At 38.7% G+C, this 72,089-nt stretch overlaps 1 pseudogene; it reads right to left on the bottom strand.

Moving 5' to 3' along the window:
• Positions 1 to 27,776: 27,776 nt before the first annotated feature.
• LOC138446980 (olfactory receptor 5W2-like) lies at positions 27,777 to 39,259 on the bottom strand (annotated as a pseudogene).
• Positions 39,260 to 72,089: the final 32,830 nt, after the last annotated feature.

The raw sequence follows: 72,089 nt of genomic DNA on the forward strand, positions 1-72,089 counted from the left end.
ATCAACCCTGAATATTCATTGGAAGGACTGATACTGAAGCTGAAGCTCCAATACTTTGGCCACCTGATGAGAATTGCCAATTCATTGAAAAAGACCCTGGTGCTGGGAAAGATTGAGGCCAAAAGGAAAAGAGGGTGGCAGAGGATGAGATGGTTGGATAGCATCACTGGTTCAATGGGCATGAAATTGGGCAAATTCTTGGAGAGTGATGGATAGGGAACCATGGTTTCCCTTCATGGGAACAGAGAGGAAGAAAAGTTCCTGCTGCAGTCCATGGGGTGGCAAAGTGTCAGCACAACTTAGCAACAGAACAAAAACAGCAACTTTTTACATCTGTTTTGCTTACTGGAGGGCTAATAAATGTAAATATCCTCTCCTATGAACAGTCTATTAGATTCCTGAATTGGAATAACAGGTCACACAAAAGTTATGTTTGAAAGTGTTTGGTCTTCTGAATCTCATCCTATCTAGATGGCTTCATGTCACCTCTATTTAAGATTAAAACAGCCAACACATAGAGCCCAATTACTATTTTGAAGATGAAGTATCTCCCTGTATTTTTTTAAACAGTTTTCAAGTCCTTTCCAATACTGGGATGGATTTACACAGCAGGAGGGTCATATTTTATAGAGACAGATTGTATCACCTGGAAAGGAACTTGGAGGTATTCTAGTTGAAGTCTCTGTCTTACATAAGGGAATCTGAGGGTCAGAAAGGAATAGCTATGTTCTAAGTTTAGAGTGGCATTGCTACCTGGTGCATAATACATGTCTAAAGCCAGAGATCCAATTTGGATTCCTTTTATTTCTTTTTCTGCTCTGATTGCTGTGGCCAAAACTTCCTGAGCTATGTTGAATAGTAGCAGTGAAAGTGGACACCCTTGTCTTGTTCCTGACTTTAGGGGAAATGCTTTCAATTTTTCACCATTGAGGATAATGTTTGCTGTGGGTTTGTCATAGATAGCTTTTATTATGTTGAGGTATGTTCCTTCTATTCCTGCTTTCTGGAGAGTTTTTATCATAAATGGATGTTGAATTTTGTCAAAGGCCTTCTCTGCATCTATTGAGATAATCATATGGTTTTTATTTTTCAATTTGTTAATGTGGTGAATTACATTGATTGATTTGCGGATATTGAAGAATCCTTGCATCCCTGGGATAAAGCCCATTTGGTCATCATGTATGATCTTTTTTAATGTGTTGTTGGATTCTGATTGCTAGAATTTTGTTGAGGATTTTTGCATCTATGTTCATCAGTGATATTGGCCTGTAGTTTTCTTTTTTTGTGACATCTTTGTCAGGCTTTGGTATTAGGGTGATGGTGGCCTCATAGAATGAGTTTGGAAGTTTACCTTCCTCTGCAATTTTCTGGAAGAGTTTGAGGAGGATAGGTGTTAGCTCTTCTCTAAATTTTTGGTAGAATTCAGCTGTGAAGCCGTCTGGACCTGGGCTTTTTTTTTGCTGGAAGATTTCTGATTACAGTTTTAATTTCTGTGCTTGTGATGGGTCTGTTAAGATTTTCTATTTCTTCCTGGTTCAGTTTTGAAAAATTGTACTTTTCTAAGAATTTGTCCATTTCTTCCACGTTGTCCATTTTATTGGCATACAACTGCTGATAGTAGTCTCTTATGATCCTTTGTATTTCTGTGTTGTCTGTTGTGATCTCTCCATTTTCATTTCTAATTTTATTGATTTGATTTTCTCTCTTTGCTTCTTGATGAGTCTGGCTAATGGTTTGTCAATTTTATTTATCCTTTCAAAGAACCAGCTTTTGGCTTTGTTGATTTTTGCTATGGTCTCTTTTGTTTCTTTTGCATTTATTTCTGCCCTAATTTTTAAGATTTCTTTCCTTCTACTAACTCTGGGGTTCTCCAACTCTTCCTTTTCTAGTTGCTTTAGTTGTAGAGTTAGGTTATTTATTTATTGGCCACAGCAATCAGAGCAGAAAAAGAAATAAAAGGAATCCAAATTGGAAAAGAAGAAGTAAAACTCTCACTGTTTGCAGATGACATGATCGTCTACATGGAAAACCCTAAAGACTCCACCAGAAAATTACTAGAGCTAATCAATGAATATAGAAAAGTTGCAGGATATAAAATAAACACACAGAAATCCCTTGCATTCCTATACACTAATAATGAGAAAGTAGAAAAAGAAATTAAGGAAACAATTCCATTCACCATTGCAACGAAAAGAATAAAATACTTAGGAATATATCTACCTAAAGAAACTAAAGACCTATATACAGAAAACTATAAAACACTGATGAAAGAAATCAAAGAGGACACTAATAGATGGAGAAATATACCATGTTCATGGATCGGAAGAATCAATATAGTGAAAATGAGTATACTACCCAAAGCAATTTACAAATTCAATGCAATCCCTATCAAGCTATCAGCCACATTTTTCACAGAACTAGAACAAATAATTTCAAGATTTTTATGGAAATACAAAAAACCTCGAATAGCCAAAGCAATCTTGAGAAAGAAGAATGGAACTGGAGGAATCAACTTGCCTGACTTCAGGCTCTACTACAAAGCCACAGTCATCAAGACAGTATGGTACTGGCAAAAAGACAGACATATAGATCAATGGAACAAAACAGAAAGCGCAGAGATAAATCCATACACATATGGACACCTTATCTTTGACAAAGGAGGCAAGAATATACAATGGAGTAAAGACAATCTCTTTAACAAGTGGTGCTGGGAAAACTGGTCAACCACTTGTAAAAGAATGAAACTAGATCACTTCCTAACACCGCACACAAAAATAAACTCAAAATGGATTAAAGATCTAAATGTAAGATCAGAAACTATAAAACTCCTAGAGGAGAACATAGGCAAAACACTCTCAGACATAAATCACAGCAGGATCCTCTATGATCCACCTCCCAGAATTCTGGAAATAAAAGCAAAAATAAACAAATGGGATCTAATTAAAATTAAAAGCTTCTGCACAACAAAGGAAAATATAAGCAAGGTGAAAAGACAGCCTTCTGAATGGGAGAAAATAATAGCAAATGAAACAACTGACAAACGACTAATCTCAAAAATATACAAGCAACTTATGCAGCTCAATTCCAGAAAAGTAAATGACCCAATCAAAAAATGGGCCAAAGAACTAAATAGACATTTCTCCAAAGAAGACATACAGATGGCTAACAAACACATGAAAAGATGCTCAACATCACTCATTATTAGAGAAATGCAAATCAAAACCACAATGAGGTACCACTTCACACCAGTCAGAATGGCTGTGATCCAAAAATCTGCAAGCAATAAATGCTGGAGAGGGTGTGGAGAAAAGGGAACCCTCCTACACTATTGGTGGGAATGCAAACTAGTACAGCCACTATGGAGAACAGTGTGGAGATTCCTTAAAAAAATTACAAATAGATCTACCTTATGACCCAGCAATCCCACTTCTGGGCATACACACCGAGGAAACCAGAATTGAAAGAGACACATGTACCCCAATGTTCATCGCAGCACTGTTTATAATAGCCAGGACATGGAAACAACCTAGATGTCCATTAGCAGATGAATGGATAAGAAAGCTGTGGTACATATACACAATGGAGTATTACTCAGCCGTTAAAAAGAATTCATTTGAATCAGTTCTGATGAGATGGATGAAACTGGAGCCGATTATACAGCGTGAAGTAAGTCAGAAAGAAAAACACCAATACAGTATACTAACACATAGATATGGAATTTAGGAAGATGGCAATGACGACCCTGTATGCAAGACAGGGAAAGAGACACAGATGTGTATAACGGACTTTTGGACTCAGAGGGAGAGGGAGAGGGTGGGATGATTTGGGAGAATGACATTCTAACATGTATACTATCATGTAAGAATTGAATCGCCAGTCTATGTCTGACGCAGGATGCAGCATGCTTGGGGCTGGTGCATGGGTATGACCCAGAGAGATGTTATAGGGAGGGAGGTGGGAGGGGGGTTCATGTTTGGGAACGCATGTAAGAATTAAAGATTTTAAAATTTAAAAAATAAAAAACTAAAAAAAAAATAAATAAAATGGTAAAAAATAAAATAAAATAAAATAAAGCCAGAGATATCCAAGAAGGTTGAAAGTTGCTGCTTTTGTGTTTATCACAGAATTTTATACCTACTGGATTATTGAACATTATTTTTTGTGAGTGTAGCTATACAATCTATGACCCATATATTCTCTGCCTTAGCCATACAGTGATATCTACGATTAGAGAGAGAGAGAAAGTCACTCAGTAATGTTCGGCTCTTTGCGATCCCACAGATTGTAACCCATGAGATTCCTCTGTCCTTGGGATTCTCCAGGCAAGAGTACCGGATTGCCATTTCCTTCTCCAGGGGATCTTCCTGACCCAGGGACCAAACTCGAGTCTCTGGCCTGGGAGGCAGGAGATTGTTTACCATCTGAGCTACAGGAAAATCCATTATCTACTATTGTTATGCCATATTTCTACTCAAGTATTTAAGTGTCAAGGAGAAGGGGTCAAGATATGGGACTTGCCTGTAGTTTTAGCCTACTGCACTCTCATTGATAATGTTGCATTTATACAATATTGTTACCTGTCATTGTTATGGTATGTTAAAAATGTGAGGTAGACGTATTAAGAAGGGGAATATAGAGATGAGAGCTGATGTAGATGGACTAGAATACACCAAAATATTTAGTGCAGTTTTCTTATTTTGCAGAATCCTGATAGAAGAGCATTATACATTCTTGTTCAAACTTTTGAGCTATAAATTACTTAAAATATATGTCCAAAATTTGTTAGTTAACCATACAATTTCTGGGAGAAATGAAATCGTCAATTCTATTTTTGATCTTCCATTTAATGGGATGAATTTCTTTTTTCTTTTTTATATGACACAAGTAGATCTGATAAAATGGGTCAATACTTAGATCAAATAATTCTTTAGATGCAGTAATAAATTTCTGTTATATAGATGGAAATATATCATTCATGGCAACATGATGACATCCTATTTTGATTGGACTTTATTAATTTTTCGGAGGCTTTCTGTCATACTGTTGCCTATAAGCAACAATTCCAAAAGAATTTAGGTGTATTAATGAAATATGCTAGAGTTAGACTTTTAAAACTTTTATCTATTCATCTGAACTGTGGTACATATACACAATGGAGTATTACTCAGTCATTAAAAATAATACATTTGAATCAGTTCTAATGAGATGGATGAAACTGGAGCCGATTATACAGAGTGAAGTAAGCCAGAAAGAAAAACACCAATACAGTATACTAACACATATATATGGAATTTAGGAAGATGGTAATGATAGTCCTGTATGAGAGACAGCAAAAGAGACACAGATGTATAGAACAGACTTTTGGACTCTGAGGGAGAGGGAGAGGGTGGGATGATTTGGGAGGATGACACTGAAGTATGTGTACTATCATGTAAGAAACGAAGTGCCAGTCTATGTTCGATAAAGGATACAGGAGGCTTGGGGCTGGTGCATGGGGATGATCCAGAGACATGATATGGGACGGGAGGTGGAAGGGGGCTTCAGGACTGGGAACTCATGTACACCAGTGGCGGATTCATGTCCATGTATGACAAAACCAATACAGTATTGTAAAGTAAAATAAAGTGAAGTGACTTTGAAAAAAAAAAAAACAACTTTTATTTAAAATAAAAATTATGACATTTTCCTAACATGTCATAATGTTTCACAAATACCACCCTGTGTAACAGAGGCATTTTTTTAGGCTTTACTGTCATTCTAAGATATTTTCTCATAATGGTATTTTACAATGGCAGTGAGAAAACCTAAGAACTTCAGTGGACTTTAACTTTTATAATTTTAACGAATAATTAAGAATGCCTTTCTGTCTTAAGAGATTTTTCCAATATATGGTCAAATTCACACTTTCACGAGGAACAAAGTTAATGCTCTATCCTTCAATAAAGAAGGGGAAAAAAGGAAATAAAATTGTCGAATATCAAGAACTATAGCTCTTTACTCCTAGTGTAATTAACATGAATGTCTTTATCAATCCATTATATTAGTATTCACACCATTTTATGTATCTTCTAAATAATCTGTTGAGTGTATGCATATAATTTATATGCTATAATGTAAATAAATAAATAAATAAATTATATATATATATATATATATATATATATATATATATAGAGAGAGAGAGAGAGAGAGAGAGAGAGAAGAGAGAGAGAGAGAGAGAGAGTAGATGTTATCCCTCTTGGACAGTTGTTATCCCTCCATGGACAGTTGATTTTGCCACTGAAATAAAATTAATACTAGAAAATGTTTTCAGTTTATTATGTATTTATTTACTCCTCCATTGTGATATGGAAAACATGGAGTTTTTTTGGATAATGGAGTTGATTTCTCACAAACAAGGTGAAATAAAATAATGCTTTAAGTAGATGGTTGTATGTGAATGACAAAGGGATAAAGAGGACATTCAACAAGGGTCAAGAAGAGGAAAGAAGAGAAAGAAATTTTCATGGAGAAAGTTATAAAAATATTGATAACTGATAATGATAGTCCAATGATGTACTTTATCAAGGTCTTTTCCACTGTCCCCTAAACTTTCTTTCCTTTCTTTTCTTAAGATTTATTCAGACAAAATTGACAATTATCATGTGTAAGGTGTACAAGGTGAAGATTAGACACATGTATGCATTATGACTGGGCTTTCCAGATGGCACAAGTGATAAAGGTCTCACATGCCAATACAGGAAACATAAGAGACATGGTTTCAATTCCTGGGTCTGAAAGATCCCCTGGGGAAGGGCATTGCAACCCATTCCAGTATTTTGCCTAGAGAATCTCCATGGACAGAGGAGCCTGATGGACCTCAGTCCATGGGGTTGCAAAGAGTTGGACATGACTAAAGTGACTGAGAACACATTGTGACATGATCACTACATAAAATTAGTTAACACATTCATTAATTCACATAGCTACCATTTGGAGTGCAGCTATAATGAGGACAGTTAAGATCTAATTTTCTAGAAAATTTAAAGTTTAAATTACAGAATTGTTAACTAAAGTCAGAGTATACATTAGAGTCCCAGAACTTACTCATCATACAATAGAAAAGTTGTACACTTTGAGAAATATTTCAAACTTCTTTCACATACCAGACCTTGAAAACAATTAATCTACTCTGTATTTCTATAAATTAATCCTTTTTGTATTCAACATGCATGTGAGATAATACAGTAGTTATCTTTCACTGTCTGACTTTGTTCACTTAGAGTAATGACTTCATGGTTCTTTCATGTTGTGGTGAACCAGACTTCTTTACTTCTAAAATACATGAGCTTGTCCACCTCATAGCTCATTTAATTATCAGATTCCCTGACTAATATTTTTTCATTTACCAACTTGAATAAATTTTAGATTTGCGACTGAATATATCTTTCCAAGACATACTAGTTTTAGATTTTGCTTTGGATTCATAACACTCAATATTTTATTTCATGATTGTTGGGCTTCTGCTGAATTACTTACCTGCTTAGTTAATTAATGCTTGTTGGTGACACTAGTTTATATTCATTAGTACAGATGGTACAGTATGTCCCATTAAATATAAATAATGCTCAAAAATCTCTCAGGAAGCACATAACAAATCTTCAGGTAAATTGAAATGTTGTTTGAATGAAAGAATAAACCAATGAAATTTGATCGAGTTAGAAAATTCAGGAAATTTTTCAACAAAGAGGAGGTGCTATATATACATTTTTGATACATATGAGCATGCTGTATTTGGAGACTGTAACATTTCTAAAATTTGGGCTATATAGCAAATGCTCATTTATAACATTTTAAGCATTGGGGAATTTTTGGTTCTCTTGTGTGATGAAATATAATTCTATAAATACAAAACCAAAAATGTGTTTTTGTGTGTGAAATATATACATTTAACCCCATCTTTTAAGTTTCACTTTTTCCAGAGCCTGTTTCACATATTTGTTCCTTAGACTGTAAATCAGAGAGTTTAACATTGGAGTCACAAGACTGTAAAACAATGAGGTCATCTTTTCTTGATCTAGAGAATTAGGATGAACTCGGCCTGAAATACATAAAAAGCAGAGTTCCTTGGAAAATTGCCACTGCAGTTAGATGGGAGGTGCAGGGGAAGAATGTTTTGAACCTCCCCTCAACAGAGTGGATCTTCAAGACTGAAAGAGTAGTATAACAATAAGAGACAAGGACTCCTGAAATGGTACTCAGTTCAATGAATCAAAAAAGCAGGAATAATGCCAATCCATTGACCTGTATATCAGAGCAGGAAAGGAGGAAAAGTGGAGGTAAATCACATAAGAAATAGTTACTTTCATTTTACCCACAGAAACATAAGTGGAATGCTAATGTGTCAATCTATCATTCCCACCAGGTAAACCCCAGCCACGAGCAGGGAGCTCATCCCGCTGGACATGCTGACCGCAAAGAGCAAGGGGCTGCTGATGGTCTTGTACCAGTCATAGGCCATCACTGCCAGCAGAAGAGATTCAGAATCCGTAGAGATACAGAAGACAAGGAACTGCAGAGCACAGACACTGAAGGATATTGACTTGTTCTTGCCAAATTTGTCCACCAGCATCTTGGCCAACAAAGTTCCATCTAGTCAAGGCTATGATTTTTCCATTAGTCATGTACAGATGTGACATTTGAACTATAAAGAAAGCTGAGCACCAAAGAATTGATGCTTTTGTACTGTGGTGTTGGAGAATACATTTGGGAGTCCCTTGGACTGCAAGGAGAGCCAACCAGTCCATCCTAAAAGAGATCAGTCCTGAGTGTTCATTGGAAGGACTGATGTTGAAGCTGAAACTCCAATACTTTGGCCACCTGATGTGAAGAGTTGACTCATTTGAAAAGACTCTGGTGCTGGGAAAGATTGAAGACAGGAGGAGAAGGGGACGACAGAGGATGAGATGGTTGGATGGCATCACCAACTCAATGGACATGCGTTTGGGTAAACTCCAGGAGTTGGTGATGGACACGGAGGCCTGGCGTGCTGCAGTCCATGGATTTGCAAAGAGTCAGACATGACTGAGTGACTGAACTTTTTCCTTAGGCCTACTTAAGTATACATGCTCATGATTCGCATGCAGATGAATTTGTCCCTTTTTATTTTTATTGTGGTACTGAAAGGGTAACAGGTAGGAAGGCCAGGGGTCTCCAAATGGAGAAAATAGGCTGCAAGTGTCAGACATTTTTATCTCCCTTAAGCGGCAGGAGGAAACAAACTAGCGGAATTTTTCCTTCTTTATACAAATTTAAACAAAGGTTTCTCTTAAAATGCTGTGTTGTCATAATGACACCTGGTTTCACCTGAAGTTAACTATTCTCAAACCTTGAGTTAACCAATGCATTTTTCTTGTGGAAACATTTGTCTTAAGCTATGTTAATGTACTATGCATTTACCCCAGTTCTGCCTAATGGCTCAGAACCTACTTGATAAAGCAGTATGTTATATTCAGATATTGTTCCCCTAATCTATGTAAATGAAACTATTTGTATGGTGATCTGCCCTTCTACAAGATTCAAGTCAATCGTTTTATGGCCTGGGATGAATCATCTGGTGCCAAGATTATTCCAAAATGCATCTTATGTGTGAGGGGCATGGTGCCATTCTGAGTTTTAAGACATTCCTTTCTTTCATTAACAGACTGCTAGTGACTATGTAACATCCAGCTGAAGACTAACAGAGGGGTACTCTTTCTGCCCCCTTCTGATGCCTATGTCAGAAACTTTCTCTGTCTCCTTTATACTTTAATAAAACTTTACTACACAAAAGCTCTGAGGGATCAAGCCTTGTCTATGGCCCCGGATTGAATTCTTCTCCTCTGGAGGCCAAGAATCCCGGCATCATATTGTTCAGCAACAACATTTTGGTATCCACACGAAATTTTCAATAAAACAAAACATACCTTAAATTTCTGTATACACTTGCCCAATGATGAAAGGATTAAAGGCTTTCCTTTGGACTTCCCTGGTGGCTCAGACGGTAAAGCGTCTGTCTACAATGTGGGAGACCTGTGTTCCATCCCTGGTTTGGGAAGATCCCTTGGAGAAGGAAATGGCAATCCACTCCAAGACTATTGCCTGGAAAATCCCATGGACAGAGGACCCTGTTAGGTTAGAGTCCATGGGGTCGCAAAGAGTCAGAGACGACTGAGTGACTTCACTTTCTTTCACTTTGTGAACTAAGAGTAAATAAAGTAAATAATAAATTGTTATATCATGGATATCAGTAAGTTTAGACAGATCCTCCTTATTCTGAAAAGAAAATATTATTTCTTGTCATTAAATGGAGGTTTTAATAGGTAAGCTGGCATAAAATGCTTCACTTATAATTTTTTTTTCCTCTAAAAGTTAAGTATTTTCTCTTATGTTCTTTAAGTTAGGATCTGGAAATCTACCTGAAATGAGGTCTTGGGTAGCTGAACAATAGGCAGATAGTTTTTTATTTCACCAGGTACACTGGGACTTAAATCCCTAAAGTTAATGCTCATACACTTTATTAATTATTTCCCTGCTTCTGTATATTCTGTTGTGAACTCAGAAACAGCTTGGCAAAAGGTGAGTTTTTGTGCTTCATTGTTGTCACCCAATTGTGCTATGGTAAGAAGGATACTGTAAATTGTTTGTAAGATTGTTTTACAGTTACCCTGAAACTATCTCCTTCTTCTGTAGTTACAGAGGAAAACTAATGAAACTCAAAAAGATCTCCCTCAATCATTTCCAAAGCTTTTGGATTGTTCATTGTGTTTTTGAAACTTTATCCTTCATAACTCATTTAGGAATTAAATTGTATTTCAACTGTATTTTCCTTAATATTGGCATGTAATACATATACCATAAAATTCACCCTTCTAATGTATACAGTTTTTCTATTTGTTTTGTTTTTATTATATTTTCAAGGTTGTTCAGTTATCACCAGCATCTGCATTCAGAAAATGTTCATCAGTCTCATAAGAAAACTGTACTTATTAGCACTTGCTCCCTCTCTGAAACCTCCCCCACCGCTGAAACCTTTAATTTATGTTCTGAGTCTATGTGGTTTCCTATTCTTGGTTTTGAATATAAACAGAAGCATGCAATGAAAAAAAAAATTTTTTCCTTTCAGGCTTCTTTTCTTTAGTGAAATACTATACTATATTTGCTTCATGGAAAGGGAAATGGCAACCCACTCTAGCATTCTTGCCTGGGGAGTCATGTGGATGGAGGAGCCTGGTGGGCTGCCGTCTATGGGGTCACACAGAGTCAGACATGACTGAAGTGACTTAGCATGCATGTGTGCATTGGAGAAGGAACTGGCAACCCACTCCAGAATTCTTGCCTGGAGAATCCCAGGGACAGAGGAGCCTGGTGGGCTGCCATCTATGCAGTCGGACAGAGTCAGACACGTGTGAAGCAACTTAGCAGCAAAAGCAGCATATTTGCTTCAGTAAAATATTTAAGTAAATATAATATCAGCCACATTGTGCTTGTGTCAGAAATCTGTTTCATTAGTTAGCATAATAATATTTCATTATATGGATGGATATAACACAGTTTATTGATCCTGTCCTCAGCTGGATGAACATTTGGTTATTTCTACTCTTTGGCTATTTAGAATAATGATGCCATGTCATTCTGTTAGTGCTACCTTTCAAGCAGACTTCATCATCAGAGAACCTTTTATTCCCATCCTCCAACCACATGTCCAAGAATATTTCATTAACTTTGTAACTTCTTCATATTCTCTAAGCAGTGCACCCTTCTCTGAATTATGCTTATTTTATTCATGTAAGAATCTCTTTACTACATTTAAGGCCTCAAGAATAAGAGCATGTTTATTTTCTATTTTCTAAACCCCTTGATAAAATGATTTGGGTAGGTAGTGCTTTTAAAATATTGTTCACTCAGTACTTCTGTCTATTAAAGTGGAGAATGATATACAAAGAAAAGAAATATACCTATTTTGGGATTTTTCTTCGGATACACATGTGTTGCCCTGACAGCTCAGTTGGTAAAGAATTTGCCTGCAATACAGGAGACCTGGGTTAGATTCCTGGGTTGGGAAGATCCCCTGGAGAGGGAAATGGCAACCCACTCCAGTATTCTTGCCTGGAGAATCCCATTGACAGGAGCCTGGCAGGCTATAGTCCATGGGACTGCAAGAGTCAGACATGACTTAGCAACTAAACCACAATAGCTCATATGTGCAAAAATGACTACTTTAAAATAATTATGCATGGAGAAGAGTTTTCTACATCAGTAGAGTTCTGCTTTATTTCTTAAAATAATTTGCTTGCAATTATGCATATTAGTTCTTGAGAAAATATATATCAAAATTTTCACTTTATGGTCTTCCCCAAATCCTTCTCAACAGAGAGCAATGAAATTCTCTGTACTCCTAAAACTCACTCTAACCTCTCTGTATCTGGTGTGATAAGGGTACTTCCTGAGGTCTCTGAACTAATCTTCCTTTCACAGTGACCTGAATGATTTAAATGCCAATCATTCTTTTTTTTTAATTTAAATTTATTATTTTAATGGAGGTTAATTACCAATCACTCTTAATTTTTATGTGTGCTGTAGATGTACTGCTTCAGTCAGGGATTTTGTGTAAGTATATATACAACAACATTGAAAAAGATTATACACAAGCTCTGACAGATCTAATTAAAGAATTAAAGCTATTAATAAATCTATCTGGAATTAGAAATTACAGAGTTCTACAATGGGAAAATGACAGTTTGGGTAGATTAAAGATAACTGTCATTTTTCACACATATTTTTTATAGATACATTATCTATTTATCCTCTCTTTGAATATTTGCTACACGTTAGCTGCTTTTGGAGAAGGCAATGGCACCCCACTCCAGTACTCTTGCCTGGAAAATCCCATGGGTGGAGGAGCCTGGTAGGCTTCAGTCCATGGGGTTGCCAAGAGTCAGAAACGACTGAGCGACTTCACTTTCACTTCTCACTTTCATGCATTGGAGAAGGAAATGGCAACCCACTCCAGTGTTCTTGCCTAGAGAATCCCAGGGACATGGGAGCCTGGTGGGCTACCGTCTATGGGGTCGCACAGAGTCGGACACGACTGAAGCAACTTAGCAGCAGTAGCAGTAGCTGCTTTACCCAACAGATATTGGCAGAAATAATGTAAGTCAGTTTTGTGTTTCTCCTCTCTGCCCACTCTGAACTACACAACATGTGGGATCTTATTTCCCAACCAGGGATGGAAGTGTGCCTGCGGTAGAAACATGGAGTCACCCATTGGGCCTCCAGGGGAACCCCTGTGAGTCAATCCTGCATTAAGCCTTTAAAGACAATATCTTAAAGCCATGTGATACCAGGTAGGAAGTCCATCTAACCATCTGAGAATACCTTGTGACAGATTCTGAGATTGCTTAAAGGAGGAAGAGGAGAATATGAGCTCATCTGTCCAGCCATTCTCATCCAGTGACAGATGTGAGTTACCTTATAACCTAGCCTATCCTTCCACTGAATATTTCATGTGACCTCAGTCAACATGAGGATGAACAAAATAATGAATCAGTGATTATATTTAACTACTACTCAGCCATTAAAAATAATACATTTGAATCAGTTCTAATAAGGTGGATGAAACTGGAACCTATTATACACAGTGAAATAAGCCAGAAAGAAAAACACAATACAGTATACTAACACATATATATGGAATTTAGAAAGATGGTAACAATAACCCTGTACGCGAGACAGCAAAAGAGATACAGATGTATAGAACAGTCTTTTGGACTCTGTGGGAGAGGGAGAAGGTGGGAGATTTGGGAGAATGGCATTGAAACATGTGTAATATCATATATGAAATGAGTCACCAGTCCAGGTTCAATGCATGATACTGGATGCTTGGGGCTGGTGCACTGAGACGACCCAGAGGGATGGTACGGGAAGGGAGGAGGGAGGGTGGTTCAGGATGGAGAACACGTGTATACCTGTGGCAGATACATGTTAAGGTATGGCAAAACCAATACAATATTGTAAAGTAATTAACCTCTAATTAAAATAAATAAATTTATATTTTAAAAAATTAAAAATATATTAAAGAAAGATACTGCTAAGTCATGTCCAACTCTTGTGAGCCCATATGTAGCCTGTCGAGCTCCTCTGTCCATGGAATTCTCCAGGCAAGAATACTGGAGTGGGGTGACCTTTCCTTCTCCAGGGGAACTTCCCAACCCAGGAATTGAATCCAGGTCTCTGGCATTGCAGGGAAATGTTTACCAACTAAGCTACACAGGAAGCTATTTAAGTCATGTGGTTTTGGAATACTGTTTAGGCAGCAAGAGATAACTGCTGCAGTGTGGATATATAAATAAGATAATATTTTAGGGGTAATTATTTTCTATATATATATTTTATATATTTGCATTATATATTTATTACATATATATTAATATACATCTGAAAAGTGAATAAAATATTTGAAAAGAATATCTACACATCTGAAAAAGAACTAGTATCCAAACTTTATGAAATGCTCTCATCAATAATAGAAAAACAAATTATAATAATAAAATTTAGGCAAAGCATTAAATAGATATACCCACCAAGAAGATGTGCAAATTGAAACATTGTATATGAGTTTGCTCAGTATTGTCTGTTTTTAGGAAAATGACAATAAAGTGGCAATATTGCTAAATGGGTTAAAATTAGAAATACTGATCATACCTAATTTTTCCCGTTTCATCTGAATTCTCAATTGGGATTTAACAATGACACAGATTTTTGGAGTTACTTCTCTGATTATTTCTTTTAATTTTTTCTAGCTTTTAACCTACCTTTTCTTCTCTAAAGCTAGGAAACTCATCAAACTAAATTTCATGTAATTACTGTGTTTTTGGTTTTGGGAAAATAATAGGGATACTTTATTATGTATTTTTGTATGTCACTGCCATTCTTGGTGTGACCACCTCAGTCCTCAAATACCAACTGTCCTCCTGTGGAGAAACAGCTGAGGCAAAGCTTAAGTCACATAACTAATTGTCAATAATGTTCCATCAGTTAAACTCAAGAAACTGATATCTCTGTCTTACAAAAGACTTTGCGACCATTATCTTTTTATTTTCTGGCACACTGTGGATGTGTGTAGCAAAGCCCTTGGTCACCTAATTCTCTTCCAGTCCTAATTAATTTTTTCCTGAGGGAAAAATTAATGCTATTTTCTGGGATGAAAAATATCCCTTGGGTTACATTTTAATCAACCGGACCTGGTATCAGTTTTTTGTCAGTGCTGCTCCTCAAGACCACACAGGATAACCTCCATTCAATCTACTCCCACCCAACAATTTCAACCTGGCTTTGGGTAGCTACATTATTAATACAAGCTGGGTAACCTAAAATATCTCCCAGTGGGATTTGTGTTTCAAAAAAAATGGAGATATGAGATAACTGAAAAGCATGTGTCAAGGAGAAAATGTATGCATTGGATAAGAGCAAGTGAGAAAAAAATTTCAGGATTTCCTTGTGCCCATTTTGGACTCCCCTCGTGGCTCAGATGGTAAAGCATCTGCATACAATGAGGAAGACCTGGGTTTGAACCCTGGGTCAGGAAGGTCCTCTGGAGAAGGAAATGGCAATCCACTCCAGTACTCTTGCCTGGAAAATCCCATGGATGGAGGAGAATGGTAGGCTACAGTCCATGGGGTCACAAAGAGCTGGACACGGCTGAGCGACTTCACTCACTCACTCATGGTGACAGTAAAATCCTGGGTAGGCAACTACCTACTCAGAAGATAACTTTCTCAGAACATGGTTTTATTTTCCTCAAATCTGGAGTACTGTGATACAGTGTTCACTGCATGATCAGGTACCAAATTTCATTAAGTCTCATGGCTGCTGGAAGAATGACTAGGAGAGCCAGGGGGTGGCTATAGACAGTGTTGTTCTACAAGAAAGGAGTACTTCTAGTAATATAAAGATTAATTGTTTACTAAGATATGAATGTGTGCACTATATCAATTTCACAAATATATAATCAATACTTATTTTGTATAAGAAACTATCATATTTAAAAAAATAGTACTCTGATAGTGAATATGATTTGTTTAAGGAAAACTCTTTTTTAAGAGTACAATACATATTTAGAAAAGTTATTCTATAAATGTATGGCTTAGTAATGAAGAAATTCTGCTTCCAGAACAAAAACAAAGAGAAAACATTACTAACATCTCAGAAATTGTCCCCCCGCATCCATCACAAATTGATACCAAATATAATACTTCAAGGCTTTTCCCAGGTGACTCAACTGGATAAGAATGCAGCTACCAAGAGGGGAGATAAAAGAGACACAGATTCAGTCTTTGAGTCAGAAAGATCCCCTGGAGGAAGGCAAAACAGCCCACTCCAGTGTACTTGACTGGAGAACCCAACGTACAGAAGACACTGGCACACTACAGTCTATAGGGTTGAACAGAGTCAGACAGGATTGAGGAGATTTAATAGGCACACATGATACTCAGTTTGGATACTTTTGAAGTATACAGTAATAAAAAACATACAGTTTTCACAGCTTTATTTTTGACTTCTTTTACACAATTCACACTCATTGTTGTGTAGTTTTCCCAGGTATAAACTCATCATACAGTAATTTATCTAAATTAGAGATGGGGTCAGTATATTGACCTCCGAAGTTTCATTGGAGATGGATATACCATTTATCTGTATATTTTCATAGTTGCTTTTGTGATAAAGGGAAAATCTGAGAATTGTGACAATGTTTAGTTCAGTTCAGTTCAGTCACTCAGTCGTGTCCAACTTTTTGCAACCCCATGAATTGCAGTACGCCAGGCCTCCCTGTCTATCACCAACTCCCAGTGTTCAACCAAACTCATGTCCATAGAGTCAATGATGCCATCCAGCCATCTCATCATCTATTGTCCCCTTCTCCTCCTGTCCCTAACCCCTCCCAGCATCAGGGTCTTTTCCAATGAGTCAACTCTTTGCATGAGGTGGCCAACTTACTGTAGTTTCAGCTTTAGCATCATTCCTTCCAAAGAACACCCAGGACTGATCTCCTTTATTTTATTTATTTTATTTTATTTTTGATGCTTTTGTTATTTTTTTGTCTTTTATTTTTACTTTATTTTACTTTACAATACTGTATGGTTTTGCCATATATTGACATGAATCCCCATGGGTGTACATGCGTTCCCAAACATGAACCCCCCTCCCACCTCCCTCCCCATAACATCTCTCTGGGTCATCACCGTGCACAAGCCCCAAGCATGCTGTATCCTGCGTCGGACATAGACTGGCAATTCGATTCTTACATGATAGTATACATGTTACAATGCCATTCTCCCAAATCATCCCACCCTCTCCCTCTCCCTCTGAGTCCAAAAGTCCGTTATACACATCTGTGTCTTTTTTGCTGTTTTGCATACAGGGTCGTCATTGCCATCTTTCTAAATTCCATATATATGTGTTAGTATACTGTATTGGTGTTTTTCTTTCTGGCTTACATCAATCTGTATAATCGGCTCCAGTTTCATCCATCTCATCAGAACTGATTCAAATGTATTCTTCCTAACGGCTGAGTAATACTCCATTGTGTATATGTACCACAGCTTTCTTATCCATTCATCTGCTGATGGACATCTAGGTTGTTTCCATGTCCTGGCTATTATAAACAGTGCTGTGATGAACATTGGGGTACATGTGTCTCTTTCAATTCTGGTTTCCTCGGTGTGTATGCCCAGCAGAGGGATTGCTGGGTCATACGGTAGTTCTATTTGGAATTTTTGAAGGAATCTCCACACTGTTCTCCAAAGTGGCTGTACTAGTTTGCATTCCCACCAACAGTGTAGGAGGGTTCCCTTTTCTCCACACCCTCTCCAGCATTTATTGCTTGCAGATTTTTGGATCGCAGCCATTCTGACTGGTGTGAAGTGGTACCTCATTGTGCTCTTGATGTGCATTTCTCTAATAATGAATGATGTTGAGCATCTTTTCATGTGTTTGTTAGCCATCCGTATGTCTTCTTTGGAGAAATGTCTATTTAGTTCTTTGGCCCATTTTTTGATTGGGTCGTTTACTTTTCTGGAATTGAGCTGCATAAGTTGCTTGTATATTTTTGAGATTAGTCGTTTGTCAGTTGTTTCATTTGCTATTATTTTCTCCCATTCAGAAGGCTGTCTTTTCACCTTGCTTATATTTTCCTTTGTTGTGCAGAAGCTTTTAATTTTAATTAGGTCCCATTTGTTTATTTTTGCTTTTATTTCCAGTATTCTGGGAGGTGGATCATAGAGGATCCTGCTGTGATTTATGTCAGAGAGTGTTTTGCCTATATTCTCCTCTAGGAGTTTTATAGTTTCTGGTCTTACATTTAGATCTTTAATCCATTTTGAGTTTATCTTTGTGTGCGGTGTTAGAAAGTGATCTAGTTTCATTCTTTTACAAGTGGTTGACCAGTTTTCCCAGCACCACTTGTTAAAGAGATTGTCTTTTCCCCATTTTATATTCTTGCCTCCTTTGTCAAAGATAAGGTTGTCCATATGTGTGTGGATTTATCTCTGGGCTTTCTATTTTGTTCCATTGATCTCTATTTCCGTCTTTGTGCCAGTACCATACTGTCTTGATGACTGTGGCTTTGTAGTAGAGCCTGAAGTCAGGCAAGTTGATTCCTCCAGTTCCATTCTTCTTTCTCAAGATTAGAATGGACTGGTTGGATCTCTTTGCAGTCTAAGGGACTCTCAAGAGTCTTCTCCAACACAACAGTACAAAACCATTAATTCTTCAGCACTCCGCTTTCTTCACAGTCCAACTCTCACATCCATACATAGCCACTGGAAAAACCATAGCCTTGACAAGACGGACTTTTGTTGGCAAAGTAATGTCTCTGCTTTTGAATATATTATCTAGTTTGGTCAAAACTTTCCCTCCAAGGAGTAAGCATCTTTTAATTTCATGGCTGCAATCACCATCTACAGTGATTTTGGAGCCCCAAAAAAGTAAAGTTTGATGTTATTTCCACTGTTTCCCCATCTATTTCCTGTGAAGTGATGGAACCAGATGCCATGATCTTAGTAGTTCTGAATGTTGGGCTTTAAGCCAATTTTTTCACTTTCCTCTTTCACTTTCATCAAGAGGTTTTTAGATTCCTCTTCACTTTCTGCCATAAGGGTGGTGTCATCTGCATATCTGAGGTTATTGATATTTCTCCTGGCAATCTTGATTCCAGCTTGTGCTTCTTCCAGCCCTGCGTTTCTCATGCTGAACTGTGCATATAAGTTAAATAAGCAGGGTGACAATATACAGCCTTTTCCTATTTGGAACCAGTCTGTTGTTCCATGTCCAGTTCCAACTGGTGCTTCCTGACCCACATATAAGCTTCTCAAGAGGCAGATCAGGTGGTCTGGTATTCCCATCTATTTCAGAATTTTCCACAATTTATTGTGATCCACACAGTCAAAGGCTTTGACATAGTCAATAAAGCAGAAATAGATATTTTTCTTTAACTTTCTTGCTTTTTCAATGATCCAGTATATGTTGGCAATTTGATCTCTGGTTCCTCTGCCTTTTCTAAAACCACCTTGAATATCTGGAAGTTCACAGGTCACATATTACTGAAGCTTGGCTTGGAAATTTTTGAGCATTACTTTGCTAGCATGTGAGATTAGTGCAATTGTGTGGTAGTTTAAGCATTCTTTGGCATTGCCTTTCTTTGGGATTGGAATGAAAACTGACCTTTTCCAGTCCTTTAGCCACTGCTGAGTTTTCCAAACTTGCTGGCATATTGAGTGTAGCACAACTGGAAATCTGTCACCTCCTCTAGCTTTGATCATAATGATGCTTTCTAAGGCCCACTTGACTTCATATTCCAGGATGTCTGGCTCTAGGTGAGTGATCACACTGTCATGATTATCTTGGTAGTGAAGATCTTTTTTTGTACAGTTCTGTGTATTGCCATCTGTTCTTAATGTCTTCTTCTTCTGTTAGGTCCATACCATTTCTGTCCTTTATTGAGGCCATCTTTGCATGAAATGTTCCCTTGGTATTCCTAATTTTCTTGAAGAGATCTCTTGTCTTTCCCATTCTGTTGTGTTACTCTATTTATTTGCATTGATCACTAAGGAAGGCTTTCTTATCTCTCCTTGCTATTCTTTGGAACTCTGCATTAAGTTGCTTATATCTTTCCTTTTCTCCTTTGCTTTTCACTTATCTTCTTTTCACAGCTGTTTGTAAGGCCTCCCCAGACAGCCATTTTGCTTCTTTGCATTTCTTTTCCATGGGGATGGTCTTGATCCCTGTTTCCTGTACAATGTCATGAACCTCCAGCTATAGTTCATCAGGCACTCTATCAGATCTAGTCCCTTAAATCTATTTCTCACTTCCACTATATAATCATAAGGGATTTGATTTAGGTCATACCTGAATGGTCTAACGGTTTTCCCTACTTTCTTCAATTTGAGTCTGAATTTGATAATAAGGAGTCCATGATCTGAGTCACAGTCACCTCCTGGTCTCAGTTTTTGCTGACTCTATAGAGCTTCTCCATCTTTGGCTGCAAAGAATACAATCAATCTGATTTCGGTGTTGACCATCTGGTGATGTCCATGTGTAGAGTCTTGTGTTGTTGGAAGATGGTGTTTGCTGTGACCATTGTGTTCTCTTGGCAAAACTCTATTAGCCTTTGCCCTGCTTCATTCTGTATTCCAAGGCCAAATTTGCCTGTTCCCCCAGGTTTATGGACTATAAATTCTTATACTCTATTTAACACTTTAAGGATGTTTGTCAATTCCTTATCTAAAGTGCTGAAAATCTTGTCTTCAGTTTTATATTATTACCATTAATTCAATGAGAAACATTTTTATATAAGTATTTTGGTTGTCATATTCCATTTTTGAACCATATGAAATATATTATTATATGTTTTACGGTATTAGACACAGTTTAGAGTTTTAGAAAGTATACAGACAATTCCTATCCAATTGTAAATTGTAAAAGCCATACTTGTTCCACATCCTCATTAACAGTTGCTAATTCAATCATTTACATCTTACTATTATTTAGGTGACTCATAATGTTTTTTATTTGCTACTAACTTTTTATTTAAGTTTTACTTACTAGAGAGCTACTACATTTGGATATTCACTTCGATAAGGAGTCTATGTATTCTGACTTGGAATTATGAGTCACATAAAAGGACTATGTTTTAACGTATTTGGTCTTCTGAATTTCCTACTACTTAGATGGCTTCATGAAACCACTATTTAAGGTTAAAACAGTCTACATGTACAGTACAGTTTCTGATTTCAACATAAACTAACTCCTTTTTTTTTTTTCAATGTTTTCCAAATCTTTTCCAGTACTGGGATTGATTTACACAGCAGTAGAGTCACATCTTATGTAGACAGGTTGTATCATCGGGAAAAGACATTATAGGTAATCTAGTTGAAGTCTCTGTCTTATATAGGGGAATAAGAAGGCTAGAAAGGAAGAATGATGTGCTAAGTTTAGAGTGACATTACTGTCTGGTACATGACACATTTCTAGAGACAGAGATGTCCAGGGAGGTTAAAAGGTAACTGCCTCTGTATTTAGCAGAGACCTTTGTACTTATTGGATTACTGAACATTACTTTTTACAAATGTGCTTATATGTCCCATATCTATCTCTCTCTCCTCTGCCTTAGACATACACTCAAATCTACCATCGTTATGCCATGTTTCTACTTAAGTATTTCAGTGACAAGGATGAAATGTTCAAGATGTAAAAACTTGGCTGTAGTATTAGCCTACTACACACTGTCATTGATAATATTGCATTTTTACAATGACATTTGCTGTATTTGTGGATGCATGAGAAGGATGTGATATAAAAAAGGAAGTGTAGGGATGGGGATTGAAGTAGAGAGAAATACATCAAAATTTTTAGTGCCAGTTTCTAATTTTTTAGAATCCTAAAATAAAAAAAAATATTATATGTTATTGCTCAAACTTTTATTTGAGTTGTCAATTCCCCCAAGAAATATTTTCATAATTTGTTATTTAACCAAGCAATTTATGGGAGAAATAGAATCAGTGAATTCCATTTTTGGTCTTACTTCAATGGGCTCAGTTGTTTTTTCTTTTTCATATTATACAAGTAGATCAAATAAAATATGCCTATTTTAGATCAAATAAGTATTTAGATACGGTAATGAATTTCTGCCACATGGAGTGAGATGGCTTATTCATAGCAGTCTAGTGACACCCTATTTTGATTGGACTTTATCATATTTCAAACTATGTTTTTTCTGCCATATTGTTGCTCATAAGATACAACTCCAGAAGAGTTTGGCTGAACTGATAAAATATACTAGAGATAGACTTTTAACACTTTTATCTAAAATAAGAATTCTCTGTAGCTTTTTATCCACCGTGACATTTTTTCCCAAACTATCATGATGTCTTACAAACACTACCCTGAAAAAGAGAGGCATTTTTTAGACTTTAGAGCCATTTAAAAATATTTTCACATAAGGAAATTTTGCAATGGCAGTGAAAAATCCTAAGAACATTAATGACTTTTTTGCAGTTTCAATGGATTATTATAAATCTTATAAGGTTTTTCAGATATATGGCCAAAAAACACACTTTCTAAAGGAACAGATTATTCTGAAGGAAATAGTCAAATATCAGGAGCTCATAGTTCTTAACTCTTAGTATAACCAATATGTGTGTCTTCATGGAGAGATTATTTTAGTATACACACTATGTTATGTACTTTCTCAAAAATATGTTGTGTGTATGCATACAACATATATAATATAGTATATATACTATAGTATATATACAGCAGAGGCTATCTCTGTGCTAATTTTGCTACTGAGATATAATTAACCCTCAAAAATGCCATCTAGCATTTTTAGTTTCTTATATGTATGTTTATGTATTTGTTTCTTATGTGTTTGTTTATTTCCCTAAACAACATGGAACATTGTGGATGTAATGGATAGAATGCTCAATTCATTAGCAGAAAATGCTCACAGACAGAGTGAAAGAAATAAGGCTTTAAGTAGGTAGCTGTCTGTGATTCACAAAGAGACAGAGAGAGACATTCAACCAGGACCAAGATGAAAGAGGGAAAGGAAGTTATCATGGAGAAAGTGACAGAAAAATGAATAGTTGATAATGACTGCACAGTGATGTACTTTACCCAGGTCTTTTCCATTGGCACTTAAAAACTTTTCTTTTTTTTTTTCAAGCTTTATTCAGATAAAATTGACAAATAGCATTTGTAAGGTATTTAAAATGAAAATGTGATATATGCATGCATTATGACATGTTTACCACAATAAAATTAATTAGCACATTCACTAATTCACATAGTTACAGTTTAGAGTATGTGTTTGATGAGGACAGTTAAGATCTACTCTTCTAGCAAATTTAAAGTTTACTGTACAGAAGTGTTAACTAGAATAATCATGTACGTTAGACCCTCAGAACTTATTCATTGACTAACATTTATTCACTTTGAATAACATATCCAATCTCTTCCACCTTTTAGACTCTGGAAACAACCGATCCACTCTCTATTTCTATTAGTTCATCCTTTTTAGATTCAACATATATGTGAGATTATACAGTATTTGCCTTTTACTGTTTGATCTCACATAGCATGCTGCCTTCAAGTTTTTTCCATGTTGTGGCAAACAAGGATATTGTACTTCTAAAGGACATAGGTTTGTCCACCTTAAAATCCATCTAATTGTCCCATCCTCTGACTAATATCTTTTCATTTCCTAACTTGAATCATTTTTAGATCTGCGACTAAGTATATCTATCCAAAGTTATACTAGTTTCATTTTTAGATTTTAGTTTATAACCTTTATTGGTTTGTTTTTATCAATTGTTTATTTAGCTTATTACAATGAACATTACTGAAATTACATCATGCATGTTAGTTTGCCAAAATACTAGGTCTTTATCACTAAGCAGCTGGTAATTTCACCTCTTTTCTCCTATAACTATCATTTTTCTAAATTTTTTGTCTTCCTTTTTATATTCAAATGGAATTTTCATTGTATCAGGGTAATTAGGAGCTATCGTTTTTATTGAATATGTCATTGTATCAATTTTTGGTATTATTTTATTCTCATGTGTTCACCTACTTTGTATGTTAACTTAAAAACATTTCCTTGTAAGTTTATAAATAAATCAATCATTTAAAATTTGGTTGTACTTGCCATCCATAGCATATCATGGTGTACTCAGTATTAGTTTCATTATCAGTATCATATTAAAACTTGATAATAATTATTATTATTATTTGCTTTACAATACTGTATTGGTTTTGCCATATGTTGACATGAATCAGCCACGGGTGTACATGAATTCCCAATCCTGAAACCCCCTCCAACCTCCCACCCCATATCATCTCTCTGGATCATCCCCGTGCAATAGCCTCAAGCATCATGTATCCTGTATTTAACATAGACTGGCGAAAACCCTAATTTTTTAAATAACATGACGATTTGGGGAATCTTATGAATTTTTTAGCTAGTTACCAAATGCTTATGGTTAGCACTAGCTTATATTCATTAGTTCAATTCAGTTCAGTTCAGTCTCTCAGTCGTGTCCGACTCTTTGCGACCCCATGAATCGCAGCATGCCAGGCCTCAATGTCCATCACCAAATCCAAGAGTGCACTGAGACTCATATCCATCGAGCCCATGATGCCATCCAGCCATCTCATCCTCTGTCGTCCCCTTCTCCTTCTGCCCCCAATCCCTCCCAGAATCAGAGTCTTTTCCAATGAGTCAACTCTTCACATGAGGTGGCCAAAGTACTGGAGCTTCAGCTTTAGCATCATTCCTTCTAAAGAAATCCTAGGGCTGATCTCCTTCAGAATGAACCGGTTGGATCTCCTTGCCGTCCAAGGGACTCTCAAGAGTCTTCTCCAACACAACAGTTCAAAAGCATCAATTCTTCAGCGCTCAGCCTTCTTCACAATCCAAGTCTCACATCCATACATGACCACAGGGAAAATCATAGCCTTGACTAGATGGACCTTAGTCGACAAAGTAATGTCTCTGCTTTTGAATACACTATCTAAGTTTGTTATAACTTTTCTTCCAAGGAGTAAGTGTCTTTTAATTTCATGCCTGCAGTCACCATCTGCAGTGATTTTGGAGCCCCCAAAAATAAAGTCTGACACTGTTTCCACTGTTTCCCCATCTATTTCCCAGGAAATGATAGGTCTGGATGCCATGATCTTCGTTTTCTGAAACTTGAGATTTAAGCCAACTTTTTCACTCTCTCCCTTCACTTTCATCAAGAGGCTTTTTAGTTCCTCTTCACTTTCTGCCATAGGGGTGGTGTCATCTGCATATCTGAGGTTATTGATATTTCTCCTGGCAATCTTGATTCCAGCTTGTGTTTCTTCCAGTCTAGCATTTCTCATGATGTGTTCTGCATATAAGATAAATAAGCAGGGTGACAATATACAGCCTTTACGTACTCCTTTTCCTATTTGGAAACAGTCTGTTGTTCCCTGTCCAGTTCTAACTGTTGCATCCTGGCCTGCATTCAGATTTCTCAAGAGGCAGGTTAGGTGGTCTGGTATTCCCATCTCTTTCAGAATTTTCCACAGTTTACTGTGATACACACAGTCAAAGGCTTTGGCATAGTCAATATAGCAGAAATAGATGTTTTTCTGAAACTCTCTTGTTTTTTTCCATCATCCACTGGATGTTGGCAATTTGATCTCTGGTTCCTCTGCCTTTTCTAGAACCAGTTTGAACACCAGGGATTTCACTGTTCATGTATTGCTGAAGCCTGGCTTGGAAAATTTTGAGCATTAGTTTACTAGCTTGTGAGATGAGTGAAATTGTGCAGTAGTTTAAGCATTGTTTTGCATTGCCTTTCTTTGGAATTGGAATGAAAACTGACCTTTTCCAGTCCTGTGGCCACTGCTGAGTTTTCCAAATTTGCTGGCATATTGAGTGCAGCACTTTCACAGCATCATCTTTCAGGATTTGAAACAGCTCAACTGGAATTCCATCACCTCCACTAGCTTTGTTCGTAGTTATGCTTTCTAAGGCCCAGTTGACTTCACTTTCCAAGATGTCTGGCTCTAGATTAGTGATCACATCATCATGATTATCTGGGTCGTGAAGAACTTTTTGGTACAATTCTTCCATGTGTTCTTGCCACCTCTTCTTAATATCTTCTAATTCTGTTAGGTCCATGTCATTTCTGTCCTTTATTGAGCCCATCTTTGCATGAAATGTTCCCTTGGTCTCTCTAATTTTCTTGAAGGGATCTCTATTCTTTCCCATTCTGTTGTTTTCCTCTATTTCTTTGCACTGATTGCTGAAGAAGGCTTTCTTATCTCTTCTTGCTATTCTCTGGAACTCTGAATTCAGATGCTTATATCTTTCCTTTTCTCCTTTGGTTTTCACTTCTCCTCTTTTCACAGCTATTTGTAAGGCCTCCCCACACAGCCATTTTGCTTTTTTGGGTTTCTTTTCCATTGGATGGTCTTAATCCCTGTCTCTTGTACAATGTCACGAACAGCATTTCATGGTTCATCGGGCACTCTATCTATCATATCTAGGCCTTTAAATCTATTTCTCACTTCCACTGTATAATCATAAGGGATTTGATTTAGGTTATACCTGAATGGTCTAGCGGTTTTCCCTACTTTCTTTAATTTGAGCCTGAATTTGATAATAAGGAGTTCATGATCTGAGCCACAGTCAGCTCCTGGTCTTGTTCTTGTTGACTGTATAGAGCTCCATCTTTGGCTGCAAAGAATATAATCAATCTGATTTCGGTGTTGACCATCTGGTGATGCCCATGTGTAGAGTCTTCTCTTGTGTTGTTGGAAGAGTGTGTTTGCTATGACCAGTGCATTTTCTTGGCAAAACTCTATTAGCCTTTGCCCTGCTTCATTCCGTACTCCAAGGCCAAATTTGCCTGTTACTCCAGGAGTTTCTTGACTTCTACTTTTGCATTCCAGTCCCCTATAATGAAAAGGACATCTTTTTTTGGTGTTAGTTCTAAAAGGTCTTGTAGGTCTTCATAAAACCTTTCAACTTCAGCTTCTTCAGCATTACTGGTTGGGGCATAGACTTGGATTACTGTGATATTGAATGGTTTGCCTTGGAAATGAACAGAGATCATTCTGTCGTTTTTGAGATTGCATCCAAGTACTGCATTTTGGACTCTTTTGTTGACCATGATGGCTACTCCATTTCTTCTGAGGGATTCCTGCCCGCAGTAGTAGATATAATGGTCATCTGAGCTAAATTCACCCATTCCAGTCCATTTTAGTTCTCTGATTCCTAGAATGTTGATGTTCACCCTTGCCATCTCTTGTTTGACCACTTCCAATTTGCCTTGATTCATGGACCTGACATTTCAGCTTCCTATGCAAAATTGCTCTTTACAGCATTGGACCTTGCTTTTATCACCAGTCACATCCACAGCTGGTATTGTTTTTGCTTTGGCTTCATTCTTTCATTCTTTCTGGAATTATTTCCCCACTGATCTCTAGTAGCATATTGGGCACCTACTGACATGGAGAGTTCCTCTTTCAGTATCCTATCATTTTGCCTTTTCATACTGTCCATGGGGTTCTCAAGGCAAGAATACTGAATTGGTTTGCCATTCCCTTCTCCAGTGGAACAGACTCTGTCAGACCTCTCCACCACGACCCGCCTGTCTTTGGTTTCCCCGTGGCCATGGTTTGGTTTCATTGAGTTAGATAAGGCTGTGGTCCTAGTGTGATTAGATTGACTAGTGTGCAGGCACAGGAGGGCCTAGAGGTGCTATCCCACGTTGAAGGCCAGGAACGGTGGTGATAAGGAGATGCCCCTCGTCTAAGGTAAGGAACAGTGGCTGTGTTTGCTGGAGCACTGTGAAGAGATACCCCACAAAAAGGTAAGAGAAACCCAAGTAAGATGGTAGGTGTTGCAGGAGGGCATCAGAGGGCAGACACACTGAAACCATATTCATTAGTACAGAAAGTATACGGCCGGCGTCCAGCCCTGGTTGATCCAGGGTAATTCGAAGCGGGGACAGTGTGGCGAAGAAAAACTTATTTATTTAGAAATATAAAAGAAATTAGGAAGAAATAGCATAGTAGCAAAATTTAGTGGAGAAAAGAGGCTGAATAACTTGGTTCACATGGAAAACCAATAAAGTTCCAAGACAAGGAACTTGCACCATCTACTTTAGGCCACTGGCGTCCTCTTGAATAGCAGGGGGTGCCCCGCCTGGGCTTCCTCTAGTGTGGATTTTAAAAGCCGGGGCAAGTAAGTATACATGGCGAGCCTCCATGCCCCAGATGAGAATCCAGCCTGAAAAAAGAGTAAAGACACAGGGGAAACCAGTCCAGTGACTGGCCCGTCCTCTATTGTTGTGAAGGCTTTTTATACCTTTTTTTGTACATAGTGATGAATGGATAATATAAAATTATGCAGCATCAGCAGACCTGACTCTTATCGAGACCAGTCTTTCTCTCTGCATACCTAGTTGTATACATAAGTCTTAGGTGATTTACATCATCTTCTGGCCAGAAGGCCAATTAACATTTTATGGCCCTTTTCTGATAAGTGTTTGTCAACCAGAAGGCTTCTTTATATTTTTATTCCCAAAGTCTGCTGCCACTCTCAGAAAGCACTAAATAAAGTTACATTCTTACATAGCAAGGATGCAACAATTTATAACAAGTAAAAGGAGTACAGTGATATATAAAAAGAAAAGTAAGTAACTCAAAAGTCTAGTGTTGCTAACATCAAAAGTACTATATTTCTATTTCTGCATCCTGATTACATTGATTGATATCCTCCCAGGTGCCTAAAAGATAAAGAATATGGAGGCCTGGCAGCAGTCATAAGTCAACAGTGAAAACCATCACCAATATAATTTTTAACTCTTTAGAAAAGGTTCTGTATCTTTAAGATGCTTTAAGCTTTGTGCTTCTTGCAGTTGGGGGGCTGTAAGCAATTCACAAGTTGTAAAAAGTCCAGGGGAACCTGTCAGGCAAGGTAGAGAGCCATCAAAGGGGTTTGAGCTGAAACATTCCTTTCATATGCAGGAGACTGTTAACTGGAGCCCTAAGTTAATTCCTTTTAGAAGCAGAAGAGTGGAAAGCACAGTACAATAAAATAAAGCCAACTCTGATTTTTGTGGGTAGATGTTCAGGAAAACTCGGGGGAACCCCTGAAGCCTGATCATGCCTTTGTGTTTTGTCGGGCTTCCTTCCTCATGACTTTTGCCATGGGCAGGATTCCTCACGCTGGCTCCCGGCATCTCCCCATTTCTTTTTATTTTTTGAAACAGCCAGGTGTAATTCAGTTGTGAAATTCTAAATGCTCCTTCGAAGACAATACAAGGAAGAATGCTCTGACAATACAAGGAAGGATGATTATGAGGAGCAAGATTAGAGCACCCATAGCAACATAGCTAAGAATAGTAGACAGAATAGTCTTTCCAGAAATGAATTTAGAGAAGGTGTGGAAAAAGTCATTAGCTGCTCCTGCCGCAGTAAAATCTAATCAGGAGTGTTTCATGGTCTCTATCTGACCGTGAAGTTTTCCCAAATCCAAACCAATGTTGGAGCCGTTATATTCCCTTGAAACATGATTCTCATTTCCCTCCTAGCCACAATCTGTCTCATTTACCCTCAGGGGTGTCACACAAGTCTACTGCAGTCGGCACAATAAGACAATGTTAACTCTACTTTCAAAACCTACAATTCAGTCTCAACATGCATCATTGCTTCCTCTAGGGCATCCGTCCCCACTTCTTACTTCCTTTCTACAACTTCCTGTGTTGCCAACACCAAAGAAACATTCCCAGACATAGTATCAACATACTGGGCAGTATGCACTTGTTGAGTCGATGGTGTTGCTGCCAAAGTAACAATAACAGTAACGGTAACAGTTGATGTTACGCAGCAAGACCATAATTATCATACCAATAAGTGGTTACAGTTACAGGCACCATAAGATAGGGTTTTAGAACCACAAAAGAACAAACATTATAGTGAGGAGTTAAGATGAAAGCATACATTGTTCACAAGTTATTACATTAGGTCCATTTGTACATTAAGATTTCCGGAATCATTGGTGAAAAGAAAAACATAAAGAGAGGGTAAACAAGCCAAAATAGAGTAAACAGAGTCATTTTCTGGTTGGAGTTTGCACTGCAGCAGCTGTCAGTCCTGCTGGGATCTCCATGTTTGTCTTCCCTCTCCTGCCGGAGGGCGTGGCGGCCTTCGCCCCACCCTCTGCTGAACCCGTGTTGGGTCTAGCGGCAGCCACGCGAGACAAAAAATTGCACAAAAAGTATACAGTTTCCATATATCTCCTCTCTCTATCAACCCTCTATCCCATAGTTTTGCAGATGGATGCTGGCACTGCTGCCAGCTGCGAGTGCGGCTCCCTGGGTCCCGTCAGTCAGTCAGGTTGGCCCCAGACGTGGCTCTCGGCCCGTGGCTGTTTCCTGCAGCAGTGGCAGCAAAGGAGTTCCCTTTTTCTTTTGTGGTGAATCAGGTGTCTGGTGAACTGTGACATGGCGAATCTGTCCTGTGGAAAATATACAAGCACATCCTCGACCTCCAGTTAACGGGTTGGGACCTTTCCATTGTCTGGAGAGGAGGTACTTCTACTTTACCAATGGCTTTACATTTTGTCGTTCTGGACGAATCAGCATTTAATTTATTACAAAGAGAGCATGTTGTAAAATCTGATGGGAGAAAACTGCTTAAATTCTCCTTTCTTAATTTTTGAATTAGCAAAGCTTGTGAGGGTAAATGATGTAGAATTTGATCACAATAATTTCCTATAGCAATCTGCCAATCATCATCAAACATCTGAAAAGCATCAAGTTGTTCTCTGTTAAATGGAATTTACAATTTTGATTCTTTACCAAACAATTTAATAAATCAATATACTTGAATTAATCTTTATAATTAACGTATTAATTAATATATATTGCAACAATACAATGTGCACACAACTAATACCAACTGACACAAACCAATGCACTGTAATAAAGTATGTCACACACACACGCAATATAATTATACAGTATATACAACATATATCATCACAGCACACCATTCTTTACCAATTAATATCATCCACATACACATTATATTACTGCAATACATATATTATATATATAATATAATTATACAGTATATATCTGATATGCATATATAGTATACATATTAATTTATATACCAATTAATTAAGTATAGATTTATAAACAAAATTAGGTATACCTTCTTTTTTTTTTTTTTCCACTGTGTAATTCCTTTATTTTCTGCATATTAGTGCTTTTCCAACCCTACAACCATAAAGAACACAATTCCAAGTACTATACTTTTTAGTTTGGGGAGATCACAGTCTACAGACTCATTTACTTATATTAGACAAGATTAACCCATTCAACTTATTGCAGTTTTTAAATGCACATAAAATACAGAAATTGAAAATTGATGCAATTCAACAAAATCTTAAGGATCTTATTTTTTAAATTCTTAGATTGTAATTTTTTTCTGCAGGCTTAATTACCGGTCCTCACGATCACCAATGGTTATGGCCCAGTTTAACTACACCAATTTATCAACCTTTTATATCCTTGAAGATAACATAAGCGAAAATTACAATTTCTTATCAAAAGGTTTAGAGTTTTCCAAATTTTAAGTATTTTTTCTCCCTCCTCCCCCCACCTTAAGACATTTCAAATAAACTAAAAATGACCACATCTCACCTGCAACAGTTTTTAGCAATCATTTGATGTATAAAATTTTAACTATGCCCCCAGTTATTTTAAGACACAAAAAATGGCTGCCTACCAATATGTCTTGTTACAAGTTAGAAATACTACATTTAAGAATAAAGTAAAAAAAAATAAAAATAAAAATAAAATAAAAGTTAAAAAAAATAGGAATTAACATGAGGGTTTTAAGTTTCTTCCAGTTTAGGCATTTATACCTTTGTGCTTGTCACTTCAGGATGTTACTGTAACATTGATATTTGTATAACTCATGTTTATGTACCTTATATGCAATCCTTTAAAACTCTAGTAATTTAAAACACTAGTAGGTACACCTTTATTATATTTTATTTATACCCATACCCAATTAGGCAAACTGTAATTAGGCAAATATAATTTTATGTATTTATAACAATACATAAAATATTGTCAATTTTACCACCTATTGATAAATAAGAAATTGAGAAATCCCTTTTCTGAGCAACTCCTATTTGAGACAGCACGTCCCTCCCCCAGAGGGTAAAGGGAAGCAAAGGAACTACATAGAGTTTGGAAAGTTTCACAGGTATCTTCAAACTGCCAATTTAATATTTTTGAACTTTTAGCTACTGTGGGGGCTTGAGGGCAAATGAAACAAAATTTGACCCCTGAAATCTATCAGGGCAACTCGCCAGTCATCACTATTTTGTAAAAGACTTGCAATTGACCCTCATTGAATGGAATTACTATATTTGTTACTTCTTTTCCAAGAAGTTCCACACTTCTTTTTCTTCCTTTTAAAATTAATTGTGTCACCAAGTTGGGATAAGATAAAACTATTTTTCTTGGGGTCACTGGCAGATGGAACCAATGAGCCCTCTTATCACAAGCATCCTGTTTTGTGGCAAGAATAAATTAATCTCATCTTTTGGTAATATTAATCTTAATTAACTGATCATTTAAAGCCTCATCCACTTTAACAAAAGCCAACTCTGTCACACTAGTCAACTTTCTTTTAGAACTGGGATTAGGATTGTGTTTTAAGCAATCAAACAAAAGGCTTTAAATCTGCAGTAGTCAGTTTTAAATGTGGGCATATCAAATTAATATCCCATAATAATTTCTGGAAATAATTTATAGTTAGTAAACAATCTCTCTGCAGCTTTAAAGGGGCATTATCAGTTTTTAAACTTTTGGCAGATTGAAATATGAGAAGCAAGTAAAGAGCTGTTACACAATATCTTTATAAGCTTTTCCAATTATCCTTCTATAACCCAAATCTGGTCTATAGCTCTTTAGGTGATAAGTAACTATCTAATCTTTGCTTGAATACCTCCAGCAATAGGGAACTCACTACTCATCAAGGTTTTAAACTCTCTCTCACCTTTTCTTCTACAGCATTCCTATCCTGCATACCACTTTCTCTAATCTCACCAATTAATTTTCAGTAGTATGTGTTGGCCAGGAGCTGGGCCAGTCTTTCCCAGCAATGCAAGAAACATCTGCTCTAGTGTCTAACAGCCATGACTTTTTATTTCTTCGAATTAAAAAAAATCTATTAAAGGCCTAGAAGCTGTAATTTTCTGCACCCAAAAAGCTAGATCACTAGATTTAAATCCTTTGGGACCCCTAGCTTGAGAAGTCAAGGTTTTTCCTGTCTGATAATAAGATAAAAGCAAAAGCTGTGTTATTCCTTAACCTTTATTAATTTGCACAGTTTTAGCATGCAGCAATATCAAAACTTTAATTTCATCAGTATAATCAGAATCTACTACACCAGACACCGCTGAAATGCTTTGGAAAAAAAGCAAGCTACGCCCTAGCACAAGTCTTACAATGTCCTCAGGCAGGGGGCCAGCCACTCCCATTGGAATCAGAGTAACTGGCACATCAGGGGTTAATATTGTTGCCTTCGTGGAGCTGAGGTCTAGTCCTGAGCTACCTGGGGTTAACTGGCAGGGCTTGTCTAGTCCTCTCTGTTTAGCAGAACATTGCCGGCAAAAATGTTCCATTTGGCCTCAAGAGAAACATTTTTTATTTATAAAATCCTTATTATTATGATTATTTTTCTTTCTTTTTCTCTTCTTTTTCTGTTTCTCTCTCTTTTTTTTGTTTGGGTGAGGCCCTCCTAAGGGGATTTTTTAAAAGCTCATTTTTAAAATGAGCAGGCTCTGTTTTAAAAGCTCATTTTTTAAAAATTCTGCCTATCTTTTTCAACTTTAAGCAATGTTCTGGGAGGTTTTGGAGGCAAAGTGGGGAATTCTTAAACCCTGGGGAGGTGCAGTCGGAGGTGGCGGTCAGTCATCTTAAATCAGAAAATGTTGGATAAATTTTTTAAGGTTTGTGTAGAGGGGGAGGGAGCTCGACAGGGCTCCCTGCTTCAGTGTCCTGTAAGCACTCTTCTACCTTGGGAGGAAGTCTCACTCCTTTTCTTTGTCAATGGCAGAAAATATGATCTGTGTAGAAGGTGGAGACCCACTACCATCCACCAATATAGCCTCTCCCATAGGCTGTCTACAGCCTCATGACAGGGGTCCAGAACATTTTTAATCATATTCCACAGAGCAAAAGCATCTACAGAAACATTTTTTGGCTCATATAAAGTATAAGAAGTTTTTAGCTGCTTTTCCACCTTCATCCAAGTATCCAAAATAACAGTGTCTTTTTCTGGAAACTAACGACATTGCTGTTATACAAATTTTAAAAGAAATTGAAAACTAGCCTTTTTATCTTTATCTTTTGTTTAAGAGTTGCAAAATTACTTCTATAAAGAGTCGTCATTCTTTTGACTCACTGTTACCCATGTCAGAAAATTAAGTCTTATAGAAAATCTGCCTTGTCAAGGTTTTACCTTAGCCAAGGGGGGTTTTCTTTTAAACCCATAAAAGTCTGCCTTGTCAAGGTTTTTACCCTTGCCAAGGGGGGTTTCTTTCAACCTGTCCACCCTTCGCTATGAGGGGGTTTCTTTCAACTCGTTGGTTTCTTTCAACCGTTCAACTGGGTTTCTTTCAACCCCAAATTCCCCACCCCTCTTTCACTACCTATCTTATGCTGGGGGGTCCGCGACACCCTGAGTGGGGTCCTAGCCATCCCAAAAACTGCACACTGGGGGAGACCTACCTTCGAATAGCCTGTTCTGGACACCACTTGCTGGGGTCCAGCCTTGGTGGATCCAGGGTAACTTGAAGTGGGGACAGCATGGTGAGGAAAAACTTATTTATTTAGAAATATAAAAGAAATTAGGAAGAAATAGTATAGTAGGAAAATTTAGTGAAGAAAAGAGGCTGAATAACTTGGTTTACATGGAAACCCAATAAAGTTCCAAAATAAGGAACTTGCACCATCTACATTAGGCCACCAGCGTCCCCTTGAATAGCGGGGGGTGCCCACCTTGGACTCCCTCTCACGTGGATCTTAAAATCCAGGGCAAGTAAGTATACATGGCGAGCCTCCACGCCCCTGATGGGAATTCAGCCAGAAAACAGAGTAAAGACACAGAGGAAACCAGTCCAGTGACTGGCCCGTCCTCTATTGTTGTAAAGGCTTTTTATACCTTTTTTTGTACGTAGTGATCAATGGGTAATACAAAATTATGCAGTGTCAGCAGCCCTGACTCTTATCGAGACCAGACTTTCTCTCTGCATACCTAGTTGTATACATAAGTCTTAGGTGATTTACATCATCTTCTGGCCAGAAGGCCAATTAACATTTTATGGCCCTTTTCTGATAAGGGTTTGTCAACCAGAAGATTTATTTGTGTTGTTCTTCCCAAAGTCTGTTGCCACTCTCAGAAAGCACTAAATAAAGTTACATTCTTACATAGCAAGGATACAACAATTTATAACAAGTAGAAGGAGTACAGTGATTTATAAAGAGAAAAGCAATTAACTCAAAAGTCTAGTGTTGCTCACATCAAAACTTCTATATTCCTTTTTTTTTAACTATTATATTCCTATTTCTGCATCCTGATTACATTGATTGATATCCTCCCAGGTGCCTCAAAGATAAAGAATATGGAGGCCTGGCAGCAGTCATCGAGTCAACAGTGAAAACCGTCACCAGTATAATTTTTAGCTCTTTAGAAAAGGTTCTGTATCTTTAAGATGCTTTAAGCTTTGTGCCTCTTGTGGTTGGGGGGCTGTAAGCAATTCACAAGTTGTAAAAAGTCCGGGGGAACCTGTCAGGCAAATTAGAGAACCATCAAAGGGGTTTTAGCTGAAACATTCCCTTCTTATGCAGGAGACTGTTAGCTGGAGCCTTAAGTTAATTCCTTTTAGAGGCAGAAGAGTGGAAAGCACTGAACAATAAAATCAGGCCAACTCTGGTTTTTGGGGGTAGAATTTCAGGAAAACTCAGGGGGACCTCTGAAGACAGATCATGCCTTTGCGTTTTGTCAGGCTTCCTTCCTCATGACCTTTGCCATGGGCGGAATTCCTCATGCTGGCTCCCGGCAGTATAGTACATGCCATAGAATAATAAAAAAAAAAAAAAGTTAAAACATTGGTCTGTGTAAACACATGAGAAGTATCTAGTAATTGAAATAGTACATAAGTGAAAGTATGAATCAATATGATGTGGGAAAATTAGAACACTCAGGAAAGTTTTCAACAAAGAGGACATGCCATATATAAATTCTTGATACATATGAGCACGCTGTATTTGGAAGGTGTAACGTTTCTAAAATCTGGGCTTTATAACCAATGCTTATTATTAAATTACATATTTAGTGAGATAACTTCTTTTCTCTTGTATGATGCAACATAATTTTACAGAGACAAAAACCACAATGTGTGTGTTTTCCTGTGTGTGAAATATGAACATTAAGCATCGTCTTTTAAGTCCCCCCCCCCCGCCCCAGGGCTTGTTTCACATCCTTGTTTCTTAGGCTGTAAACCAGAGGGTTTAACATTGGAATCACTAGAGTATAAAACAGCGAAGTCATTTTGTCTTGATCTAGAGAGTAGGATGAACTTGGCCTGAAATACATAAGGAGAATAGTTCCCTGGAAAATCGCCACTGCAGTTAGGTGAGAAGTGCAGGTAAATAATTCTTTGAACCTCCCCTCTACAGAGCGGATCTTCAAGACTGAAAGGATGATATAAAAATAAGAGACAAGAACTCCTGAAATGGTACTCGGTTCAATGAAGCCAAAAACAAGGAATAATGCCAACTCATTGACCTGTATATCAGAGCAGGAAAGGAGGAAATGTGGGGGCAAATCACAGAAGAAATGGTTAATCTCATTTGACGCACAGAAACATAAGTGGAATGCTAATGTTGTGTGTATCAGAGCATCTGTCATCCCCACCAGGTAAATCCCAGCCACGAGCAGGGAGCACACCCTATTGGACATGCTGACAGCATAGAGCAAGGGGCTACTGATGGCCTGTATTGGTCACAGGCCATCACTGCCAGCAGGAGATACTCAGAATCTGCAAAGATACAGAAGACCAAGAATTGTAGAGCACAACCATAGAAAGAGACTGACTTGTTCTTGGCAAATATGTCCACCAGCATCTTAGGGCCAATGGCTGTGGAATAGCAGAGGTCACAGAAGGAGAAGTGGCTGAGGAAAAAGTACATGGGTGTGTGCAGCTGGGGATCCATCCTAATCAGGGTTATCATTGCAAAATTTGCCAGAAGATTGATGAGATAAACAAGGAGAACCATCATAAATAGAGTCACTTTGTCCTCGGTGTTCTCAGTAATTCCCAAGAAAATAAATTCAGTCGTGGAGGTGTAACTGTCTCAGTCCAACCTTCTTTGTTCTTGTTTATACTCTTAGAAAAAATATATACATATATATAAAACAAAGATACATGGATAGGTAATATTTCTTCACATCTTCAAAATATCATAAAGCAGAGCACATTTCTTTCTATAAATGTGTTTTTGTATTCAGAAAAGCATCCAGTCATGTGCCCATTATTTAAGGGGCTATCTATTGGGGCTTCTCTGTTGGTTCAGACAAAAAAGAATCTGCCTGCAACATGGGAGACCCAGGTTTGATCCAAAAGTCAGGAAGCTCCCTTGGAGAAGGGAATGACACTCACTCCAGTGTTCTTGCCTAAAGAATTCCATGGACAAAGGAGGCTGGTGGGCTACAGTTCTTGGGGTCACAGAGTCCAGCATGACTGAGTGACTAACACTTCTTCAGCTATCTATTACCCAATAACAAAAATCAACTAGAATAGACTGTTGAGAAACTGAACCAAATCTATTATGTCATTTATGAGCCATGTTACTTCCTACAAGGTCATGTTAGAGTCTGATTTTTTTTTAATCTCAATTGATAGATTTGAATTAATTTACTTCTCTTTTCCTCTTCAAAATCATATGAACAAGATTCTAATGTATTAGAGATGTTGAGCTGTAAGACAGGGCTAATGAGTCTCTATACTTGAAAATATTTACATGGAAACAAAATGGGATTGCAGTTATAATGCTTCTCACTACATGATTGGTTTAAGAATATTTGTATTAATTCCTGGAATAATGACCATGCCACTGAACAATAATAATGATCACTATTTTTGCTACTGGTTTTATGTTGTGTTTAATAGTGAGACATCTAAGTATTATCAACCTTTATTCCTGGTAATTTATTATTGATTTGTCACAATACTTGTTACCCCTTTGCAGAGATAGTTGTCAAAAATCAAGTCACTTGATGAATGAAAGAAAAGATCTAAAAGGAATTGAAAACAATAGAACACATTTGCATCTGTTTGGATTTTAAATGGGCTCTAATATTGTAAAATGGAAATGAGATCAGAGACAATAAATTCTTCTGACAGACACATACCCTCTCTTATGTATGTGTCTTTGTGTGTGTGTTGTCTTGTTTGATATTTCTAAATTGGAGTAAAATTGCTTTACAGTGTTGTGTTGGTTTCTGCCATACAGCAAAGCGACTCAGCCATAATTATAAATATATTTCCTCCCTCTTGACTTGTATATGTGTTTGATATATATGAGAATAAAATACATTTAATGAACTTCTTCCTTAAGCCTTAATAGATTCGACATTTTTTTCACATGAGCATTAATTTGCAAGTTTTTATTTTTACTGTGGTAGTTGTATTATTTTTTAAACAAAATGAAACTAACCTTCAGTTCATGTATACATTTATCCAATGATAAAAATAGTAAAATATTTTTTTGTGAGCCAACAAAAAAATAAAATCATTAAGAAGTTATACTGTGGTTATTAACAAGTTCAGGAAGATGGTTCCCAATCAGAGAAATCAATATCATTTCTGGCAAATAAATGCAGAGTTAATTTAATTGTGTAAGCAGTCATAAATGTTTCACTTACAAATACATTTATTTTTTCTCAAAAAGTTATTTCCTCTTATATTCTTTAAGATAGGACCTGGAAACCTACCTGAAATGAGCAGGTCTTGAGTAGCTAAATGGTAATAAGCAGATGGTCTTTTATTTTGCCAGGTATATGGGGACTTAAATCCCTGAGTTACTGCCCTTAGGTTTGCTGTTAGCAAACATTTCATTAATTATGTTTCTGCTTCTGTGTATTCCCCTGTGAATTCAGAAACAACTTTGCAAAGGTTGAGTTTTGAAGCTTCACTGTTGCTGCCAAATTGATCTATGTTAGAAGAAAATAACAATTTGTTTATATGGAGTGCTTCACAGTTACCCTGAAACTATCCCCTCCTTATCCAGTCAAAGAGGAAACCTAATGAAACTCAGAAAGATCCTCCATCCATCATTTTTAACCCCCTTGGATTGGTCATTATGTCTTTGAAACAGTCTCCTTCACTACATTATTTAGGAATATTGCTACACTTTGACCATATTTTCTTTTTTTTATTGAAATACGAGGCATATACCATACAATTGATCTTTCTTATGTAAGTATACAGTTCTTGTTTTTACTGTTTTTTATTATACTTTCAAGATTGTTCAATTATCTCCAGTGTCTATATCCAGAATATTTTCATCATTTCAGTAAGTAATCCCCACCTGCTAACCAACAGTTTTCCTTCCTTAGCCCATAGCAACCACAAATTCGATGTGGTTTCCTATTATGGATGTCTCATACAAACAGAATTATGTGATACTTTTTTTAAAAAATATGTTGTGTTCATTTGTTTATTTTATTTTCCTGTCAGCCATCTTTCCTTGTAGAAAAATTTGCATCCATGTTGCTCCACTTATCAGTGTTTTGTTTCTTCATTTTAGGACAGTAATATTTCATTTTAAAGATATAATGCACTTTGTAGATCCCTTCTTCAGTTAAATGACTATCAGGTTTTTTTTCTACTTTTCATCTATTATGAATAATGATGCTATAACAGTAGTAACAATGCTACCTTTCAAGGTAGCTTTCATCACTACACATTGTTTGAGTCTCATCCTACCACATTTGTTACAGGCATTTCATTGATGTTATGACTCCCTCACATTTCCTAAATAATGTACTTTTTCTTTCTGAATTAAATTTTATTTATATAAGAATATTTATATTACATTTAAGACCTCAGGAATAAAATCAATGATTTTTTTTCATTTCCTAAAATTTCTATCTAAATATTTATTTACTACTAAGTATAGTACTAATATTTCTGTTGATTAAAGTGGAGCCTGAGGAACAAAAATAAGAATGCAACAGTGTTCATAATTTTCTACTGATAAAGTTCATATATGCAAAGATGATTCATTTAAACAATTTTACAAAGATGATTTTTTAAATAAACAGAGCTCATAATTTTAATAAAAATGTTTTTTGCTATTATCCACATTCATTCTATGAAACAGAAGTCCCAATATTACATCCTCCTAAATTCTCCCTTCGAGACAGCAACAGAACTCTTTCAGTCAGTCAGTTCAGTCACTCAATCGTGTCTGACTCTATGCTACCCCATGGACTGCAGCATGCCCAGCTTCCCTGTCCATCACTAACTCTGGGAGCTTGCTCAAGCTCATGTCCATTGAGTCAGTGACTTTGGTGCTCAAGAAAATAAAGTCTGTCATTGTTTCCATTGATTTTCCATCTATTTGCCATGAAGTGATGGAACCTGATGATGTCATCTACTCAATGGACATGAGTTTGAGTAAGCTCTGGGAGTTGGTGATGGGCAGGGAAGCCTGGCATCCTGCAGTCCATGGGCCTGCAATGAGTCGGACATGATTAAGCATTTGAACTGAACTGAACTGACTTGGTGATGCCATCCAACCATCTCATTCTCATCCTCTTCTCCTGCTTTCAATCATTCCCAGCATCAAAGTCTTTTCCAATGACAATCATAGTCATTGGACACTCATTTTCCAGTGAGTCATAGTCCTGGTATCTTTGGAAGTAGCCCAATCATACCAGATACAAAGATCTTAGAGTAAGCTTTGAGTATGAGTCCCATGGACTGCAATGAGAGCAAAGCAGTCAATCCTAAAGAAAATCAGTCCTGAATATTCATTAGAAGGACTGATGCTGAAGCTGAAACTCCAATACTTTGGCCACCTGATGCAAATAACTGACTCTTTAGAAAAGACCCTGATGCTGGGAAAGGTTGAATGCAGGATGAGAAGGGGATGACAGAGGATGAGACTGTTGGATGACAGCCTAATGGACATGAGTAAGCTCTGGGAGATAATGAAGGAAAGAGAGGCCTGGCATGCTGCAGTCCATTATGTCGCAATGGGTTGGACATGGCTAAGTGACTTAACAACAATAAATCCTCCATTATAAATATGTACTGCATCTTCTTTATTCATTCACCTGTTAACAGACATTTAGGTTACTTCTATGTCTTGGCTATTGTAAACAGCACTGCAGTGAACATTGGGGTAGACATATCATTTCAAACTACAGTTTTCTCTGAATATAGTCCCTGGATTGGGATGGTTAGATCATATGCTAGCTACATTTTTTTAAGTTATTAAGGGACCTTCATACTGTTCTCCTTTGTGGTTGTACCAATTTACATTTCCACAACAGTGTGGGAGGTTTTTCTATTCTCCACATCCTCTCCTGATCTTCCTCCTGAGAAATCTGTAGGCAGGTCAGGAAGCAACTGGACATGGAACGATAGACTGGTTCCAAATAGGAAAAGGAGTAAATCGAGGTTGTATACTGTTACCCTGCTTATTTAACTTATATGCAGAGTACATCATGAGAAACTCTGGGCTGGAAGAAGCACAAGCTGGAATCAAGACTGCTGGAAGAAATATCAATAACATCAAATATGCAGATGACACCACCCTTATGGCAGAAAGTGAAGAGGGACTAAAATGCCTCCTGATGAAAGTGAAAGTGGAAAGTGAAAAAGTTGACTTAAAGCTCAACATTCAGAAAACGAATATCTTAGCTTCTGGTCCCATCACTTCATGGGAAATAGGTGGGGGAAGAGTGGAAACATTGTCAGACTTTATTTTTTGGGGCTTCAAAATCACTGCAGATGATGATGGTAGCCATGAAATTAAAAGGTGCTTACTCCTTGGAAGAAAAGTTATGACCAACCTAGATAGCATATTGAAAAGCAGAGACATTACTTTGCCAACTAAGCTCTGTTTAGTCAAGGTGATGGTTTTTCCTGTTTTCATGTATGGATGTGAGACTTGGACTATGAAGAAAGCTGAGTGCCAAAGAATTGATGCTTGTGAACTGTGCTGTTGGAGAAGACTCTTGAAAGCCACTTGGACTGCAGGGAGATCCAAGCAGTCCATTCTGAAGGAGATCAGCCCTGGGTGTTCTATGGAGGGAATAATACTGAAGCTGAAACTCCAGTACTTTGGCCACTTCATGTGAAGATTTGACTCATTGGAAAATTCTCTGATACTGAGGGGGATTGGGGGCAGGAAGAGAAGGGGATGATAGAGGATGAGATGGCTGGATGGTATCACTGACTCGACAGATGTAAGTCTGAGTGAATTCAAGGAGATGGTGATGGACAGGGAGGCCTGGTTTGCTGGGATTCACAGGATCACAAAGAGTTGGACACGACTGAGCAACTGAACTGAACTGAACCGAACCTTTCACTCGTACAGCAAATCATGTGCGCCTCAGTCTCACCCTAGGGAGCCCTCTTATTCCCACATTCCAAACACATCAGGCTTGAAGGCACATCCCAGGACAGGACTGACAATCTGACTTCACTCACATGCCTCCAACATAAAAAATAAAACTCATACTCACTCTAGCAGAAAGCATTGGACTTTACTGCCATCCCAGTCATATCCACAGCTGGGTGTTGTTTTTTCTTTGGCTCCATTTCTTCATTCTTTCTGGAGTTATTTCTCCACTGTTCTCTAGTGGCATATCAGGCACCTACCGACCTGGGGAGTTCATCTTTCAGTCCTATCTTTTTGCCTTTTCATACTGTTCATGGGATTCTCAAGGCAAGAACAATGAAATGGTTTGCCATTCCCTTCTCCAGTGGACCATAATTTGTCAGAACTCTCCACCATGACCCATCCATCTTGGGTGGCTCTACATGGCATGGCTCATAGTTTCACTGAGTTAGAAAAGTCTGTGGTCCATATGATCAGATAGGTTAGTTTCCTGTGATTGTGGTTTCCAATCTGCCTGCCCTCTCATGGAGAAGGATAAGAGGCTTACTGAAGTTCCCTGATGGGAGACTGAGTGATGGGGAAAGTGGGTCTTTTTATGATGGGTGGAGTGATGCTCAGTAAATTTTTAGTATATGTGCTGCCGAAGCAAGCACTCTCAGTAAATTTTTAATCCTATTTTCTGTTGAAGGGTGGGGTTGTGTTCTGCCCCTGTTATTTAGCTGGGGCCAAATGTTCGAGGTCACTGGTGGCCGGGAGGAGACACCCCACGTCCGAGGACAGGGGCAGCAGCCGAGAGGAGCTACCCTGCATCCGAGGCCAGGTGCGGTGGCCGAGGGGAGCTACCCCACGTCCGAGGTCAGGGGCAGCCAGGAGAAGCTACCTCGCACCCGAGGCCAGGGGCAGTGGCCCGGAGGAGCACCCGAGAAGCAGTGGCTGTGCGGGCATAGGAGGGCCTGGAGGAGCTATCACAAGTTGAACGTCAGGAAGGGCGGTGGTAAGGAGATACCCCTCGTCCAAGGTAAGGAGCAGCGGGTGTGCTTTGCTGGAGCAGCCGTTCTCTTACCCTACAACCAAGGTAAGAGAAACGCAACTAAGATGGTAGATGTTGCAAGAGGGCATCAGAGGGCAGACACACTGAAACCATACTCACAAAAAACTAACCAATCTAATCACATTAGGACCACAGCTTGTCTAACTCAATCAAACTAAGTCATGCCCCCCGGCAACTCAAGATGGGCGGGTCATGGTAGAGAAGTCTGACAGAATGTGTTTCACTGGAGAAGGGAATGGGAAATCACTTGAGTATTCTTGCCTTGAGAACCCCATGAACAGTATGAAAAGGCAAAATGATAGGATACTGAAAGAGGAACTCCCCAGGTCAGTAGGTGCCCAATATGCTACTGGAGATCAGTGGAGAAATAACTCCAGAAAGAATGAAGGGATGAAGCCAAAGCAAAAACAATACCAGCTGTGGATGTGACTGGTGATAGAAGCAAGGTGTGATGCTGTAAAGAGGAATATTGCATAGGAACCTGGAATGTCAGGTCCATTAATCAAGGCAAATTAGAAGTGGTCAAACAAGAGATGGCAAGGGTGAACGTCAACATTCTAGGAATCAGAGAACTAAAACGGACTGGAATGGGTGAATTTAACTCAGATGACCATTATATCTACTACTGCAGGCAGGAATCCCTCAGAAGAAATGGAGTAGCCATCATGGTCAACAAAAGAGTCCAAAATGCAGTACTTGGATGCAATCTCAAAAATGACAGAATGATCTCTGTTCGTCTCCAAGGTAAACCATTCAATATCACAGTTATCCAAGTCTATGCCCCGAACAGTAACGCTGAAGAAGCTGAAGATGAATGGTTTTATGAAGACCTAGAAGGCCTTTTAGAACTAACACTGAAAAAAGATGTCCTTTTCATTATAGGGAACTGGAATGCAAAAGTAGGAAGTCAAGAAACCTGGAGTAACAGGTAAATTTGGCCTTGGAATGCAGAACGAAGCAGGGCAAAGGCTAATAGAGTTTTTCCAAGAAAATGCACTAGTCATAGCAAACACCCTCTTCCAACAACACAAGAGAAGACTCTACACATGGACATCACCAGATGGTCAACACTGAAATCAGATTGATTATATTCTTTGCAGCCAAAGATGGAGAAGCTCTATACAGCCAACAAGAACAAGACCAGGAGCTGACTGTGGCTCAGACCATGAACTCTTTATTTTCAAATTCAGACTAAATTGAAGAAAGTAGGGAAAACCGCTAGACCATTCAGGTGTGACCTAAATCAAATCCCTTATGATTATACAATGGAAGTGATAAATAGATTTAAGGGCCTAGATCTGATAGATAGAGTGTCTGATGAACTATGGAATGAGGTTCGTGACATTGTACACGAGACAAGGATCAAGACCAACCCCATGGAAAAGAAATGCAAAAAAGCAAAATGGCTGTCTTGAGAGGCCTTGCAAATAGCTGTGAAAAGAAGAGAGGTGGAAAGCAAAGGAGAAAAGGAAAGATGTAAACATCTGAATGCCGAGTTCCAAAGAATAGCAAGAAGAGATAAGAAAGCCTTCTTCAGCGATCAATGCAAAGAAGTAGAGGAAAACAACAGAATGGGAAAGACTGAAGATCACTTCAAGAAAATTAGAGATACCAAGGGAATATTTCATGCAAAGATGGGCTCGATAAAGGACAGAAATGGTATGGACCTAACAGGAGGAGAAGATATTAAGACGACGTAGCAAGAATACACAGAAGAAGTGTACAAAAAAAATCTTTATGACCCAGATAATCATGATGGTGTGATCACTAATCTAGAGCCAGATATCCTGGAATGTGAAGTCAAGTGGGCCTTGGAAAGCATCACTATGAATAGCGCTAGTGGAGGTGATGGAATTCCAGTTGAGCTGTTACAAATCCTGAAAGATGATGCTGTGAAAGTGCTGCACTCAATATGCCAGCAAATTTAGAAAACTCAGCAGTGGCCACAGGATTGGAAAAGGTCAGTTTTCATTTCAATTTCAAAGAAAGGCAATGCAAAAGAATGCTCAAACTAACACACAATTGCACTCACCTCACATGCTAGTAAAGCAATGCTCAAAACTCTCCAAGCCAGGCTTCAGCTATACGTGAACTGTGAACATCCAGATGTTCAAGCTGGTTTTATAAAAGGCAGAGGAACCAGAGATCAAATTGCCAACATCCTCTGGATCATGGAAAAATCGAGAGAGTTCCAGAAAAGCATCTATTTCTGCTTTATTGACTATGCCAAAGCCTTTGACTGTGTGAATCACAATAAACGGTGGAAAATTCTGAAAGAGATGGGAATAACAGATCACCTGACCTGCCTCTTGAGAAATCTGTAGGCAGGTCAGGAAACAACAGTTAGAACTGGACAAGGAGCAACAGACTGCTTCCAAACAGGAAAAGGAGTTTGTCAAGGCTGTATATTGTCACCCTGCTTATTTAACTTATATGCAGAGTACCTCATGAGAAACGCTGGACTGGAAGAAACACAAGCTGGAATCAAGATTGCCGGGAGAAATATCAATAACCTCAGATATGCAGATGACACCACCCTTATGGCAGAAAGTGAAGAGGAACTAAAAAGCCTCTTGATGAAAGTGAAAGTGGAGAGTGAAAAAGTTGGCCTAAAGCTCAACATTCTGAAAACGTAGATCATGGTATTCGGTCCCATCACTTCCTGGGTAATAGACGGGGAAACAGGGGAAATAGTGTCAGACTTTTATTTTTTGGGTCTCAAAAATTACTGCAGATGGTGTTTGTAGCCATGAAATTAAAAGACGCTGACTCCTTGGAAGAAACGTTATGACCAACCTAGATAGCATATTCAAAAGCAGAGACATTACTTTGCCGACTAAGGTCCGTCTAGTCATGGCTATGGTTTTCCCTGTGGTCTTGTATGGATGTGAGGGTTGGACTGTGAAGAATGCTAAGTGCCGAAGAATTGATGTGTTTGAACTGTGGTGTTGGAGAAGACTCTTGAGAGTCTCTTGGACTGCAAGAGATCCAACCAGTCCATTCTGAAGGAGATCAGCCCTGGGATTTCTTAGGAAGGAATGATGGTAATGCTGAAACTCCAGTATTTTGGCCACCTCATGCGAAGAGTTGACTCATTGGAAAAGACTCTGATGCTGAAAGGATAGGGGGCAGGAGGAGAAGGGGACGACAGAGGATGAGATGGCTGGATGGCATCACGGACTCGATGGACGTGAGTCTGAGTGAACTCCGGGAGATGGTGATGGACAGGGAGGCCTGGAGGGCTGCGACTCATGGGGTTGTAAAGAGTCGGACACCACTGAGTGACTGAACTGAACTGAAAGTGTGGTGGTGCAATGAAGATAATGGTGACCTCCTTCAACAGGTTCCATGCACGCACTGCTACAGTCAGTGCCCCAACCCTGAAGCAGGCCGCTACTGACCCAGGTCTCTGCAAAAGACCCCTGTACACTCACAAGCCATTCTGGGTTAGTCTCCTCTGTAGTCACTGCTCCTTTCTCCTGTGTCCTGGTATGTACAAGGTTCTGTTTGTGTCCTCCAAGAGTCTGTTTCCCCAGTCCAGTGTAAGTTCTGGCAGCTCTATGGTGGAGTTAATGGCGAACTCTTCCAAGATGGCTTATGCCATACCCAGATCTGCAGCACCCAGAGCCCCTGCCTCTGTGGAAGCCCACTACTCTCCCATACTTCCACGCGAGACATTCAAACACAGTTCTGTCTCAATCTCTGTTGGGAGTCTGCATCCTGGTTTGTATAAGGTATGTTTAAGCCCTCTAAGTGTCTCTGGCGGGTATTGGGTTTGATTCTAAATGCAATTTTGCCCCTCCTACCATTTTTACTGGCCTTCTTCTCTGCCCTTGGACAAGGGGTATCTTCTCACAGCTTCTCTAGTGCTGCATAGGAACCTGGAATATTAGGTCCATGAATCAAGGAAAATTAGAAGTGGTCAAACAGGAGATGGCAAGAGTGAACATCAACATTTTAGGAATCAGTTAACTAAAATAGACTGAAATGGGTGAATTTAACTCAGATGACCATTATATCTACTACTGTGGGCCAGAATCCCTTAGAAGAAATGGAGTAGCTGTCATAGTTAACAAAAGAATCCAAAATGTAGTCTCTTGGATGCAGTCTCAAAAACAACGGAATGATCTCTGTTTGTTTTCAAGGCAAACCATTCAATATTACAGTAATCCAAGTCTATGTCCCAACCAGTAATGTTGAAGAAGCTGAAGTTGAATGAGCCTATGAAGACATACAAGACCTTCTAGAACCAATACCCCCCAAAATATGTCCTTTTCATCATAGGGGACAGGAATGCAAAGTGGGAAGTCAAGAAATACCTGGAGTAACAGGCAAATTTGGTCTTAGATATACAGAATGAAGCAGAGTAAAAGCAAATAGAGTATTGCCAAGATAATGCACTGGTCATAGCAGATACCTTCTTTCAAGAACACAAGAGAAGACTCTATATTTAGGCATCACCAGATAGTCAATAGGAAAATCAGATTTATTGTATTCTTTACAGCCAAAGATGGAGAAGCTCTATACACTTAGCAGAAACAAGACCAGGAGCTAACTGTGGCTCAGATCATGAATTCCTTATTGCCAAATTCAGACTTAAATTGAAGAAAGTAGGGAAAACCACTAGACCATTCAGGTATGACCTAAATCAAATCCCTTAAGATTGCACACTGGAAATGACAAAGAGATTCATGGGTTTAGATCTGATACACAGAGTGCCTGAAAAACTATGGACAGAGGTTTGTGACATTGTACAGGAGGCAGGGATCAAGACCATCCCCACGAAAAATAAATGCAAAAGGAAAAATGGTAGTACGAAAGAGGCCTTACAAACAGCTGAGAAATGAAAATAAGTTAACGACGAAGGAGAAAAGGGAAGATATACCGATTTGAATGCAATGTTCCCAAGAATAGCAAGGAGAGATAAGAAAGCCTTCCTCAGCTGTCAATGCAAAGAAAAAGAGAAATATAATAGAATGGTAAAGACTAGAGAGCTCTTCAAGAAAATTAGAGATATCAAGGGAATATTTTATTCAAAGATGGGCAAAAAAAAAAAAAATAGAAGTGATATAGACCTAACAGAAAAAGAAGATATTAAGAAGAGGTGGCAAGAATACACAGAAGAACTACAGCAAAGATCTTCATGACCCAGATAATCATGATGGTGTGATTACCTGGCAGTGATCACACATCCTGGAATGCAAAGAAAAGTGGGCATCACTATGAACAAAGCTAGTGGAAGCAATGGAATTCCAGTTGAGTTATTTCAAATCCTAAAAGGTGATGCTGTGAGTGCTGCACTCAATCTATCAGCACATTTGGAAGACGCAGCAGCGGCCACAGGACTAAAAATTGCCAATTTTCATTCCAATCCCAAAGAAAGACAATGCCAAAGAAGGTTCAAACTATTGCACAATTGCACTCGTCTCACACACTAGCAGAGTAATGCTCAAAAATTCTCCAAGCTAGGCTTCAATAGTATGTGAACCATGATTTGCAGATATTCAAGCTGGATTTAGAAAAGGCAGAAGAACCAGAGATCAAGTTGCCAAAATCCTTTGGATCAGCAAACAGCAAGATAATTTGAGAAAAACATCTACTTCTGCTTTATTGACTATGCCAAAGCCTTTGACTGTGTGTATCACAATAAACTGTGGAAATTCTGAAAGAGATGGGAATACAAGACCACCTGACCTGCCTCTCGAGAAATATGTATGCAGGTCAGGAAGCAACAGTTACAACTGGACATAGAAGAGCAGACTAGTTCCAAATCAGGAAAGAAGTACGTCAAGGCTGTATATTGTCACCCTGCTCATTTAACATGTATGCAGTATACATCCGGAGAAATGCTGGGGTCGATAAAGCACAAGCTGAAATCAAGATTGCTGGGAGCAATATCAATAACCTCTGATACACAAATTACACCACCGTTATGGAGAAAGTGAAGAGGAACTAAAAAGCCTCTTGATGAAAGTAAAAGAGGAGAGTGAAAAAGTTCTTAAAATTCCACATTCAGAAAACTAAGATCATGGCATCTGGTCCCATCACTTCACGGCAAATAGATGGAGAAACAGTGGAAACAGTGATCAAGTTCATGTTTTTAGCTCCAAAATCACTACAGATGGTGACTACAGCCATGAAATTAAAAGATGCTTGCTCCTTGAAAGAAAAGTTATGACCAACTGAAACACCATGTTAAAAAGCAGAGACATTCTTTTGCCAACCAAGTCCATTTAGGCAAAGCTATTTTTTTTTCAATAATTATGTATGGATGTGAGAGTCGGACTATAAAGAAAGCTGAGCTCTGAATAGTTGATGCTTTTTAACTGTGGTGTTGGTGAAGACTCTTGAGAGTCCCTTTGACTGAAAAGAGATTCAATCTGTCCATCCTAAAGGAAATCAATCCTGAATATTCATTGGAAGGACTGATGCTGAAGCTGAAACTCCAATACTTTGGCCACCTGAAGTGAAGAACTGACTCATTTGAAAAGATCCTGATTCTGGGAAGATTGAAGGCAGGAGGAGAAGGGGACGACAGAGGATGAGATGATTGGATGGCATCACCGGCTCAATGGACATGAGTTTGAGTAAATTTGGGGCATTGATGATGGACAGGGTGGCCCGTGCTTCAGTCTATGGGATCAGAAAGAGTTAGACATGACTGAGCAACTGAACTGAACTGATGGATGCCCTTTTCTCTGAGGCCAATTTCCTTCAGCAAGCCCTTTGCTGGAGATTATATTCCTGCCATTAACCTTCTTATACTTCTCATAAAACAGCATGCAGATCTTCTCTCCCAAAGCCTCATCAAATGATTTCAGTTGTCTTCACACTCATACCTGAAGACTGAATCCTACTTAGGCCCTTATGCCATAAAGGTCTCAAGCCTTGATGGGTAGGTTGTTTGAGGTCATTCTAACCACACCAACTGCCGCTAAACTGGCAAGTCATTCTTGTTGGTTTCCTATCTCTAGATTAAAATGGGCCCCAGAAGACTCTCCATATCTACCAAGAAACATTCCCCACTCAGATGCTCCTCACCAGCTCTGTTCTGGGACCAACCCAGCTTCAACTGTATCAAATTCCTGAAGAAATAGAACAGTCAAAAACAAATACTGATAAGTAAAACAAAAACAGATGTATTAATTACTAATTAGACTGGGTTTCGCCTACTTACCTTATTTGCAATATGACTGTACTCTGTCTCTTCTCATAAGTGGACATTCAAACGCTTTCCCTCTGTTTGACATACTTCTCCATATTTCTTGTTTTTCTTTAGTGTGTGTGTGTGTGTGTGTGTGTGTGTGTGTGTGTGTGTGTGTGTGTGGTGCTCCTCTTACAGTAATCAGCCTAGATGAATTCATTATCCATTTTCCTTCTCACAGTAACACAAGCCCTTACCTTTCCTTGAAACACCATTGTTACTGATCTCCCTTTACTCCTTGACTTTATAACTGATGTTTGGCTCCAATGAGATTTCATAGAGTTCACACCAACCCAAATTCATTTTTTTATATAAATTAATTTATTTTAGCTGGAGGTTAATTATTTTACAATATCATATTGGTTTTGCCATACATCAGCATGAATCAGCCACAGGTACACACACGTTCCCCATCCTGAACCCCCCTCCCTCCACACTCCCTGTACCATCCCTCTGGGTCATCCCAGTTCACGAGCCCCAAGCATCCAGTATCATGAATCGAACCTAGACTGGTGATTCGTTTCATATATGATACTATACATGTTTAAATGCCATTCTCCCAAGTGATCCCACCCTCACCCTCTCCCACAGAGTCCAAAAGACTATTTTATGCATCTGTGTCTCTTTTGCTGTCTCTCATACAGGGTTATCATTACCATCTTTCTAAATTCCATATATATGCATTAGTATGCTGAATTGCTGTTTTCTTTCTGGCTTACTTCACGCTGTATAATAGGCTCCAGTTTCATCCACCTCATTAGAACTGATTCAAATGTATTCTTTTCAATGGCTGAGTAATACTCTATTGTGTTTATGTACCACAGCTTTCTTATCCATTCATCTGCTGATTCATCTGCTGATGGACATTTCTCCAAAGAAGACATACAGATGGCTAAGAAACACATGAAAAGGTGTTCAACATCTCTCATTATCAGAAAAATGCAAATCAAAGCCACAATGAGGTACCATTTCACGCCAGTCAGAATGGCTGTGATCCAAAAGTCTACAAGCAATAAATGCTGGAGGGGGTGTGGAGAAAAGGGAACACTCTTACATTGTTGGTGGGAATGCAAACTAGTACAGCCACTATGGAGAACAGTGTGGAGATTCCTTAAAAGACTGGAAATAGAACTGCCTTATGACCCAGCAATCCCAGCTGGGCATACACACCAAGGAAACCAGAATTGAAAGAGACACATGTACTCCAATGTTCATCGCAGCACTGTTTATAATAGCCAGGACATGGAAACAACCAAATTTATTTTGACACCTGGATTCTTACTTTATATCATCTTCTCCCCTTAGACATGAGATGTCACGTTATTTTACTCTTATTCCCTTTTCTTTTACCCAAAGGTCATATGAATACCTATATCTCACCCTGCCTCAAACCTTGCCTACCTATTCAGAACTCTAAATTTGACTCATCATTTATTCAATACTTCAAACTCGACCCTGATTGGCCAGTGATTGCTGGATCTGCTTATCTATCTCCTTGTCTGGAGGATCGACCCTCCCCATTTCCACGCATCAATGGACAATGCATAAACACTTCTCTTTATCACACATTTAGAGGAAAACCTCTGGTCCATTGGTTCACATAGAGTCAGACATGACTAAAGTGACAGAGCACCTACACACTCTCTTTTTATCATGCTTACTTTATTTACATTCAATTGATCAAATTCACAATCTGGACAAGATACTGACCTCCTTCCTTACAGATCTCACTTCTACTCGTAAAGGACTAGATATAGGAGGACCTACCACCTCTGACATTCATCTACAACAGGCTCCTTCCTGTTTTTCCAGACAAAACTTTATAAACAATTGTTACCCTCAATTAGGAAATATACTGTCACACCTCTGTAATCACACTTCACATCTCTCCTCCCCTTCAGGCCAATCCATGTACTACATCTCTGGAACTGCAGAATATGCTCTTGTTTTCTCAGGGAAATTCTCTTCTGCATATGGTGTAAATACTCCTCTTATGGGGGCTCCATTGGTGAGTTCACTGTCCATTTCAGAGACTACTAATAAGTTCCCAGAAAGACTCTTACTTGATGTCAATTAGAGCTGTTGTCTTCTTACTCCTGGAATATTTTTCTTATGTGAAACCACCACCTATTTTTGTCTTTCCATTAACTGGAGAGGAATATGCACCCTAGTATAAGTAGCCTCAGAAATTTCTAATGCTCTTAACAATCAGACCCTTACCTTTTGTAGGCCCTCTTCTTCTACTTCAGTTCAGTTCAGTCGCTCAGTCATGTCTGACTCTTTGAGACCCCACGAATCGCAGCACTCCAGGCCTCCCTGTCCATCACCAACTCCCGGAGTTCACTCATACTCACGTCCATTGATTGAGTGATGCCATCCAGCCATCTCATCCTCTGTTGTCCCCTTCTCCTCCTGCCCCCAATCCCTCCCAGCATCAGAGTCTTTTCCAATGAGTCAACTCTTCGCATGAGGTGGCCGAAGTACTGGAGTTTCAGCTTTAGTATCATTCCTGTCAAGGAAATCCCAGGGTTGATCTCCTTCAGAATGGACTGGTTGGATCTCCTTGCAGTCCAAGGAACTCTCAAGAGTCTTCTCCAACACCACAGTTTAAAAGCATCAATTATTCAGCACTCAGCTTTCTTCACAGTCCAACTCTCACATCCATACATGACCACAGGAAAAAACATAGCCTTGACTCAGTTCAGTTCAGTCGCTAAGTCGTGTCCGATTCTTTGCGACCCCACTAATCACAGCATGCCAGGCCTCTCTGTCCATCACCAACTCACAGAGTTCACTCAGACTCACCTCCATCGAGTCCGTGATGCCATCCAGCCATCTTATCCTCTTTCATCCCCTTCTCCTCCTGCCCCCAATCTCTCCCAGCATCAGAGTCTTTTCCAATGGGTCGATTCTTCATGTGAGGTGGCCAAAGTACTGGAGTTTCAGCATTACCATCATTCCCTCCAAAGAACACCCAGGGCTGATCTCCTTTAGACTGGACTGGTTGGATCTCCCTGCAGTCGAAGGAAATCTCAAGAGTCTTCTCCAACACCACAGTTCACAAGCATCAATTCTTCGGTGCTCAGCTTTCTTCACAGTCCAAATCTCACATCTATACATGACCGCTGGAAAAACCATAGCCTTGACTAGATTGACCTTTGTTGGCCAAGTGTTTAATGCGCGTTTTTTCAACATTTCTTCAGGACCGCTTACCAATTGAATTATCCATGAGCTACTTCTAATTTGCTCAAATTATTAGAAACTTTTACTCCATATGAATCATCTTGATCCATATTCCAGCCTTTTCCCATCTCACTCCCATGATGCCTCTCTCCCAAAGGAAGCAGTTATGAAAGATTTTCCTTTGTCCCTTACTCTAAATCAAAAAGGCTGGAATGCTATGGCCTACATGGGGGCTAATTGTTAAAGTGGCTCATTATGTTGACCTTACAAACAAAGGATAACTCGCAGTGATGCTTGAAACTGACCAAACTGCCCAAATAACATTCTGTTTTCCCTCTGATGCCTACCTTCTCAAGGCTATTAGACAGCCGGACTCCAGACCTCCAGATACGTGACCATAGAAGTCAGCTACAGGCTAAATATTAACCATTTCTTTAGAGAATCTTTCATTGGTGGTATATAAGAAAGATGCCATCAGAAAGGGAGGTTTTCCTTAAGGGCCAGACACCCTCTCATTTTCCCTCTAATAAACTTATTTTTCTTGCCTGACTGCCCAGCTCTCTTTTTTCTCTGTGCTTGCCTTATATATTTCAATCACTAAGGCATGTCCAACTTTTTGTGACTTCATGGACTCCAGCACGTCACACTCTTGTCCTCCACTACCTCCCAGAGTTTTCTCAGATCTCATCCTCTGCTGCCTTCTTCTCCTTTTGCCTTCAGTCTTTCACAGCATCAGAGTCTTTTCCAATGGATCAGCTCTTTGCTTCAAGTGGCCAGAGTATTGGAACTTCAGCTTCAGAAAAAGTCCTCCCAATGAACTTTCATGGTGGATTATATTTAGGATTTACTGATCACCTTGCTATCCAAGGGACTCTCAAGAGTCTCTTCCAGCACCACAATTCAAAAGCATCAATTCTTTGGCTCTCAGCCTTCTATATGGTCCTCCTCTCACATTGGTTAGGACTACTGGAAAAAAAAAAAAAACCAACAACATAGTTTTGACTATACCAACTTTTATCAGTAAAGTGATGTCTCTTCTTTTTAATACACTGTCTAAATTTGTCATGGCTTTCTTTCTAAGGAGGGAGTGTTTTCTTTTTCTTTTCTGTTTTAATTTCATGGCTGCAATCACCATCCACAGTAATTTAGAGTCCAAGAAAAAGAAATCCGTCACTGCTCCAACTTTGTTCCATTCTATTTGCCATGAAGTGATGAGACTAGATGCCATGGTCACAGGTGCTTTTTCCTTTTTCTTTCTTTTTTTTTTAATATTGAGTTTCGAGCTAGATTTTTCACTCTCCTCTGTCATCCTCATCAAGAAGCTCTTTAGTTTATCTTCACTTTCTGCATTAGAATGGTATTATGTGCATATCTGAAGTTGTTGATATTTCTCTGGGCAATCTTGATTACAGCTTATGATTCACTCTGCCCAACATTTCTCACAATGTACTTTGCATAAAGGGCTTTGCAAGTGGCACTAACGTTAAAGAATCCACCTGTCAACAGGAGATGTGTAAGAGAGGAGGGTTCAATCCCTGGGTAGGGAAGACACCCTGGGGGAGGGCATGGCAACCCACTTCAGTGTTCTTGCCTGGAGAAACCCATGGACAGATGATCCTGGTAAGATACAGTCCATAGGGTCGCAAAGAGTCAGACACCATAGAAGTGACTTGGCACATGCATACATTCTGCACATAAGTTAAATGAAGTGACAATATACAGCCTTGTTATATTGCTTTCCATATTTTGAATAGTCAGCTGTTCCATGTCCCATTCTAACTGTTCCTTTTGACCTGTGCATAGGTTTCTAAGGAAACCAGTAAAATGGCCTGATACTTCTATATCCACAACAATGTGTGTGTGTGTTAGTCACCCAGTCCTGTCCAACTCTTTGTGACCCCATAGACTGTAGTCTGCCAAGCTCCTCTGTCCATGGAATTCTCCACGCAAGAATACTGGAGTGGGTTGCCATGCCCTCCTTCAGGGAATCTTCCTGACACAGAGACTGACCCTGAATCCCCCTGGGTTGCACATGGCAACCCATTCCACTATTCGTACCTGGAGAATCCTATGGACAGAAGAACCTGGCAGACTATGATCCATAGGGTCACAAGGAGTAAGACATGACTGAAGTAAATTAGCACACATGCACATAGTACTTTCCACGATGTCTATTTGACATTGTATTAGAGACACTGGACAATGCCACAAATTCAGGAACAATGCATGAGTCGCACAATCATAAGAAGAGATACAAACTTTTGTTTTGCTTTTAATTGACTTGATTATGTAGAAAATCCAGCAATTACTTTTTCAAGCCATTTTAATTAATTCTAATTAACATGATAATTAAAATAGCTGATTAGCTAAAAATATTAATATATAATATCAAAATTAAAAATACAGCTAGGAATAAACCTAGCAAAAGACACAAAAAGTTTCTTAGGAGATAGTTACACAAATAATAAAAAGACAGAAAGGCAACCTAATTGTTCATGGATGACCTGACTGTTCATTCACTGACATGAATTGTTCACTAAAGTAATATATTAACCCACGCCTAAATTAATCTAAAAGAGCATTAGGACTTGCTAGCAGAAATATTCTATAAATTTATAAAAGTCAGACATATAAAAAAAAAGACAGTGAAATATTGGTGATGGTAGAGACATCAATCTATGCAACAGAAAAATATCATCAAAATTAGTTAAAATATGCAGTAATTACATAAGGCAGTTGTAGTTTTATAAATTGTTGAAAGTGAGTGAAATTTAATAAATTACAATAACATTAAAATGCATTTTAATGCAATAGGTAATGTCATAAAAAATTTTAATAAAGAACACACAATTAAGGATAATGCTAAAATACATAAACTAACAATCATTAATATACAGAACATTTACAAATCAAATTGACCTTTTTAAACCACTAAATTTTCAATATAAGGAAAAATAATTTTCAGTTTAGTTCAGTTTAGTCACTCAGTCATGTCCAACTCTTTGCACCCCCATGGACTGCGGCACTCCAGGCTTCCCTGTCCATCACCAACTGCTCTAGCTTGTTCAAACTCATGTCCATCTTGTTGGTGATGCCATCTAACCATCTCATCCTCTGTTGTCCCTTTCTCCTCCTGCCTTCAACCTTTCCCAGCATCAGGGTCTTTTCCAGAGACTCAGTTCTTCCCATCAGGTGGCCAAAGTATTGGAGTTTCAGCTTCAACATCAGACCTTCCAATGAATATTCAGGACTGATTTCCTTTAGGATTAACTGGTTGATTCTCCTTGCTGTCCAAGAGACTCTCAAGAGTCTTCTCTAACACCACAGTTCAAAAGCATAAATTCTTCAGTGCTCAGCTTTCTGTATAGTCAATCTCTCAAATCCATGCATGACTACTGGAAAAACCATCGCTTTGATTAGACAGACCTTTGTTGCCAAAGTAATTTCTCGGCTTTTTAATATGGTGTTCATGTTGTTCATAACTTTTCTTCCAAGGAGCAAGCATCTTTTAATTTCATGGCTGCAGTCACCATCTACAGTGATTTTGGAGTCTGGGAAAATAAAGTCTGTCACTGTTTCCATTTTTTCCCCCATCTACTTTCCATGATATGATGGGACCAGATGCTATGATCTTAGTTTTTTGAGTGTTGAGTTTTAAGGCAGTTTTTTCACCCTCCCCTTTCACTTTCATCAAGAGGCACTTTAGTTCCTCTTCACATTCTTACATAAGTGTGTTGTCATCTGTGTATCTGAGGTTATTGATATTTCTGCCAGTAACCTTGATTCCATCTTGTGCTTCATCTAGCCTGGCATTTTGCATAATGTACTCTGCATAGAAGTTAAATAAGCAGGGTGACAATATACAGCCTTGACAAACTCCTTTCCCAATTTGGAAGCAGTCTGTTTTTCCATGTCCATAACTGTTGTTACTTGACCTGCATACAGACTTCTCAGGAGGCAGATAAGGTGGTATGGTATTTCCATAATTATAAAATAATTATACTGGTTTAGTCATTTGCTGAAGTAAATATCTTACTGTAATTTGTATTAAAATAACTTTCAATTATTATCAAGTGAAGACACAATATGAAATCTTAAAAGTAATATGTAACTGTAAAATTCTGAATGTATAAAATAAAAATAAATAATTCTTAATAAAAACGTTCTTATTGGCAAGTATTTTATAACTGCCATGCATACCTTCCATTAAAAACATTATAATGGATTTATACAATATGATTTCTTATATTTCATGTTGCTGTCTCTCTCTTCTAAATATACAATATAGAGAGGAAGAAAAGCACAGTGCATGCAAATTATCAGAAATGACACTATACAATGTCAAAGTCATCCTGCCTTCTAGAAGCACCATCTTCTAAGATAATATATGCCCATTGGTCACCCCCAATTCATATTACCTAAACACTAGCCTTCTCTAAAATATATATCTGAAAACCATTCGTTTAGGTTTCAGTCTTGCCCAGGATATAGACCAATATGCACTAAGCAATTATTCATATATAGATTTGTTTCTTTGCCAATAGGTAAGACTTTAAAAGATTCTGCAGCCCTAAACCTGTAACCTGAGGTGCTAGCACTAAGCTCTGGTTGTCCTAAGATGGAATAAGTAGTATTCCATTTATATTCCTTCTCCTTTTGCTTGTTTCCATCATTAATATTAGACTTCCATTTGCATATGAACTCAGTTTCTTACTGTTACTGTAACCCACCCTGAGCTGAAGTTCACATTCCAAATTTCTGCATCCATTATGGAAGATAAATTTTATACTTTGAATGTTTGCCTTTGAAATATGCTCTGATTTAACCTGAGTGCACATTTTTACAAAACTACTCTTTGAAGAAGATACCTTCTTAGCTTACTACTCTTATCTATGGGTGATCACTTTGGAAGGACTGATGCTGAAGCTGAAACTCCAATACTTTGGCCACCTGATGTGAAGAGTTGACTCATTGAAAGAGACTGTGATGCTGGGAAATATGGAACACAAAAGGAGAAGAGGACGTCAGATGATAAGATGATTAGGCATAGCATCACTGACTCAATGGACCCGAATCTGAGCACACTCTGGGAGATAATGAAGGAGAGAGAGGATCAGCATGTTGCAGTCCCTGGGGTCACAAAGAGTCAGACACAACTTAGTGACTTAACAACAGTCTAACTTTTGATAACTACAACTTAGATTTAGGCCTGCATCTGTAGAGTACTATAACACCTCCTCTTCCCTTTTTGGCTTATTCTCTATTATGAAATTTAGAATGAGGTTCCAGCAAAAAGGCCCATGTGAGCTTGGATGCTTTTTTTTAAAGCTGATAAATTAGAAAATGTAATAAATACTATCAAAACATGAATTTAAAAATTAATGTTTGTGATGATCTTGTTGAGCAAATTGCATTGGAGATTATGGAAGTTTTGTTCATAGGTAATTATGTTTCCTAGTGTAGTGGAAAGGGCATCAGGTCAAAACCTAACTGTTCATGAATTGATGATATTTTGGAAGTGAGAGATTCTAACCCCCATGTTTATTTTATGTAAGTAGAAGCAGTAAAAGAAGAGCTTTCTTATATCATAATGGAAATCAAGAAAGCTGTATGAAAGTATTTTGTTAAATTGTTTGCAAATATCATAACAAAAAACTAGTGCCCTGCTGATTAAAATGTAAATATTCAGTCTCTTTTCTCATTAAAAAGAAGAATGAAATAAATAAAATTATCCTCAGAATTTTAAATAGTGTTTCATAGTATCGTTTTGTCATGAAGTTATGTATTTGCAATTTTTTTAATAGTGAAAGGAACTTAGTCTATTTTAGGTATGCAACATCTTGATGCCAGTGTGTGACCAAAAGGAATCAAATAAAAACCTCAGCTGACTATCATGAGGATGAACAAGAGTTTGCACCTTATAACTACATTTCTGATCTGTGTCAGTTCAGAAGACTAGATGCTGGCAGATTATCTTGTCTGTAGTGTATGTTATCAGATTTTAGGCCAAAGTGCAACAGAAGATAAATAAAAGAATAAATTTAGATTTTCACTTAAAATATTTATAGAGCAATTACACTGGAGGTAGGGCAGGAAACAAACCTAATACTGCTGCTCTTCTAGGAGTATAAAACGTAGTTAAGGAGATAGAACATAACACATGGAAAAGGAGATATTGTGGTAGACTCTTGTTCGAAGATCATTGTTAACTCACTAAGTCATGTCCAGTTATTTGCAACTGCATGGACTTTAGCATCCCAGGTCTCCCTGTCCTTTACTATTACCTGGAGTTTGCTCACGCTCGTGTCCATTGAGTCAAAGATGCCATCCTACCATCTCATCCTCTGTTGTTCCCTTCTCCTGCCTTCAGTCTTTCTCAACATCAGGGTCTTTTCCAATCAGTTGGCTCTTTGCATCAGGTGGCCAAAGTATTGGAACTTCAGCTTCAGCATCAGTCCTTTCAATGAATATTCAGGGTTGATTTCCCTTAGGATTGATTGGTTTATTCTCCTTGCAGCCCATGGGACTCTCAAGAGTCTTTTCCAGCAGCACAGTTGGAAAGCATGTTTAAGGATAACCAGTACCATTTCCTTGCCTTGGACACACAGCACAGATAGATGCAGTTTCCAGTCTCCCTTTCAATTATAATGGACATGCCTAAGTGGGTGCTAGAAAAAGGAAAGAATTAAGGTATGCCACTTCCATAGTGGCTGAGTTGGTAAAGAATCTATCTGCAAAGCGGGACACCTGGGTTCAATCTCCAGGCTGGGAAGATCGCCTGGAGAAGACAATGGCAAACCACTCCTGTGTCCTTGGCTGGAACATCCCATGGACAGAGGAGCCTAGTGAGCTGTAGTCCATGGGATCACAAAGAGTCAGGCACAACTGAACAACTAACACACTCCTAAACTTGACCATTCTGCTTTATTCTTTACTGTCTATCTCTCTCTATGTTAATTCACTGACATGCCAAAGACCCTAGAATATAACAGAAGTACATAAGGAAAGAATACACAATTCAAGGTTCAGTGCTTGCAGCACAAACTCTCAACAAGAATCTAAAGAAGAATGTGAATGAAAAATCAAATTTTGCTGAATTAACAGGGATGCTGCCGGGAGCTAGCACGGGAGATCCCACCCATGACAAGGTCATGTGGAAGAAATCTGAAGAGCAAGGCAGATCAGGACTCAAGGGAGTCCTGATGGACTCCCTGGACCTGCTTGAGCATCTACCCCACAAACAGAATCTGTCTGTCTTACTATTCTGTGTCTTTCACCAACTCTTCTGACATTAACAGGGGTCTATCCCCAACCACCTTTCTCTGGAAAAAATCAACTTAGGGCTCTAGTTTCTTGGGCATGAAAGGAATATTTCAATTCAAACCCCTCTGATGGCTTTCTAGCTTGCTTGACAGGTTTATCCAGACTCTTTCAGCTACTTTTGTGATTATTTACAGCCTCCTAACTGTTAGAGACATGGGAAGCTTAAAACTTTCTAAAAATATATAGCATTTCAAAGAGTTAAAAACTATTAGAGTGAAGCTGGTGTAAGATTTCACTGTTGAGCCAATGCTTGCTGGCAAGTTCCGATATCCTTATCCTTTATGCACCTGGGAGTGCATTAGTTAACGTAGTTGGAATTTAAGAAAAACAAGTAGTAGCCTTGGAATTAACCACATCAGACCTTTGAGCTAATTGGTCCTTTCTTTTTTGTAACTCACTGCTCCTTTGCTGCATGAGAATGTAACTCTGTTTAATACTTTCTGAGGCTGACACAGATTAGAAATATAAAGAAAAAAAAAAAAACCTTTCAAGGGAAAATAAGTTTTCTGGTTGAACAGCCTTTATCAAAAAAGGGTCATAATATGTCCACAGGCCTCCAAGGTCAGAAGATAATGTACACAACATTGTTTATGGGAAAGGTATGCAGAAAAAATCCTGATTTCGATAAAGACAAAACAGATGTAATGTTTGGGCTGACTCTGCATGACTGTTCATCTTTCATTTCCCTCTATGTACAAGTCAAGGTGTAAAAGTTCCTTTTGAAAATAAAGTCACAGCCCTCACTCACCAAAGCTTGGTCTCCCCGTGTCATTTTTTCTTTCTCTTTCGTGGATCCAGGGAATTCAAAGTGGGGATGGCATTGACGAGGAAAGACTTTATTTATTTAATATAAGATTAGATTAAGAAACAATAGTATAGTAGGAAAATTAAATGGAGAAAGAGGCTGAAAAACTTGGCTTACGTGGAAAACCAATAAAGCTCCAGACAAGGAACCTGCACCACACCCGTTTGAATATTGGAGAGTGCCCCGCCTTGGGCTCTCTCTCTTATGGATCTTAGAAGCTGGGACAAGTAAGTAGACATGGTGAGCCTCCACGCCCAGAAGGGAATTCAGCCTGAAATTAGAGTTAAGAGGAGACACGGGGGAAACCAGTCCAGCGACCGGTCCCAGCCTCTATTGTCTAGAAAGGCCTTTTAGACTTTTTTGATTGTACATAGAGATCAATGGGTAATACAAAATTATGCAGTGTTAGCAGCCCAGACTCTTATCAAAACCAGGCTTTTCTCTCTGCATACCTAATTGTGTACACAAGTCTTAGGTGATTTACATCATCTTCTGGCCGAAAAGGGCCACTTAACATTTTACAGCCATTTTTCTGATAAGGGTTTGTCAACCAGAAGACTTATTTGTGTTGATCTTCCCAAAGTCTGGTGCCACTCTCAGAAAGCACTAAATAAAGTTACATTCTTACATAGCAAGGACACAAGAGGAGTGCAGTGATATATAACAAAAGAAAAATAATTAACTCAAAAGTCTAGTGTTGCTAACATCAAAACTACTATATATCTTATCCCATATTTCGTTTACATTGATTAACATACTCCCAGGTGCCTAAAAGATAAGGAATATGGAGGCCGGGCAGCAATCATTGAGTCAACAGTGAAAACCCTCTACCAATATAATTTTTAACTTTTTAGAAAAGGCTCTGTGTCTTTAAGATGCTTTTAAGCTTTGTGCCTCTCGTGGTTGGGGGACTGTCAGCAATTCACAAGCTGTAAGAGGTCTGGGGGAACTTGCTAGGCAAGGTAGAGAGTTACCAGAGGGGGTTTAACTGAAACATCCCTTTCAAATGCAGAAGACTAAAGCCCTGAGTTGACATTTTCCAGAGAATATCAGAAGAGTGGAAAAGCAGAGTACAAAGGCAAGCAGATTTTTGGTTTTGGGGGTACATGCTCAGGAAATTCCTGGGGGAACCCCTGAAACCTGATCACATCCTTGCGTTTTGTCAGGCTTCCTTCTGCATGACCTTGTCATGGGTGGGATTCCTCATGCTGGCCCCGGCACTCTCTCCCTTTCTTTTTCAGGCTGATCCTTTGGAGTGCAGAGGCTCTCTGAGTTCACTTTCCTTCCCGGGCTTCTAAGATCCTCTCGAGAAGGTGCTCTGCACCTTCTCCACTTCAAGAGGGCACCTATGGCTGATGAGAACAGAGTAAGTCCCATGCTGGGGCTTTATTGACTTTCTGCATAAACCAAGGAATATCAACCTCTTTCTCTCCTCTGTTTGCTTAACTGCAACACTGTTTCTTTCAGTTCAGTTCACTTCAGTTGCTCAGTCCTCTCTGACTCTTCTGAACATCATGAACTGCAGCACTCCAGGTCTCCCTGTCCATCACCAAATCCCAGAGTACACTCAGATTCATGTCCATCAAGTAAGTGATGCCATCCAGCCATCTCATCCTCAGTCGTCCCCTTCTCCTCCTGCTCCCAATCCCTCCCAGCATCAGAGTCTTTTTCAATGAGTCAACTCTTCACATGAGGTGGCCAAATTACTGGAGTTTCAGCTTTAGCATCATTCCTTCCAAAGAAATACCAGGGCTGATCTCCTTCAGAATGAACTAGTTGGATCTCCTTGCAGTGCAAGGGACTCTCAAGAGTCTTCTCCAACACCACAGTTCAAAAGCATTAAATCTTCGGTGCTCAGCCTTCTTCAAAGTCCAACTCTCACATCCATACAAGACAAGTGGAAAAACCATAGCCTTGACTAGATGGACTGTAGTTGGCACAGTAATGTCTCGGCTTTTGAATATGCTATCCAGATTTCTCATTACTTTTCTTCTAAGGAGTAAGCACTTTTTAATTTCATGGCTACAGTCACCATCTGCAGTGATTTTGAAGCCCCCAAAAATAAAGTCTGACACTGTTTCCCCATCTATTTCCTAGGAAGTGATGGGACCAGATGCCATGATCTTCGTTTTCTGAATGTTGAGCTTTAAGTCAACTATTTCACTCTCCTATTTCGCTTTCATCAGGAGGCTTTTTAGTTCCTCTTCACTTTCTGAAATAAGGGTGGTGTCATCTGCATATCTGAGGTTATTGATATTTCTCCCAGCAATCTTGATTCCAGCTTGTGCTTCTTCCAGCCCAGCATTTATCATGATGTACACTGCATGTAAGTTAAATAAGCAGGGTGATAATATGCAGCCTCAACACACTCCTTTTCTATTTGGAAGCAATCTGTTGTTCCATGTCCAGTTCTACCTGTTGCTTCCTGACCTGCATACAGATCTCTCAAGAGGCAGGTCAGGTGGTCTTGTATTTCCATCTCTTTCAGAATTTTCCACAATTTATTGTGATCCACACAGTCAAAGGCTTTGGCATAGTCAATAAAGTAGAAGTAGATTTTTTTTTTTTTCTGGTACTCTCTTCCTTTCTCCATGATTCAGTGAATTTTAGCAATTTGATTTCTGGTTCCTCTGCCTTTTCTAAAACCAGTTTGAACATCTGGAAATTCATGGTTCACGTATTGCTGAAGCCTGGCTTGGAGAATTTTGAGCATTCCTTTCCTAGCATGTGAGATGAATAAAATTGTGCGGTAGGCTGAGCATTCTTTGGCATCGCCTTCCTTTGTGATTGGAATGAAAACTGACCTTTTCCAGTCCGGTGGCAACTAATGAGTTTTCCAAATTTGCTGGCAAATTGAGTGCAGCACTTTCACAGCATCATCTTTCAGGATTTGAAACAGCTCAACTGGAATTCCATCACCTCCACTAGCTTTCTTCATAGCGACACTTTCCAAGGCCCACTTGACTTCACATTCCAGGATGTCTGGCTCTAGATTAGTGATCACACCATCGTGATTATCTGGGTCATAAAGATTTTTTTTTTGTACACTTCTGTGTATTCTTTCTATCTCTTCTTAATAACTTCTGCTTCTATTAGGTCCATACCATTTCTCTCCTTAATCGAGCCCATCTTTGCACAAAATGTTCCCTTTGTATCTCTAATTTTCTTGAAGAGATCTCTAGTCTTTCTCATTCTGTTGTTTTCCTCAATTTCTTTGCATTGATCACTGAAGAAGGCTTTCTTATCTCTTCTTGCTATTCTTTGGAACTCTGCATTCAGATGCTTACATCTTTCCTTTCTCCTTTGCTTTTCACCTCTCTTCTTTTCACAGCTATTTGTAAGGCCTCCCCAGACAGCAATTTTGCTTTTTTGCATTTCTTTTCCATGGGGATGGTCTTGATCTCTGTCTCTTGTACAATGTCATGAACCTCATTCCATAGTTCATCAGGCACTCTATCTATCAGATCTAGGCCCTTAAATCTATTTCTCACTTCCACTGTATAATCATAAGGGATTTAATTTAGGTCATACCTGAATAGTCTAGCAGTTTTCTCTACTTTCTTCAATTTGAGTCTGAATTTGGTAATAAGGAGGGCCTAGAGGAGCCATCCCACGTTGAAAGTCAGGAAGGGCGGCAGTTAGGAGACACCCCTCATCCAAGGTAAGGAGCAGTGGCTGGGCTTTGCTGAAAAAGTTGTGAAGAGAGACCCCACACCCAAGGTAAGAGAAACCCAAGTAAGATGGTAGGTGTTGCAAGAGGGCATCAGAGGGCAGACACACTGAATCCATACTCCCAGAAAAATATTCAATCTAATTATACTAGGACGACTGCCTTGTCTAACTCAATGAAACCAAGCCATGCCCGCGGGGCAAACCAATACGGGCGGGTCATGGTGGAGAGGTCTGACAGAAGGTCGTCCACTGGGTAAGGGAAATGCAAACCACCTCAGTATTCTTGCCTTGAGAACACCATGAACAGTACGAAAAGGCAAAATGATAGGATACTGAAAGAGGAACTCCCCAGATCAGTAGGTGCCCAATATGTTACTGAAAATCAGTGGAGAAATAACTCCAGAAAGAAAGAAGGGATGGAGCCAAGGCAAAAACAATACCAGCTGTGGATGTGACTGGTGATAGAAGCAAGGTCCAATGCTGTAAAGAACAATATTGCATAAGAACCTGGAATGTCAGGCCCATGAATCAAGGCAAATCGGAGGTGGCCAAACAAGAGATGGCAAGTGTGAACGTCAACATTCTAGGAATCAGCGAACTAAAATGGACTGGAATGGGTGAATTTAACTCAGATGACCATTATATCTACTATTGCAGACAGGAATCCCTCAGAAGAAATGGAGTAGCCATCATGGTCAACAAAAGAGTCTGAAATGCAGTACTTGGATGCAATCTCAAAAACGACAGAATGATCTCTTTTTGTCTCCAAGTCTATGCCCCAACCAATAATGTTGAAGAAGCTGAAGTTGAACGGTTATATGAAGACCTACAAGACCTTTTAGAACTAACACCCAGAAAAAAAAGATATTCTTTTCATTATAGGGGACTGGAATGCAAAAATAGGAAGTCAAGAAACACCTGGAATAACAGGCAAATTTGGCCTTGGAATGTGGAATGAAGCAGGGCAAAGACTAATTGAGTTTTGCCAAGAAAATGCACTGGTCATAACAAACATCATTTTCTCTCAACACAAGAGAAGACTCTACACATGGACATCACCAGATGGTCAACACCAAAGTCAGATTGATTATATTCTTTGCAGCCAAAGATGGAGAAGCTCTATACAGTCAACAAAAACAAGACCAGGAGCTGACTGTAGCTCAGATCATAAAATTCTTTCTTTATCTCTTTCTAAATCTCTCTTGCTGACACCATCTCTTTTAATGGAACCCCTGGATCCTTCTGGGTCTGAACCCTAGCAGGATGTCTTATTCACTGTTACTGAAGCTAAAAATTGTATACTGTGAAAAATAAATTATAGAGAAAGGATATATGGAGGGAGCAAGTGCTATAATATAATCAGAAAAACCCTTTTTTGCTTTTTTGAAGATTATATAAAGAGATGAACAAAGTGAGGGTGGAAACCATGTGAATGTCTGCGAAATGGGCATCCTCTAGGCACAGAACATCTATAAATGTTCTGAAGGAAAATGATGCTTAACTTTCTTTTGAGGAACTGAGAAAAGAAATAGTGTTTTTTTTTGGTAAGAAAGAAAGGAGAGGGAGCTAAGGGACAGTTCCTTTGTAAGCCACAGTAAGGATGTGATTTGAAACTAAAAAGATAGTTGATCAAAATGATTTCATTAAGATCATAATGATGGACAACAAAATTGCAGTCCAATGAAAAGGTCACGTATGTTGTAAGTAACTGCAATGGTTACAGATTAAGTTTCATGTGGCTTTAATGTATTCAACTGTTTTAGAATAATTCTAAGCATTCTAATAATGCTTTTTATGTATGGAAGAAGGAAAATATATTTCTAAAATAATATGAGTCATTTAGAAATCTGTATTATCTATTGATTTTTATTTTTATTATTATATTTTCCCCTAGACACTAAGGGGCTTCCCTGTTGGCTCAGCTGCTAAAGAGTCCACATGCAATGTGGGAAACCTGGGTTCAATTCCTGGATTAGGAAAGTTCCCTGGAGAAGGGAATGGTTACCCATTCCAGTATTCTGGCCTGGAGAATTCCATGGACAGTATAAGTCCCTGGGGTCACAAAGAATTGGATATCAGTAACCAACTTTCAGTTCACTTCATTAGACACTAAAAGAAAAAGTAATCGAGTATTTAGCATAACTATATTTTTATTTTATTTTTATTACTTAAAATTTGCAGTAAGAAGCGGTCAATTGAAAAATGATGCACAACATGAGACTTAAGTTTTATTTGGGGGCAAATGAGGACTCCAACCCAGGAGGCAGCACCTCAGAGAACTCTGAGATACTGCTCCAAATTTGCAATGGGGGAAAGTCAATATACAAACTTTTGGTGAGTGAAGAGTTTAATACCATAAAGCACTCATTTTACAAAAGCTTTTTGCTAGTCATGAGGATCTGATGTCACCATGAAGGTATTTAATGCTTCTCTAAATATGAGGAGATGCAAAGATTGAGATCATAAAATTGGTTCCTTAAAAATTCCACGTCAGGAAGCAACAGTTAGAACTGGACATGGAACAACAGACTGGTTCCAAATAGGAAAAGGAGTACGTCAAGGCTGTATATTGTCACCCTGCTTATTTAACATATATGCAGAGTGCATCATGAGAAACACTGGACTGAAAGAAACATAAGTTGGAATCAAGATTGCTGGAAGAAATATCAATAACCTCAGATATGCAGATGACACCACCCTTATGGTAGAAAGTGAAGAGGAACTAAAAAGCCTCTTGATGAAAGTGAAAGTGGAGAGTGAAAAAGTTGGCTTAAAGCTCAACATTCAGAAAATGAAGATCATGGCATCCGGTCCCATCACTTCGTGGGAAATAGATGGGGAAACAGGGGAAACAGTATAAAACTTTATTTTTGGGGGCTCCAAAATCACTGCAGATGGTGACGGCAGCCATGAAATTAAAATACACTTACTCCTAGGAAGAAAAGTTATGACCAACCTAGATAACATATTTGAAAGCAGAGACATTACTTTGCCGACTAAGGTCCATCTAGTCAAGGCTATGGACTTTTCTGTGGTCATGTATGGATGTGAGAGTTGGACTATGAAGAAGGCTGAGTGCCAAAGAATTGATGCTTTTGAACTGTGGTATTGGAGAAGACTCTTGAGAATCCCTTGGACTGCAAGGAGATCCAACCAGTCCATTCTGAAGGAGATCAGCCCTGGGATTTATTTGGAAGGAATGATGGTAATGCTGAAACTCCAGTATTTTGGCCACCTCATGAGAAGAGTTGACTCATTGGAAAAGACTCTGATAATGGGAGGGCTTGGGGGCAGGAGGAGAAGGGGACAACAAAGGATGAGATCATTGACTCAATGGACATGAGTCTGAGTGACCTCCAGGAGATGGTGATGGACAGGGAGGCCTGGCGTGCTGCAATTCATGGGGTCGCAAAGAGTCGGACACGACTGAGCAACTGAACTGAACTGAAAAATTCCAATGGCCTAAAGGCCTGTCCCACCAGATTCCCTAGAGCACAGAGTGCCTTACTCCACCTGAAAATCCCTCAGGGATTGTTGGAAGTCAACAGCTATAGCAGCACAGGGTATAGTCTCAGTTCAGTTCAGTAGCTAAATTCTGTCCAACTCTTTGCTACCCCATGAATCGCAGCAAGCCAGGCCTCCCTGTCCATCACCAACAATTTTGTATATATCAATCAAATCTGTCTGAACCAAAATGTCATTTAAGGCTTCTGTTTGCTTATTAATTTTCTATCTGGATGAACAACCCATTGGAGTACCCGGAACTTAAAACCCCATGTTATTTTGGGGATAATGTAAACTTCCTCTTTTTAGCTGTTAGTATTTGCCTTATGTACTGTGGTCTTCTACATAAGATGTGTGTGTGTGTGTGTTTACAATTGTTATAGATTTCTCTTATATTTTTAAATATAGAAATTTTAATTAGGAAAATATATAGGATGTGTGTGTATATATATATATATTTATATATATTTAAAATTGTTATATCTTCTTATTCAATTGATCCCTAGATTCTTATATTGTGTACTTCCCTGTCCCTCTAAAGTATTTTAAAGTATATTTTGTGTGAGTAGAGTATTGCTACTCTATCTTTTTTCAAATTTCCATTTGCATGTAGTAACTTTTTCTATCCCCTCGTTTCAGTGTACAGGTGTGTCTAGATCTGAAGCAGGTCTCTTACAGACACCATAAATGTAGGTCATGAATTTTATCCATTTAGCCAGTTAATATTTTTTGTTTGGAGCATTCAGTCCATTTATATTTAATGTAATTATTGATATCTAAGTTTCTTGTTCAGTTCAGTAATGCAATCATGTCCAACTCTTTGAGACTCCATGGACTACAACAAACAAGGCCTCCCTGTCTATCACTAACTCCCAGAATTTAATGGAAATCATGTCCACTGAGTCAGTGATGCCTCCCAACCATCTCATCCTCTGCTGTTCCATTCTCCTCGTGCCTTTAATCTTTCCCAGCATCAGAGTCTTTTCAAATGTGTCAGTTCTTGGCATCAGGTGCTCAAAGTATTGGAATTTCTATTTCAACATCAGCCCATCCAATAAAAATTCAAGGCTGGTTTCCTTTAGGATGGACTGGTTGGCTCTCCTTGCAGTCCATGGTACACCCAAGAGTCTTCTGCAACACCATGGTTCAAAAGCATCAATTGTTTGGTGCTCAGCTTTCTTTGTAGTCAAACACTTACTTCCATACATAACTACTGGAAAAAACAGCTTTGACTAGACGAACCTTTCTTGGGAAAGTACTGTCTCTGCTTTTTAATATACTATCTATATTGATCATAACTTTTCTTCCAAGGAGCAGTGCTTTTAAATTTCATGGCTGCAGTCACCATCTTCAGTGATTTTGATTCAGATTCAGATTAGTCGCTAAGTTGTGGCTGACTCTTTGCAACCCCATGACAGCACACCAGGCCTCCCTGTCCATCACCAGCTCCCTGAGTTCACTCAGACTCATGTCTATTGAGTCAGTGATGCCACCCAGCCATCTCATCCTCTGTTGTCCCCTTCTCCTCCTGCCCCCAATCCCTCCCAGCGTCTGAGTCTTTTCCAATGAGTCAACTCTTCGCATGAGGTGGCCAAAATACTGGAGTTTCAGCATTACCATCATTCCTTCCAAAGAAATCCCAGGGCTGATCTCCTTCAGAATGGACTGGTTGGATCTCCTTGCAGTCCAAAGGACTCTCAAGAGTCTTCTCCAAAACCACAGTTCAAAAGGATCAATTCTTCAGCTCTGAGCTTTCTTCAAAGTCCAACTCTCACATCCATACACGACCACTGGGGCACAGTGGGGGGGGGGGAAGCCTTGACTAGACCTTAGCTTTGACTAAACAGACCTTTGTTGGCAAAGTAATGTCTCTGCTTTTGAAAATGCTATCTAGGTTGGTCATAACTTTTCCTCCAAGGAGTAAGTGTCTTTTAATTTCATGGCTGCCGTCACCATCTGCAGTGATTTTGGAGCCCCCCAAAATAAAGTCTCCACCATTTCCCCATCTATTTGCCATGAAGTGAATGGACCAGATGCCATGATATTCGTTTTCTGAATGTTGAGCTTTAAGCCAACTTTTTCACTCTCCACTTCCACCCTCATCAAGAGGGTTTTTAGTTCCTCTTCACTTTCTGCCATAAGGGTGGTGTCATCTGCATATCTGAGGTTATTGATATTTCTCCTGACCATCTTGATTCCAGCTTGTCTTTCTCCCAGTCCAGCATTTCTCATGATGTACTCTGCATAGAAGTTAAATAAGCATGGTGACAATATACAGCCTTGACATACTCCTTTTCCTATTTGGAACCAGTCTGTTGTTTCATGTCCAATTCTAACTGCTGCTTCCTGACCTGCATATAGGTTTCTTAAGAGGCAGGTCAGGTGATCTGGTATTCCCATCTCTTTCAGAATTTTCCAGTTTATTGAGATCCACATAGTCAAAGGCTTTGGCATAGTCAGTAAAGTAGAAATAGGTGCTTTTCTGGAACTCTGTTGCTTTTTCCATGATCCAGTGGATGTTGACAATTTGATCTCTGGTTCCTCTGCCTTCTCTAAAACTATCATGAACAT

This window comes from Ovis canadensis, chromosome 10 (assembly GCF_042477335.2).
Source record: "Ovis canadensis isolate MfBH-ARS-UI-01 breed Bighorn chromosome 10, ARS-UI_OviCan_v2, whole genome shotgun sequence".
NCBI classification, from domain to species: domain Eukaryota; kingdom Metazoa; phylum Chordata; class Mammalia; order Artiodactyla; family Bovidae; genus Ovis; species Ovis canadensis.